The sequence below is a fragment of the Pseudonaja textilis genome, chromosome 8, assembly GCF_049901715.1.
Source record: "Pseudonaja textilis isolate UNSWEBS1 chromosome 8, rPseTex1.2, whole genome shotgun sequence".
NCBI classification, from domain to species: Eukaryota; Metazoa; Chordata; class Lepidosauria; order Squamata; family Elapidae; genus Pseudonaja; species Pseudonaja textilis.
In genome coordinates, this window is record NC_141997.1 from 33,018,134 (window position 1) to 33,090,222 (window position 72,089).

Consider the following 72,089-nt stretch of genomic DNA (forward strand, 5'->3'; position numbering starts at 1 on the left):
AGACTGTTTGGAGTTTATTTTGTCCATGGTTTACTCTATACATAGCTCCTGAAATGGGCTGGCAGATCACATTAGGAACATGAGTAGCTCATGTGTTCCATCTCCAGAACATTTCATGCACTCATTCAATAAATAAGTCCATTTTTCTGATGTAAGCAAAAAGATTTTGGATTTTAGGAAATTTATGTCATACCATGTATAGTCTTTTCCTACACACTAAGGCATCTGATGGAATTCTATCATCACGAAATTCTTTTTGAATTATATGACTCCACATTTTGGGGATTTTTGAAATATTGAAGCTCTGTGGACATTATAGAAAATGAGGGACACATAAAGAAAAATAAATATCTATCTCACTTACCTAGATGAAACTAGCAATGATTCAGTTAAAATCATTAGAAGATATAGTTGCTTCATTGGCCCTGTGGAAAGAAGAGCAAAATGGAAATGAGCATAGAAAATTATTCAGGGATGTAAAAACTAATGCCTGCAGAGATGATTTTCTAAAGAATGCACTGCAAATGAGAAAAATCAAAACAACTCCTTTTTAAAAAAGAAAACAGAGCTATTTGATCCCAATCTATAAAGATGAATGTTCTATTTTAGTAGAAAGCATAATCTATGTTTTTGATTTCTTATATTTTATTTTTAACATTCATTAGTGGTTTGAGTTTTCTGCACAACACAAAAACATGTTGTATACTGTGTAAAACAAATAAAAGACAAGCAACTAATCAACGAACATGCCAAGTATGTTAAAATCAAGTTATATAGTGTCTTTCTGAAGCTGGATTGTCTAAATACTAGTGTAGGCTGTGAAAATATTACAAGGAGATCTTTTGGCTCTTAAAGGAATGTGGACACAGCTGCTCTCTATTCAAGTTTAAAACTGAAGTAGATTGCCAGTACCAATTTTAGAATCATAGAATGGAATCATAGAATTCTTGTTTGGACAAATATGATTGGACACACAAGGAATTTGTCTCTGGTGCATAAGCTCTCAGTGTACATACAAGCAACAAGTCATAAGTCATAGATCATAATAAACAACAATTGATAAATCATAAGAAACCAATAGGAGAAGATAGCCAGAAAGATGAGAGTATGAGAAATGATGAGAAATGAGACAACGCTGTGGGAATTAAATGTTCAGCACAGTGATGGCTCGAGGGAAAAAAACTATTGCTATCTTTATATCTAGTATAAATTCTACATCTATCTATCTATCTATCTATCTATCTATCTATCTATCTATCTATCATCTATCAACTAGCATAAATTTTATCTATAGTATAAATATAAATAAACAAATCCCTTGTGTGTCCAATCACACTTGGCCAATAAAGAATTCCACTCTATTCTGTTCTGTTCTGTTCTGTTCCACCCTACCCTACCCTAGTCCAGTCTATTCATTTTGGCATGTAATGCCCTGTAGCAGCATTCTGTGGGGAGAAGTTGAAACAGATTATGTCCAGGATATGAGGTGTCTAGATATCTACCCTACTTACTCTACTCTACTCTACTCTACTCTACTCTACTCTACTCTATTCTACTCTATCTACTCTACTCTACCCTACCCTACCCTACCCTACTTACTCTACTCTACTCGTTTGGGCATGTAATGCCCTATAGCAACATTCTGAGAGGAGAAGTTGAAACAGATTATGTCCAGGATGTGAGGTGTCTAGAATAGTTTCTAGATAGTTTCTCAGCCCTCTTTTGTGCAGTATACAGTTCCTCAATGGAAGGCAGGCTGGCTGTGATTGTTTTAAATGACATTGCCAAGCTAGTTCCTTAATTGAGATAACAGACTGTATTATTTTATGGCTAAATTGCTTATATGGAAGCATCAAGCGGGGTTCCACCGATATTTCATCTCATTACAAATACGGCAGTACAAATTTTAAGGAATTATTCAGTAATAACTAGAGTTCTAAAAGTATGGGAAAATTGAAAAAAAGAAAAAGAATTAGTCTAGATGTATCATTTCTTGCTTTGATTTTGAAATATTTATCTTCATGAAAGAGAATGTATAAAGACATTTGTTCAATGGAAAGACAGTAATTCATATAAATTGCAACACTTAATTATTAATAAGACAAAGATGAAATTCTTAGAGATTAGAATAGGTAATCAGCTCACTGGTTTCAATATCTGTAAGTCCAAAAAGAACATTTAAAAGATTTGACTGAATTTTTAAAAAAACCTATCAGCAACATTCAGATCATTTATTAGGTTTTTTTTTAAAGAATATTTTGCTGATGAATACCTTTCAGAAATTGAACAAGCCAAAATCAATTTGATTAAATGAATATAGAATTTAAATAGAACAATTGACAGGCAACAATGAGAGTATCAATAGAAGAAAGCTCTGAAATATAAATATATTCATGCTAGTCTGTGATTGTAATTAAGATTTAATTTGATGGTTAGTATTAGACTCAGATAAAATTAGTAGAAGATGTTCTATTGATAGTGTGGATTGCACAATTCATCATCTATAATGATGATGGTGGGGGCTGGACTGGAAGACCTCAAAGGTCCCTTCCAGCTCATTTTATTCTATAATCAAATGGATGGAAATGTAACAATCAAGTTGGATCTTTCTTCATATTGGATGGCAATATTGAAAAGGTGAACAGTTTTGCAAAATGATTCTGAGTAGACCAAAAGAAATTTTAAATGTGGATTTATTTTCTCAGTATGCTTTTTGAAAACATTAAGCAATACTAAACATTTCTCCAAAGAATAGTGAACTGGCTTTGCATTTCAAAAGCCACTAAAATTATTAATGTTTCTCATTGGAGATTATGAAAAAAAATCTTCCATAAAAGAAGGGAAAATTAAATCATTTGAAGTGTTGCTAATTAAAAAACAAGTTTATTATCTGAAAAAAAATATCTGAGATTGGATTTAATTCAATATAGAAACCATTTTGGATTACAGTCTAATAAACAAGTTCCTACTATCGCCAAATAATTTTTCTCTAACATAAGTTTATAAGATTTAATTGTTTATGTTTTGCTACAGTTACTAAATGTTAGAGATTTTGTAGAAATGATGCAACTCCTTTATTTTGCTTTATAATTTATTATTTGAGTCATTTGGAGAGAAGATAAGGAGAAGAAAGGAAGAAGCTATTTACAACCGGTATATTATTATATTTATTTATTCATTTGGCCCAACTTTTTTTGTTATCCACAAATCTATAATTGTTGAATATGATTCCTCTGTTCCTTAAGGAAAAAGACATGGGATTTTGGGAAAGAAATAACTAAGTGAATATTGTATCAAGATTTGGGTTATATAATTTATCTTTTGATTGATTATGTTCCATCAACTTAGTGTCACCTCTTACCACATAGAACGAATTATTTTGTGAAAATATTTACAGACCCCTCACATCCCGGACATAAACTGTTTCAACTCCTTCCCTCAAAGCGATACTATAGAGCACTACACACCAGAACAACTAGACACAAGGACAGTTTTTTCCTGAACGCCATCACTCTGCTAAACAAATAATTCCGTCAACACTGTCCAACTATTTATAAAGTCTGCACTACTATTACTATTAATCTTCTCATCACTCCTTATCACTCATCCCCTCCCACTTGTGACTGTATGACTGTAACTTTGTTGCTTGTATCCTTACGATTTTTATTGACTGTTTCCTAGTATGATTTAATTGTTTATTGTACCCTATGACTATTATTGTTGTACCTTATGATTCTTGACTCTTGACGAATGTATCTTTTCTTTTACGTACACTGAGAGTGTTGTGTAGCCGGCGGACACACGAGGCAGACACGGAACTGAAGGCTAACATTGCTTTATTCGAAGCATAACGGGTTGCCGCGGCTGCCCAGGCTGGGCTGGCAGCCCAGCTGGCGACAACAGCTGATGCCGTTTGACAGCTCCTTTTATAGCCAGCTGTCAAACGGCATTAACCAATGGGAGTGATTGGCGCTCCCACCAGAAATGCAGACCAGACTGGGGACTGTAGTTAGTCAGGGAACACAACACCCCTTCCCCCTGGCTAGGGGCATGGGCAGACCTGCAAATAGGTCCCAGTCCCAGGGGATCCCCAGCTGGGGTAGAGTCCTTTGCCCCCAGGATCATCCGGGCAGCTGCAGGGGTGCAAGTCCGATCAGCAGGAGCCTGCGGTGGTCCAGGTAGGTTTTCCCCGTTTGGTTCGCTTCGGGTATTTCGTACGGCTGGAGTGGTAGACCGGGTCGTTTGGTTGGGAGTCCATAGCATTTTGTTGGTAGACCGGCTCTAGGCGTTGGCTGAGTAGACAGGGCCCTTTGCGTTTGTCGGATAGGCTGGATCCGCTTTGTTTGCTGGGTAGATCGGCCTCTCGAGGTTTGACAGGTAGACCGGGCCGCTTGGCTGGGGATCGTTGTCGACGGTTGCTGGGTAGATCGGCCTCTCGGGGTTTGACAGGTAGACCGGGCTGCTTGGCTGGGGATCGTTGTTGACAGTTGCTGGGTAGATTGGCCTCTCGGGGTTTGACAGGTAGACCGGGCCGCTTGGCTGGGGATTGTTGTCGACGGCTGGGTAGGCCGGCGTCTGTCTCGGTCTTTGGCGGATAGATCAGCTCTCGGGGTAGACCGGCTCGCCTCGGCGTTCGGCATATAGATCAGCTCTCGGGGTAGACCGGCTCATCTCGGCTTTCGGAATGGCGGCAGTAGTGCCTGTGGGCGTGCGTCCATCTCCTCAGCGAGGGAGGCTTTGAATCGCGCTCTCCGTGGCGCCAGCAGCAGTGCCTGGCGGGGGTCTGTCTCCTCAGTGAGGGAGGCTTTGAGCTTCGCGCTCTCAGTAGTGCCAGTGGCAGTGCTTGGCGGGCGGCGTTTTTCTCCTCAGCGAGGAAGGCTTTGAGCTTTGTGCTCTCGGTAGCACCAGTGGCAGTGCCTGGCAGGCGGCATTTTTCTCCTCAGCGAGGAGGTTTTTTTAAAAACTTCGTGCACACAGAGGTCGTCTGCGGCTCGTGACTTTCAGCTCTCAGCGGCTTCGGCTCTTTTTAATAGTGACTTGCTCCGCTGTTTCAGTCCGGTTGCCTCTCATTTGTGCATCCCATCCTCGTCGCCAGTGTTGTCTAGCCGGCAGACACACGAGGCAGACACGGAACTGAAGGCTAACATTGCTTTATTCGAAGCATAACGGGTTGCCGTGGCTGCCCAGGCTGGGCTGGCAGCCCAGCTGGTGACAACAGCTGTCAAACGGCATCAACCAATGGGAGTGATTGGCGCTCCCGCCAGAAATGCGGACCAGACTGGGGACTGTAGTTAGTCAGGGAACACAACAGAGAGCATTTGCACCAAGACAAATTCCTTGTGTGTCCAATCACACTTGGCCAATAAAAGAATTCTAATTCTAATTTTACTACCTGTGTTTCCCTGAAAATAAGACCCTGTCTTATATTTTCTGGCCACCAAAAAAGGCACCAGGTCGGATTTTTGGAGGTGGGGGAGATCATTCACTGATTCACTCCATTTGCACACATTGCCCCTAGCCTCCTTTTCACTGTCAGAGGCCTTAAGGAAATTCTTCTGGTGGCTGGCAAGGCTTTCCTGAAAGCCTCTGTAGCCAATAACAGAGCTCCAGATTGAGTTGCAGCGAGGCCTCACACACCGTGGCTACAGAGGCCTTCAAAAAAGCCTTGCCTGATACAAAAGAAATAGCTTGAGGTGTGTGAGGCCTGGCTGTAACTATCCGAAGGTAAGTAGCAGGACAGCTCCACCTTTCCTTCCTCACCTAGCTTAATTTTTACCAATGCATCCTGGAGTGGGTGGGGTTTTAATTAGGACTTATTTTAGGGGCAGGGCTTATATTGGGCGCACATGTAAAAATCAAGCTAGGACTTACCTTCTGAGTAAGTTGTATTTTCAGGGAAACGCGATATATGGAAACTCCCCTATTAATATGAAACACTTCATAAAAAAACAAAATAATCACCTGTGATATTAATAGATATTCAGATTAAAGCAGTTAAGGAAACTTACAGCAACCTCCATAAATATATTTCCAAAGTGGGAAACAAAGTGAAATTCATTGTCTCACCTTAATTGTAGACAAGCCATTCTTGTCTTAGCATCAACAATCGGTGACCTTTCAAAGTTTGTTAATAAATGGCCCTCTTATAATGTCAAAGCACTTAATCAATACCCACAGTCAAAGCTCTTCGTAAGACAATACCACATTACACACAAAAGCCATCTGTGGGTTTTGGATCTTCTGCATTAGAAATATGAGCTCAGAAATCAATTTTCATTTTTTTTTAAAAAAAAAGCCATCAAGTTTCCTTTCCTTGCACTTTTCAGTTGCAGATATAAAATCTACAAACTAAGACAGAAAACATGTTTACGGGGTGTACCTACGAGATCGTAAATGCTACTTAATCTGTTGAAGTTTGGGCAGATATCATTTCCCCTGTTACCATCTCTATGTTTCAAAATAGTTTCAGGAAGAAACAGCAGATAAAACTTAAAAACCAAAATAAAAAAAGAACTTCAAGTGCTCTTGCTCCTCTGAATATTATTTGGAAATGGAAATTTAATTTTACCAGTTACCTGTTATTTGTTATGCAAATTATACTTGCTAAAGACTGTGTCCTGCTACATCTAGCAATCTCATTATTCCCTCTGGCTCACATTGATAGAATTTTACCTCAAGCGATCTAGAGACATTTTGAGAGGTAAGGCTGAACTAGAAAGAGGTTCCTATATGTTCTTTGCCTCCTGTTAGCTGGAATATTTGGGAATTCAGCCCCAAAACTAGATTGAGAAATCCCAGACTAATGAGATATGCTTTGTAAAAAATCTAGGCAATATTATAAATGAAGTGTAGGAAAAATTAACACAATTACAGTGTTTGGCTTTGATTGAAAACATATAAAATAAAATACTTTTCTGGACTAGGTATGGATATAAATTTAAGGACAGGTTGTATATTCATTTCAGAGATTTAATTTGAGGTGGATTTAATTGACTCACTAGATCAATTCATCAAATTGAACCACAAACTTGATTCAATAATTCCATGGCAAAAATACTTTTTCAAACTGATTTGAAAAAATCAAATCAGCCCAATATTTTTTTGTAATACTTATCCCATGTATACTTGTATATAATCCTGCCCACATTAATAAAGATGAAACATGCAGATTAGTTTATCTGTGGATAGCATATTTTCATGGTATTTTGGTTAAAAATTCTAGGGTCAGCTTAGCAATGTGGGGGGAGCACTTATACTGAGGTCTACAGTATATAATATTATACTATAAAAATGCAGGGAAGAAAAAATGTAACCCCAATCAGAGCAAGGAAGAAATACTACAGATAACATGGGGATTTGATTCAGCTGAACCATTAATATTCCATGAAAATAGATGTGAAAATTTAGTCATGACTTAAATCTTATTGACTTGGTTCATATACAGTATTCCATTAAGGCAGAGTATATTTAACTGTCAATCAATCACTCTTTATTATGGTTAAAGACCAGCATGAGGAGAGTTGGGATACAATGAATTTAAAACCATAAAAAATAAAATTACATAAAAAGCTAACAAATCTAAAAAAGAAATCTGAAAATAATTTAAAAAGAGAGATAAAAACAATAAATCGGCATTAAAAACTTGCCACACTAAATGCATCTAATACAAATAACCAACTAAGTATAATACAGACTTATAATAACAGCCTAGGTGCTCATTAAGACTGATTTGTGACAAAGGTTATCTTTTGACATTATCTGCGCATAAAGCTGGCAACAATCAGTCCTATGTGTCTGAGGAGTTAAGCAATAAAGGTGAAGTGAGGCTAATACAAATATCTTGGTGATATACACACTGGAGAAATACATGTTCTGTGGTTTCTACATGGCCAGAGACACAGGGGATTGTCTTTCCGTGTAGAAGGTCTTCCTGTATTGGCCTTTAAGGACAGCTGAAAGGAGGGCCTGCCAGATTAAAGGCTCTCAGCATTTGTGAAGTATTTGCCATAAGAGAGGCAGAGTTGGATCCACTGGCAATAAAGGTGAAGAGGTCCAATCAGTGTTCTATGTGTGCTGAACATGTTTAAAGAAAGCTTTGGTCTGATGATATCCCTTGCTGACTAGAAGACCCAGAGATAAACCCAAGGAAGAGATGTTAGTTGTTGTCTTTTTCCATGTGGACTGAAAAATCAACCCTGATAATTAGTGGAGCAAGGCCAAAACCATGACAATGATCACAGCATCCACCACCTTGACTATCTTCATCATGAACATCCACCACTGCAGTCCTGGGGCCAGGATAGTGTCTAGGTGGGCCCAAAAGTTCATCCTGAAGTCATGGCCCATATCTTCATCTACAACACTGGGGACAGCTTCAAAATGGGCCCACTGAAGCTGAACCCACTACCCCAAGTCCAGAGGACCAATGGGGATAAATCCATGGGGAGAAGGCTCATGTTCTGAGGACTGGTTACTGTAAGCCAGTAGCATGATTATACAACTCTAGCCTCTGCTTTCCTGAGGCCTATTTCTAAAGTCAGGGTGGAATTGGAGATGCATTTGGGGGCTTGAAAGACTGATCTTAGGAATTTGAACTGAACAACTTCTAATCCTGGAAAGTTAGACAAGGGGCCCCAGCTGGGCACCATAGAGAAGTTGGGCTTGGCTTCCAATAATTTGAATGCTATAGAAATGAGGAATTTAAGAATGGTAGATGGGCACCTCATTCTCACCAACATTGTCAGCATGGGGATTCCTATTGTTGGCAGAATGTAGAGTGTTTAACTATGGTTTCTTGACCTAAAAAAGCCATATTGCTTGGATTTACAGAACATTTATTTATTTATTTTATTTTTATTTATTTATTTTTATTTATCAATTGCTTACAAGATAATAGGTATAAGTATATACATAGTTATGAATACATGAAATGAGTACATATAAGAAAAATAAAAGAAACAGTAGGACAGGGATGGTAGGCACGTTGGTGTGCTTATGCAGGCCCCCTACAGACCTCTTAAGAAAGGGGTGAGGTCAATAGTAGACAGTCTAAGGTTAAAGTTTTTGGGGTTTGGGGAAGAAACCACAGAGTCAGGTAAAGTATTCCAGACATTGACCACTCTGTTGCTGAAGTCGTATTTCCTGCAATCAAGTTTGGTGCGGTTATCCATGAGTTTGTATCTATTGTGTGCTCTTGTGTTGTTATGGTTGAAGCTGAAGTATTCATTGACAGGTAAGTCATTGCAATGTATGATTTTATATATCATACTTAGATCAGACCAAAGATGGCGTAATTCAAGGTTTTCTAGGTCTAGAATTTCAAGTCTGGTGGCATAAGGTATTCTGCAATGAGTAGAGGAGTGGAGAACTCTTCTTGTGAAATATTTCTGGACTTTCTCAACTGTGCTAATATCAGATACGTAATGTGGTTTCTTACACCAGAAACCGTAATCTAAAAGGCATACCCCATGCTAAGATAAAACCAAACCAACATCTGAATTCCAGTCACCGAGTTTAGATTTCCTTAAGGGTCTTTGATAGTGCTAAAAAGGTAGGAGAGGGAATGCGGAGCTTTTCTTCCCATTGAGATTGAACCACTTGAGATTTAGCATGTCTGGCATTATATTCACCAAGAGAAATCAATTGTTCCACAACGCTTGTAATTATGCCCTGCAATTCAAATTTAGAAAGAAAAATCCAGGGAAGCAATAGAGTTTTCAAATGGTATTTTAATTCAGTTGTTAAGATACCCGTTCTGAAGGCTGGAGAAGCAATATTTAATATATGTAATCTTTTCAATGATCTCACCACTGAAACACACATCATTCTATTACATTCAGAAAAAAAAGATAAATAACTAGAATGAAGGTCCTCAGCAATAGGAAAATTACATTGGTTGAATCTTTCAAAATGTAAACAGAAAACAAAAGAGCTTAATTCAGTGGTAGACTACTTCTTGAGTTTAGGAGCACATTTTGAATTTTGACATCATGTGATGGGATGAATGTCTAATGGAGATTCTCAATCATCCAGGTCATGGTTGTTCCAAAGGCAGTTTGCCAAAAGGCAATCACGCTTTCTTGGTTTTTTTCCTTGAAAACATTTCACTTCTCATCCAAGAAGCTTCTTCAGCTCTTGGTGAACTTCTTCAGAACTGAAGAAGCTGCTTGGATGAGAAGCAAGATGTTTTTCAAGGAAAAAACAAGAAAGCCCATTTGGTTGAAGGTTGGTGCTGTCTCTGATTGGCTGTGCAGTTGATTTGGATTCTGAGGTTTGTAAGCTGGTTGTAGGTCAATGTGTCTATTGATGAAATTGCTTGGTGAACTTCTTCAGAACCAAAGAAGCTTCTTGGATGGGAAGCAAAATGTTTTTCAAGGAAAAAACAACAACAAGAAAGCCCATTAGCCTTTTGGAAAACTACCTTTGGGACATGTGATAGGACAGTCACAGAATGTTTCCTGTGAACCAAAAGGTGCAATTGCCTTCTGGGAAGCTGCCTCTGCCATAAAGGTGAATCCATTGTGGTGCCCAAAGGCATCATAACATGGTGTTAGAGAGCAGTGCCTGGTTTGCAGTGTGCTAGCTTTCTAATTACATTTTTCATTAGAATACAGTTTCTATTTAAAATTGAAAGCGGGTCTTACAGGAAACTGGGAAGGATCATAAAAAATGACTAGAGACATAATGAGAGGACTAACAGAATGGGGTTAAAAAAGTCTGAACAATCACAAAATGGCTGTAAAGAGCACAGAGACTGTTTTTCTTTGCAATATTGGTGAATATCTGTAGTTTGGGTGTAGGATGAGGGTGAAGGTACCTTCTTCAAACTTGTGGGTTGTTTTCTAAACATTTCATTATCAGGCTAGGTAATATCTTCAGTGAAGTTTAGGAGATGTCAGTGTCAATGTTCTTCTGTTTATAAGAGCTTCAGGTGTGGTTGTATCAAGTGGGTTTTTTTTAATGTGTCGTGATAAGGAGACTATATCAGGTCAGGGTCACTGGGAGGTGAACTGCTGGTGGGGGGAGGGTTGCATGGGTTGGTTGAGGGTTATTGCTGTCTTTGATTGGCTGTGCAGTTGATTTGAATTCTGAGGGGTTCATAGGCTGGTTGTAATGTGTCTCTTAATGAAATTGCTAGTGGAGTACCAGGCTTCAGTGAACTCACAAGGTGGTTATGTGGGCAAAGATTTTTGTGTTGCTCCAATCGAACTGGTGATGTTTGGTGCCGGTGTGGGAAGAGATTAAGGAATTGGGATCGTGGCATTTGACTGCCAGCCAGTGTTCGCGGATCTTGGTTTTTCATTAATATGATCTTTTCCCCATGTAGAATTGATTGCAATGGTTACAGTTGATTTTGTTTCTTTCATCCTTCTGTATTTTGTCTTTGGTCCTGGATTATTCCTAGCGGAGTGTGGCTGTGAGTTTGTGGGCTATTGTTGTTCCTAGGGGTTGGGGCATTCAAGCTGTCATTTCTGACACCCCTTTTGTGTTCTGTTTTCTTTATCTTTCATCTCATCAGTGTCCAGATTTTGGCAGTTTTAATGTTGCTATCCACAGCCTCTAGATTGTCTGCTTCTTCTCAACATTCACCTTTTATCTGAAAAACATTACCAATATGGTGCAGTTTAAGAAATTTATAACTTCTTATTACTTTGAAAATTCCACTGTTTAACAGGATCTCCCTCCCTCCCTCCTTCCATTTTATGCCATTAAATATAATTAATTTTGTGTTATTTTAATTGCTATCCTTTACTTAATAAACTTTGCTCTTTTTTTTGGCTGTACTTTAATGAAATATTGGCAAGTTACCAAATATTGGTAACCTTGAGGGTATGGCATTCATCCCTTCCACATAAAACACTCTCCAAAGTGTGAAGCCTTTGGGATGAAGCTGAAATTAGTGTTAAGATGATTTTCTTTTTCCTGGATATAAGAGACATTGCAAAAGGTGGCTTGCTTTTTTAAGAAACCCTGTCATTTCTTTCTTCTAAGCGTAAAACAATTATGTTGGCTATAAATTAGCCATTTCTAAATTAATTAATTAAATTCTCCCCAAGATGAACCTAAATTTAAGATAACCCTTCTCCTTGTCATAAAGAAAGCAAAAATGGTAATAAATACCAGAAAATCCTGCACAATGCCCAATTTCCTCACGTTGTCTACCTCCAGCTAAAATGAATTTGGAGAAATCTTCCTGAGAAAATGAATATTCTGCGTGTATCTGCACATAATACATAGATGTCACACAAAACAGAAATGTATTAATTGAATTAATAATTTTATAAATCAAAATGAATGGTCTGTAAGATAAAGTATGCCATTTGCAAAATTAATTCCTTTCCACCTGATACCGCTATCCTGTGACATCACAGTTACCAATTTATGCATGTAAATTCCACTGAAAATAGATTTTCAGAAAATGTCAATTTCACACTTTTTTCCAATCCTAAGTAGGCAAAACCTGTAGTTATAGAGGAGAAGAGGATGTAAAGTGGTGCTTACTTGAATCTGGTTATATCAGTTTTACTTTCAATTGCATTCAGTATTCAAGATTTTTGTCAGTATAATTGAATCACCTATTCAATGGCATTTTCCCTCTAGCATGCTTATTTCTTCCCTTGGCTATCATCTTGGCTCAAACTAAAGAAAAAGATTTCTTGAGTTGTCTTTGAAAGCTTTGGATAAGCAAACATGAATAGGCACATAAAAATTCATTTTTAAATATATATTTACCTTTTAAAAAGGTGGTTCTATATTGTAGCAACTCAGCCATTAATGCTGGAAGTGCAAAATTTCCCTTAAAAAACTTGATTTGCTCCCCAGTAGCATTATTTCAAGATCAACATCAGAGTTCAACATCACTCTAATTATTTCCTGTCTTTTCAGGCATTAACAAACCTCCGTTATACTGAAAATGGTTAGGCCAGTATGAAAATTCTCAGAAAGCCTCACTATTTTGATCTCTCTTTTAATGCTCACAGCTTTGTTTTTAATTATCCTTTGAAAATATGGACCCAGGATGACTCTGAAAACAGCACAACTCAAAGTCATGTTTGTTGGAAAGAATATATAATAAACAATATGAAGCTGTCAGTTCTTATCAATGTAAGGTAAAGTAGGCTCAGTTAAGACAACAAAGGATACACAAAAACACAGTTTTAATATGAAATTTTATGCCATAGTTTCAATCAAAGATAGTAATACATATTTATTCTTGCAATATGATAAACCTAAATCTTTAATAATAAAGGGTTAGCGCTATCATATTGAGGTTGGAAAAATCCATAGTGGACCACATGTTGAATAGGTTGAAATGGAATAATGTAAAAGGTGAGAAGGTCAGTGTAATCTTGAATAGTGTTACATTCAGTTTATCAGAGGTAAAATAATCACTGGGTTTTGCACGGCTTAAACAACACTTGAAATATTGTCTCCAATTCTGGACATCTCACTTTAAAAGAGGCATGGAAAATCTGGAGGAAGGTCAGAAAAGAGCTATCAAATCGATAAAGGTTAGGAACCGAACTTTCTGAGGCATAATTAAATAGTTTGGCATGCTTTGCTTGCAAAAGAGAAAACAAAACAATAATAGGAAAGTAGAATACAAAAATATATAAAAAGCTTTCCATGCGAGAGAGAGAGGACCTGGTTCCCCAATGAAACTGGATGAAGGACAAGGCACCAATGGATTGTAAAGAAAACAAGGAGAATATTTTAATGAATTTCCTGACAGTTACAGTTTTGTTTAAACAAGTTACCAGTTTCCTTCCTCCACTACTGCAGGCTTTTAAACAGGGATGGGTTGGCCATTCATGGCAGGGGTGATTTAGCAGATTCGGACAGGTGTGTATTGGGGGGGTGTCTTGTTGATGAACAAAACCTCCTGACCTTCCCTACTTCATAAACCTGTAGCTCAAAGAATACGTCCTTGGGAATGAATGTGTTGTGAAACTACCACTTCATCAGTGGCATTTGCATTCTGTAAATTAAGCCATTTTAAATACCTCAAATTTTAATGAGATCACCACAATCTCATGAGATTTCAAGCACAACTTTCTATATTGCTTGAAAAGTTCACCTATTTAATTAATTCATTTTTTTTAAATGGTGTCTTTATTCATTGAGGACAGTCACATGGGGACACATGGCACCTAAAAAGGATTGCTGAAAATATTTTGCTAATTGCATGTGTGGCTTGGTATAAAGGAAGATGTAGACCAGGTATTTACTTTGATAAATTTTACGCATTTATTTAGCTGAATAAAGACGGCCCTCCCTTAACAAGGGAGAACTCTGAACATACTTTGACACTACATTGTCCAGCTCTTCACCCAGAAGCACTGGCACATTCTGGCCAGGCAAGCTGGCACACCCTTGATAAGACAAAGAAGTACAGACATAGCCATTAGGTGTCATCTCAGAGACTTTGGGTGTTTCCTGAGGAACTTCCCATGACCTTGAAGGCCTGCAGAGGCAATGGTGACATGGGCACATATGTTCCCACAAGACTTCCAATAGAAACGTTAGATTCCTGGTCGACAGAACCATTGATAAACTAACATTTGATCATGGCTATATAGGATGAGTAAAAACAAATGCATTGCACCTTAAGCCAAACAAAACAGAACCACTAGTGCTGTTGAGGTGGGCAAAGCAGTTCATGCTGTCTTGAACAGAGCAGGGTATTCACCTCAAAAATTCTCAGTCCCATTCAATAAATAAGTGAAAAGGTTGCAGAAAAGTATGTTCTGTGTATACAGAATATATATACCAGAATTATGCGTATATAGTTTTACTGAGTTGTCTTGTATTATGATGGTTCACAAGACTATTATGTTAAGCACAGAAGTCTTAGTGGGAGTGTTATTTGTAGAGCTCCAATTAATCAATAAGCAACCAAACATCACCATTCCATGCAAGCAACATCTTCCTCCCAAGATTATTTGGCTCTGTATATCATAACTATTGCAGTATTCTTTTTTTTAAAAAAAAAACAAGTTTTATTCAGTTTTTCACATAAAAACAAAAATCTTTGTTTAGTGGACAACATATTTCCGGGCCATCACCTTTACATACAGATATGATAGCAATTATACATTCATATATGCATACTTAATTCTATTATTACCTTTTCCATTCCAAATTTTCAGTAAGGAAAGAAACAAACACATTAATTCTAGCCTCTTTCATTAATCTCAATTGAAACATCTTTTTGTTTCATTTCAATTATTTCAAATATAATCCTTTAATATTTATTTTAAAAATAAAGATAAACAATATGTGTTTGAATAATAATAATAATAATAATTGGTTGCCAATGTCTCTCCTTGCTTTTAATAGTCAATATTGACTTATTAATTTAGTTGGTTCTTTAGTCTGTCATATTCCCTTTCCATTACACATTCTTTTATAAATTCTAAATTAATACAAGTTTTAACACTAAAAAAAATGAGTATAGGTTTCCCCCCTTTTACTGCTTTGAGTGTGACACCTCGATGATTAAAATATACCTTTATTCCCTCATCTTGATTCCCAATAATCCATTATTTTTAAGAAGTTACAATAATAATCATTACATCTTTTCATTTGGATTCTGCAGCATATTTCCCCCCCCCTTAATTTTTAATAAAAGTTATCAATATCTATATTACCCTATTTTCTAAATATTTTTAATTGCAGAAATAGTCTTATTACCCCTTGTCACCCTTTTTAATTCATGAACCATTATCTCTGAAAAAACCATTTCATTTCAACATTTTACTAATTCCCTATTTCTTTATTTCATGCACCTGTTTCTTATTACTTCTCCTCCTCTTTTCCCCATATCTTTCCTCATTCCAGTTTATATCCCTCTCTTTCTTAATATCTTCCTTTTCCCTTTTCTGCTGGGTCTTTCTGCTTTTCCCAACTTCACTGGTATTCCCCCCTTTGATTGCCTTCTTAAGTCTCAACTTTTTAACCTTCCTTCTTTCCCCATTTTTTTGTAGCATTCTTTGTGTTAATTGTCTATTTAAGAAGTCTTCTCCTTGAGTCAACTCCTCCTCCTCTGAAGCTCTTTCTTCTTGTTCTTCAATCACCATTTCCATTTTTTTCTAACACAGAGCAAAGTGATTTGCCTCTTTCCTGTAGTAATTCTCTCATATTTTTAAGTTCCATTTTTAATTCCCGAAGAGATATCATCATTACACCCTCTTGTATTTTCTGATCGTTAAAGTCCACACACACACACACACACAAAAAAAAAAACACGTTTACTTTCCTTCTTTCTTCTTTCAATTTTCTAAAGTTCTCAATTATTCCAGCCCAGGGTCTATACCAAAAACATCAATCAATCCCACAGTCAGTCTTTCCTTGCTTTTTTCTTTGTTCTAGTTCTGCTTTCACTTTCTAAGATTCTTACTTTGTTTCAATATTTCTTTAATATTATATCCACACAAGTTCATTCAGAAACAGGATGCTTTCCCTTTTGTTTGAGCTCAAGTTTTTGTCAAAAGGTGGCACTTTCCATTATACAAAGTCTTCACCTTTCCCCCCTATTTTTTTTATTTAGGATTTTTTGAACCTCAAGATTCCAGCACTGTCCAGTCTCCAATTTGTAAATTTTATTATTATTATTATTGACAATCTTAAGTCCAGCTTTATTTTATGCCTGTTTATTGCCAAAATATTTTAGTCCAATTTAGTTAAATCTTTAATTCCAGCTTCTTCCTTTCTCAGTTTGAAGCCCCACTTAGATGTCAGAAATATTTTCTTTTTTTTTTTCTGTCCCTTTGTAATTTCGCCGCTCACTTTTCTTTTCTTAAAAATTCCATGTTACCTTAATCCTGGGGTACTTTTGTTTAGTTGTATCACACAGTTGTCCTGGTTCAGATGTTATCCACCTCTTTCTTCCCTCCTGCACAAATCTTAATCCAGCTGAGTCCTCCTCTTCGGGGTGGCCATTTTATACCACTGCTGCAGTTGTCTTCGGTGGGGGGAGACCAAACCCAGGAGGGGAGATGTGGCTCCCCTCAACCTGGCTTGCGGCTTCCCCTTACTCCACCACCCCTCCAAGGCAGCTTCAGCCCCTAATCATAATGATCGGGGTTCTCCAACGAAAGAGCACAGACCATAGCCGCAGAGAGTCACGATCTATAGTCCGTCAGCGAGGAGGCTCCGCCTTCTTCCTGTGACTATTGCAGTATTCTAAGGATTAAAAAAAACTTCCAATAAACTCATCCACCATAAATCTGTGCATCAAGGTTTTGTTCCTTCTCGGTGCAATGGCCTTCTAGGATGCTTTGATCAGCATCATAAATTTGTTTGTATAAAATGTCTGAGACATTTGAAAACCAACATCCATCTAATGACCCTCAAATTAGATCTAAAGAGAATTAAATTGAATCAAATAAATAAAGTCAACTTCTAAAATTTTGTTTGTGGTTCCATCTGTCCTAGTTTATTGTGATCAAGAATGTAAAACCATGCTGGGCAATGCTGAGGAATTACTAGGCTAGATGAGACAGAGATAATATCTGTTCCCAGTAAATTAAGGACAGGTTGCAATTCTAAAGAGAAAAGATGTTGCTAACAAGAAATTCAAATCATCAAAAAAGTTAATAGATACCAGATAATACAAACGTTAGGCATGTTTTCACAGATTTTGAACTGTATTTGAATGTAAATATAATTTGAATTATAAACATTCAGTTAATATCCGTGTTTCCCCCAAAATAAGACCCTGTCTTATATTTATTTTTGCCATCAAAAAAGGCACCAGGTGTTATTTTGGGGCGATGTCATCCACTGACTCACCTCACTTGTACATGTCACCCCTGGCCTCCTTTTCACTGTCAGAGGCCTTCAGGAAGTTCTTCTGTGGCCAGCAAGGCTTTCCTGGGGCTCTGTTATCAGCTAAAGAGGTCTTTAGGAAAGCCTTGTTGGCTGCAGAAGAAATGGGCCGGCAAGGCAGGTGTCGGGGTGTGCGAGGCCTGGCTACAACTGTCCAAAGGTACATAGTATGGAAGCTCCACCCCTCCATCCCCACCCTAGCTTAATTTTTACCCGTGTACTCTGAACTAGGTGGGATCTTAATTATGGCTTATTTTGGGGGTGGGGCTTATATTGGGCTTATGTGTAAAAATCAAGCTAGGACTTACTTTCAGGGTAGGTCGTATTTTCGGGAAAACAGGATATCACCCCTCCTTGCCTAAGTAACTAAGCTCAATAAATTAGCTTGTTTCTTACTGACTAATGGTAATATAGAAACAGTGCAAAGAATCAAAATGTAACTGATTTACTGAAGTCTTGGGCTATCTGAAAGTTATCAACAAAGTCTTTCACACAATCTCAGGACATTAGCAAACTAGTGGAGTGGTGAAACTGAACTAATTTAAAAAATAAAGCAAGGTGGCAAGGAGAAAGTTTGCAAATAAAAATAAGGACCAAAACCCCTGCTATTGTTGAACCATCAATATATATGTTACAGAAGTCTAACTAACTGTGCTATTATAATAATCTACAAAAAGCATTTGTTTACTTAGTTCAAATGATTTCCCCATCTCACAAAGATTACTCTGGGTGGTGTACAAGGATGATGACCTCAAAACCACAAAATACAATTTCTGGTCTCCAAGGACAGAACAATAACCCCAATGAGAAAAAAATGACCCCTCCGATAGCAAAGTTCAACCAAACACGTAGCTCGAAAAGCTAATGTTAATACTGGCTCAGCAGAAGGCATGTTCCTTTCTTTGCACAGCAGACAATAAGCCATTGAGATTATCCTGCAGTTGAGCGAAAGTGCTCTCACCCAAATGGACAGGCACGCTTGAGCAGACATAGGGAGGGAAAGCGTGGTTATGAAACAGACCAGGGACATGCAGTGTGGAGTTTGCTTTCAGGTCAGGGGATGATCAGTAGAGGGTGAATCACCCATTTCTGCCCTCCCTAAACACTTGCCAGCCAATTCTGCTGATGGGGCAAGAGGTTGAGTCTGCTTTAAGTCGGTATCATGGGAAAATATTGAGGGTGTTTAAAAAAAAAAAAGTTTCCGTCTTTAATCCAATCTTTGCTTACTTTAGCATGCACATAATTGTCTGCTCCTGTTGGGTTGTGTGGCTTCTTGGAGGTGTTCCAGATTGTACAGGATTTTTTCCAAATTCCCCTTCAGAGGTGTGAAATATGGCGCTACGGATGTTTACAGGACGGCGATGGTTAGTGAGTATGATGTTACCTACCTTACCTTCTGAACAAGAAGTATGCACATTGAAAAGCTGTTGAAAGTTTTCCTCTCCCTTTAAACTATACTCAGATTTGTATCCAGTTATACTGCTTGTCTAAATATATTGTTTCCAGGGGAGCTCTTTTTTTAAAAAAATAGACAAAATAAACAATAAACAGTGAAATAGACTGTACTACATTAAGATGCTGCCTAAAAGGCTCTGGGCTGGTTTGACTAAAAGGACTTTTCCTTCCGATTACTTTGCTCATCATTTCAGTTATATTTGGACAGGAAATAAAAATATGATCCAAACTGTTTTTTTTTTTTCTTTGATTGCTAGTACTTGTTCACATTAAAGACATTCGCATTCAGGGATAATATAATACAAGGCTCACCCAATAGAGCTTGCAATCAACTGAAAGGCACACTCTAATTAATACTGATTGTAGTAATTTTTGAGGCAAGGAGATCATGTGGCCCTGTAGCTCCATGCAAGAATTTGCACAGCATGAGTCAAACCATGATAGAATATAATCTTGGTCCTTAGAATAGATCTTTTTTCTGGCTTCTTTCAGCCTGATAGTTTACAAAGTACAGAATAACAGAGTTGAAAGGGGCATTGGAGATCCTCTGGTCTAATCTCTGCTTGATCAGGGGGTCTTATACCATTCCAAACAATGATTGTCTTATCTCTTTTTAAAAACCTCCAGTTGTGGTCTACAATCGGTTGTGGTCTACTTTGTCAAATGCCTTACTTAATTCCAAGTATACAATAGCTACAGCATTTCACTGGTCCATTAATTTAGTCACTTTGTCAAAGAATGCTATAAGATTTGTCTGGCTTGATCTGTTTGTTTGTTTTTAACAAACCCATGTTGGCTTCTAGTAAGAGCTTTACTTATTTAAAAAGTGTTTCTCAGATCCATTGTTTCATTATCTTTTCCAGAATCTTCCTAGATATTGATGGCTGATTGGTCTATACTTCCCCGGATTCATCCTTTCCATATTGTTGAGGGTATTTGAAACTAATTAGAGTTATCATTGATTTTACTGAAACACTGGAAGCCACAAGATATAATAAGAGGAGATAAAGGGTGGGAAAATATTTGAAGGTGCTTGAAATCAGAACTTATGCTACAAAAGTAGACAAAGACAGGTGGGATCCAATTTGGGCTTTTGGCCTTTAAAGTTTCTAATTGAATTTCTATCAATTCCCATAGAATCCGATCTGATTGGTATCTTGGGACATGTGGATAAAACTATAGCCATCAATTACCTTTGTTCTTTCTAGATTCTCTGATGTAGCCTGTTTTCCAAAAAACAACAACAGACCAAGGCAAATCCAAATAAGAAAACACAATGTGTCAATCTAGTAAAAATATACACTTTTAAAGACAAGATTTATTTCAAGAGAAAATATGGTTTGAAATATGCCCACCCTGTTAACTGAAAACTTTCTAAAGGATTTTCTGCCTTGAAGAAATTCTGATTTTGGTAGAAACAGTATGGAGCAAACTCTTAGGGAATACAAGCAAAAGCTGTAGGCAGGAAACAAACTAATTCACCTATCTCTAACATTGCAGAGCCGAGATTCAATTTGGAGGTGAAACAGCAGCCAACTTTCATTTTTCCTTTCAGCCAAGCTTCCCTGCATGGCGCTATCTTTTGACATTTGTTTTTATGAAATTAACTTTGCAAGTTCAATTTGTTTCAAAACATTTAGACAAGAGAAAAAGACAATCTCTTCTCTTAATGATCTTTTCAAAATTGTTTGTGTATCCTCAAAGGAACATAGGATACAGCTACACTAAGTTCATTGAAAGCTATTCTCTGAATTTGCTGGCCTGATCTTCAGCGGCAGATTTAAGGCGATTTTGGAAATTGGAAGCATTTTTGAAAGACCTTGTGTGGAACTTACAAGCAGTTGTTTTTAAAAAAGAAACCTTAAGTTTCCGGTGTTTCCTTTATGATTCAAATCTTTCTTATTAGCTCATATTGGAGGCTTATGGCACTGTCTTGATTTTCTTTGCTTCAAAAGTTTCATGGGAAATGAAGTTAATATTCTCTCTCTTCGATATATATTAAACAACAGATATAGTCAAAGCCTCCATTTTCAGGAAGGATTTCACTCAATTGAGTAGTAAGTTGGAGTATAGTTTCCCAAATAAACAATTTTGCCCACAAAAATAAAATAAAATAATTTAGAAGCAACAGCTAATGTAGGAAGCAGAGTGTTATGATCATCAGCATACATATTAATTTCTAGCAGACTTACATGGACTTGGAGTTGGACTAGACAAAGCTTTGCTGCTTAGTGTACAGAATCACTGTCAGGCTAACCTGGCCAGGACTTGTCCATATATCACTAATCTCTTGATGTTATCTGGCTAAATCAGCTCCAACAAATCCATTGGAGTTGAGTGGCCAATGCATTTAAATAAATAAATAAATGAAAAATATATTTCTTAAATCAGATATCGGTAGAAGACCTATAGTCACAGTTCAGCTAGATAATTTGATTGAAAGCAACCGCAACAATACAAGAGCACACAACAGATACAAACTCAATGTTAACCGCTCCAAACTCGATTGCAGAAAGTACGACTTCAGCAACAGAGTGGTCAAAGCCTGGAATGCACTACCTGACTCTGTTGTTACATCCTCAAACCCTCACTCCTTTAACCTCAAACTATCCACTATTGACCTCACCCCATTCCTAAGGGGTCTGGAAGGGGCGTGCATAATTGCACCATCGTGCCTCCCGTCCCTGTCCTATTGTCCCCATTTATTGTCCCCTATTTCCTGTATTCTTACCCATGTTTATACTTATACCTATTATCTTGTAAGCAATTGACAAATCAAATAAATACATAAAATAAAATAAAAAGTCATACTGATTAGTTAATTGCCCACAGTTTGTATAAAGGTATCAATCTATCTTCCACTCTTATATCAGTGGGATTAAAATATCACTCATTCTTCTCCATCAATCATTCTAATGAGAATTAATGGACCCTGTGTGTAATGCTGGGTGATTTTGGATTTTAGGATTGTTGAACTAGCAACCTTATTTGAGAATCATTAACTCTTAACTTAGTTACACAGCTGCCATTTTATAGAAGTTCCCAGCTGAAATCTTTATCAAGGTGTTCCTGCTCCTCCCCAGTTCAGATTTAGGAGTTTGCTTGCTGTGAGTGACAAGATTAATCAGTCAGTCATTGGCTTCAAGATACTTTGCTAATACCATGTTCATGAGATGATCTCAGGTTTGAAGAGATTATACAGTATTAATAAACTGAATTTATCTAGGCATTATTTAAACAATGACAACTATAGTTCTGCAATGTGACAGTTCTCACGATCCCCTATTATTCTCCTTACAAATAAAAAGACTGAAGTCATATAAACCTTCTCTGAAATTAGCTGGCAATCCTCAGTAGGGATTAGAAATTACTGCTTTGCTATCAGTGAAGTATTCTGTTTTGCAGATTGTCCACAGATTGTCCCTGAAATGCAACCATTTTATATATCGAGGAAGATAATTAAGCATGGGGGGATAAGTATTCAGTTTGCACATTTACTTGGCAGGTATATTGGCTTCTGATACTTTGAGATCTTGCTGTGGGTTGGATGTGGGCAGAAAGCCCTGGAAGTTAAACAGCTGGCTGCAGTAAATACTTTGTCAAGAAATAACTAAATGTAGGAGGGAGGAATTATTTTTTTTGCTAGCAAGTTAGTTGTCAGCAAACCAGTCACACAAATTCAGCATTCTGATACTAGTAGTAGAATAGCCAACCAATGTGCCTAGAACTTAGAATAATAATAATAATAATAATAATAATAATAATAATAATAATAATAATAATAATAATAATAATACTTTATTGTCATTGTACATATATACACAGTATACACATACAACGAAATTCACATAACACCCAGAAACCGGACCCAACCTGCACACACACATGACAATCCGCAAAATCCACCCACCCATCCACCAAAATTCCCTGCCCCCTAAAAACACACTGGCATCCACACAACAGACCAAGTAATACTGTCCAACAGCTCACTGTTGGTGGTCCTTAAGTTCATTGTTAAGTGAAGTCATAGTTCTGGGATAAAAACTGTTCAGAAAAGGTGTGGTCCGAGTTTTAATTGTTCTATATCTTCTGCCAGAAGGCAATAGTTCACAAAGATTGTAAGCAGGATGGGAAGAGTCTCTGAGAATGTTGTGCAACTTCTTCAAACAGCGAGATGTGGAGATGTTATCCCAGGGCTGGTAGCTGAAGCCCAATGATTTTCTGGGCAGTTTTAATGATTCTCTGTAGAGCTTTTTTATCAGCTACAGAGCTTCTCCCATACCATGCAAGAATGCAGTGTGTCAGGACATTCTCAAAAGTACTATGGTAGTAGGACAGAAGTAGATGCTGAGATAAATACAACCTTTTCTGTGCCTTCTTCACAAGCATGCTGGCATTCATAGTCATAGAAACTACCAATAAAGGAGAATATTTGTAGCTCATGGTTGAAATAAACTATCCTTGGTGCTCTCTGAGCTTGGTTGTTTTCTTGTGGATATTTCATTATCCAAACTAGGTAATGTCGACAATGCTAATCTAGGATTAACACTGATGATATCACCTACTTTGGGTAATGAAATGCCTGCAAAAAAACCAACCAAGCTCATAAAGCAACAAGGACTTAAAGCAATTTAGAAACTGATATTGCCTTTTGTTTGTTTCTAGAATGCCTGGTCACAGAGATTCTATAGTCCAGCAAGGCCTTGAGATGTGTGCCTTTAGTGCAAAGGCAACCATGAATCCCCTTACCCTCAATTCTCTGCTTAAATTTCAAAGCCAATGATGAACTCCCCCAATTCCAACTTTTTCTAGGTGCACTTAACGTTGTGCTGTCATTTACTTGTTAGCAGCCATGGGGTGCATACAGCTTTCATATTATCTGATGTCTCTTTTCTTCCGATGCCTGCGTTGTGGCCCAACTATAGTAGATAATCTAAGAAGAGTGGGAAACTAAGAAGGACACAGACACAGACACAGACACACACACACACACACACACACACACAGAATCTATTAATCTAAATTTTATCAGAATTGAATTTAGGGGAATACAAATCAGCTGTACATATAATGTCCCAAGAAGGAGGCAGCATATCAAGTAGTCATTAATATTGCTATAATTTATGTTGCTGTTTTGTTCTGTTACTTATGAATCCACTGCAATAACTCAGGCAGATGCTATTTTTGAAGCTCTAAACATTAAGATTGATATATAAAAATGGTTGCTTGGAATTCCATGAAGTCAAAAATTAAGACCTCTTCAGCTTCCCTAAAAAGAAAAATATTCAGGACGAGCATATAGGCAGACCCATAATGAAGAGCGCTGCTATCAATGAATTGGTCTAAACTACCATTTTCAGTACACAGGTAGTCCTTGACTTACAACAGTTCATTTAATGACCACTTCAAAGTTACAATGCACTGAAAAAAGGGACTTATGACCATTTTTCACACTTATGGCAGCATCCCCCATGGTCATATGATCAAAATTCAGGCACTTGGCAACTCACACTTATGACGGTTGCAGTGTCCTGGGGTCATGAGATCCCCTTTTGTGACTTTCTGACAAGCAAAGTTGAATGGGGAAGCCATATTCACCTAACAACGGTGTTACTAGGCACAAGAGAGGCTGTACTTCCTGAGAATGCTCAGGAAGATAAATCTATCTCAGTATCTACTTCTGTCGTACTACCACAGCATCATTGAGAATATCCTGACATACTGCCTTCTTGTATGGTATGGGAGCAGCTCTGTAGCAGAAAAAAAAGCTCTACAGAGAATCATTAAAACTGCCCAGAATATCGTTGGGCTCCAGCTACCAGCCCTGGATGACATCTTTGTATCTCACTGTTTGAGGAAGTTACACAACCTTCTCAGAGACTCTTCCCATCCTGCTTACAATCTTTATGAACTGTTGCCTTCTGGCAGAAGATAGAGAACAATTAAAACTTGGACCACATGTTTTCTGAATAGTTTTTATCCCAGAGATATAATTGCACTTAACAATGAACTTAAATACCACCATCAGTGAGCTGTTGGACAGTATTACTTGGTCTGTTGTGTGGATGGTTATGTGTTTTTTAGGAGGTGGGGAATTTTGGCATGTGGGAGATGTTTGGGGATTGTCATGTGTATGTGCATGTTGAGTCTGCTGTCTCGGTATCATGTGAATTTCATTGTATGTATACTGTGTATATACGTACAATGAAATAAAGAACTCAATTTAGTTTAATTCAGTACTAATTCAAGAACTGCAATGATTCGCTTAACAAATGTGACAAGAAAAGTCGTAAAATGGGGCAAAACTCACTTAACACACTTCTCACTATAAATTCTGGGCTCAAATGTGGTCATAAATTGAGGACTACCTGTACTTAATTTTTAATCAGTACATGAAAACAATGTATAAGCAGACATTATGTGATATTAGCTTTGTAGCCACAAAGGTTTTTTTGCTAAGAAATCTACAAAAGACTTCGGGTTTATAGTACCTGTGTAGTTTCATTGCACAAACTAACATCAGGAGACTTCTGAAATTAGATATTCCTTGGATCACGTCCTGGCAGAATGCTGCAGAAACAAATCCAGTTTTAGAAAAACTCTTTGAACAATTCAGAAAGCATTGTTGGACTCTCAGCCATTCCCCATCTGATGATCTGCAGATGTGTTGGCTTGCAACCACCATCATTCTAGCCAGTGTGTCAGTCACATTTGCTGGGGATGATGGAATGTAATCCAAATATGCCTGCGCGATAATCTGTTAGAGAAGGCTACTTTTATTATTTCCATCTGTTTTTTAAAATAATCAGCTGTTTTCAAAATCCTGCACTGAATAATCCAAAGGTCATTTCATTATTTAGGATTTTGAGTCCTAAAACCAGATGAAAAATACTTATTCTCCCCATCACAAATCCAAGTAATTACAGCTAAAGATTTTTAAGGGCCCATAGGAAAAATCTTCTAGATCTTTTATGGATTTTAATCACCTGAGCTCTTTGTAGCTTATATCCTCTTATGATAAATGAATGTTTAATTTAGTCAATACAAACTTCAATTAATCTTCACTACTGAAAGATCCAAGTGCTCTGAAATGAGCAAGGCATGCATTAAAAATATAAGTGAGGATTATAGGAAGTTTCAGAGGAATATCCTATGACATAATCTCCTCTTTTGATCTACGCTTTAGCAGCTTGATACATAAGATAAAAAGTTTCCATTCTACATTATTTTATAATTGGTTAACATAAGCAATATAGCAAATTAAAATCAGAGGATTACCATCTGAATTGTTAATAAGCATCCTTTGCATCGTAACAATAAAATGGAAGATAAAAAATGGTAGTGATGGGAGGAAAAAAGCACCAATTCTGAAATTTTGAGTTTTATCAGCTACCATTTGCACTTCCTGAAACATCAGAAGCAAATTCCATGATTGCTCTCACTATTGCCTATGATGAAACACTATAATATTTCAATGAACTGTATAATACATTATCTGGCTAGTGGTCTCCTCTTTCCTTATGCTTAATTTGTCCTCTTGTTGCTATCAATTCAAACGAAGAACAACAATAATATATGATAGAACTCTGTAAGGGAAAAGTTGCAGAGCTATCCCTTTTGCTAAATTTTAAAAATTCAGTAAGTTCAACACAGGTGGGGAGGGGAGAGGGAGGGATAGACCTGAAAGCCAAGGAGCAGATTGTAGTAGAAATTCTGATTCTCCACCTGTTGACAATCAGTGTTATCATCATGAAACAGTCTTCATGGCAACTCCTCCTTCCACAGCTAAACTGGATACTAACCAACACAACTGCTGAAGGGAGATGATGACATGAAACACAGGGAGACAGATGGCTCATCCCAGTCCCAGATACCTCTGAACCATCTTCATATTTCTGGGCAGTGTTTATCAGTTATATTAGGAGTACTGTACATCTGGTTGAACAGTCTTTGTAAATCTGAATTCCGCTGAGGCTTATATACTCAACGCCTCACTTCTTGGTCATCCAATTATTCTGGAATCAAATAGTATTGATTCCAAAAGGCTGGAAAGTGGCTATCTTTTCTAGACCCAGTTATAATCATGAACTTCTACAGTGTATGCCTGAGAGCTCAACCAATTGCTTTGTAGCTACAATTGGCCAAGCACACCCAATGACTAGGACTAGGAGCCGAATAGAATGGAACAGAACGGAACAGAACAAAATTCTTTATTGGCCAAATGTGATTGGACACACAAGGAATTTGTCTTTGGTGCATAAGCTCTCAGTGTACATACAAGCAACAAGTCATACGTCATAGATCACAGATCATCATGAAAGTTATAAGTGATAAATCATGCTCATAGTCACTAAGACAAAATGACTAATTTCTAATTATAATGCTATGCCCAGTGCTTATTTTGAAAAGTGAAGCTGCACTGCTCCTGTCATCCCAATTCATAATGGCCTTGCAAAACTATTTTCATTTTAGATTTGATCGTCTCCTTTCCTCTGTTGTCTCAGGGCTTCCCACAATTATTTCCCTTTAGGACAGTGGTTCCCAATGTGAGGCCCAGGCCCCACAGGGGGAAAATTGGATTTTTAATGGGGGCAATTAAAAAATGAGCTGTTAACTGAATTTTTGAAATTGTTCTTATATATTTGTGATGAAATAGCTGTGTTTCATTTACCTATTGTTGTCTTTGTTAAAGACAACATTTTCCTAGGGCCTGGTCTAACAAAAAAAAAAAAAAAAATCCCAGCAGGGGAGGAGGGAGCAATTGCCAGCCCATCAGATATGTTCCTACTAAGGCTCATGGGACTGGCAGAGTCTCTTTCTCTCTCTTTCCTGTGGGCTTTGCTGCTGGGTGGTTGCAGAGAGAGCTGCTCTGTGGGGAAACAGAGTGGATGGCTGCTGGGAAAAGCCCAGCAGTGAGGAATACAGAACCAGGACCCAAGTTTAACTAAGAAATTGTTAAACTTACAGTTATTTTTTTAGTCTGTGTTTTCCCAGGTCGTGTTTTACAAGACTTTTCCTCTCAGAGCCATCTGGGCCACGCATGTGTAGGCTTTGCCAGGCCTGTGTGATTCACCTCCACCTACTGAACTACCAAAGCATTTCCCCACTAAGCTGCAGGTTCAAACATAATGGACAAGTAGAGTGGTCATAGCTTGCAATCTTATTTTATATTTCTGCATTTCAGCTCTCTGTTATGTTTTGAAACTTTATTTGCTGTTTTTTTTCATATCCCTTCCTGCTACTACTTTTAAAGTTCCTAAGTACTTCTACTGTCTTTCATTCTTTTATTTTTCTCTTTCATGGATGCCATGTTCTTTGGAACCTTACTTAAACCAAGCCTTTTAGGATTTCTCTGCGTGAGTAGGAGTTCACCTTTTGAATAGTAAGAATTATATGTCATGTGGAGGGGGGGGGGCATCATGATTTTAGAGATGCTTAGGTGGGGCACGGCAAAAAAAAAGTTGGGAACCACTGCTTTAGGGTCTGAATCCTATATCTCCTTGAGTGCAGTGCTGCCAACTGGAGTTGCTCTTACCGTTAGTCACAGCTCACAGTTGTATTCAGCAACACCAGAAATCTCCTATTTGCTTTAAGATGTTTATAAACCATGTTTCCAATGTCAGCCTTTATAGCTATTTAAAATCTTCTGTACTGGGGGAGCATAGCCCTGAAACACCACACAGCCTAATTTCCTCCTAAGTGTCTTTGAAATGATCAAATACTATACATGCTTACTATACTAATCATCATTGCAAGCATTGTTTTATTCTTCTGATATAACTTCAGCCTGCTTTGCTCCTGGCAGTTCTGGTGTCTAGCAATTTGTCTGTAGGACCTTGTTAAAGGGTGTGGAGTGAATGGAAGAAATAGCTGCATATATTTCTATGCAATATACAGCTATAATGCAGTATTTAAAGGATCAGATGGATAAAAAAAAATCATATATTTTAACAGAACAGCAAAACTATTTAATTAAAGTATAATGCCCAGAATTATTTAAGGTTTCTCCATACTCCAATGATTTCAGTGCTTAAAAATAAAACCAAGCAAGAAACAAGAAACAAATAGAGAAATAAATTACATGGATGTAGAATGCAATGACATGGGTGGGTTGGTTGTATGATCTTTCTGCAGCTGACTGGTTAGACTGTTAAAAAATGAACCAGCTTATGTAGTGCTCAAGCCACCAGTCTAGAAATGAAGATATGGCGAGTTCTAATCCTGTCTGAAGAACAAAGCTAACTAGATGATTTGGGGCTAGTCACTCCCTCTCAGCCCCAGAAGCAGGCACCGAAAAATTATTTCCAAAAATTGTAGCCTAGAAAATGGTAGGGATTTTCTAGGCAATCGCCATGAATCAATGCTGACTCAAGAGCATAAATAAATATATATATAAGTTTTGTTCCTCAGAGCTTTGCACTTCGAAAGGGAAAATGTCTCAGCAGTTGGTGCTGCTCAATAGAAGCATCATCCTCAAGGATCTGTGCTGAGACACCAATCCCAGCTGTGCTGGGCTTTTGTGAAGCTGGTGGGACAAGAATTCTCCTGCTGCACCACCGCTGGGAAAGGCTGTCTCCTGGAGTTTGCATAAGCTTTGCAGTAAAGTCCTGGTGGACTTCTGTGGAAAGATCAATTTTTCACTTAATCTTGATCTATGTTAATCCCGTTTTTCTCTACACCTTTTTAGTGTTTAGACAGCAGGTGGGGGAAAAAGAGAACTTAAATAGCAGCTCATTTTTGCTTCAGCCCGAACTGAGATTCAGATTTTGTTCTCCTTATATTATTCATTTCTGCTTTTTCCTGTTCCCCTTTGTATTTTATTTCAATGCTGGGAAAATATAGCAAATCATATTTTTTTTCTATTTTAGTTTTGGTTTGTTTATTTTTTCCTACGAAGAAAGTCTTACACCTCCAAACATGTTTGCTTGCCTATAAAACTCACGGGACTCTTCTGTTTTCAAAACAAAGTTTACATTCTAGGAATGGTACCAACAGAAAGCCAACACAAATCAACTCCTGTTTTGTGCTTTGGACTTACGTTGCTTGCATCCTTATGGAGCTTTTTATACAGCAGTTTGCCAATCTGCACTACTATTACTATTAATCTTCTCATCACTCCTTATCACCCATCCCCTCCCACTTGTGACTGTATGACTGTAACTTTGTCGCTTGTATCCTTATGATTTATATTGACTGTTTCCTAGTATGATTTGATTGCTTATTATACCCTATGACTATTATTAAGTGTTGTACCTTATGATTCTTGACTCTTGATGAATATATCTTTTCTTTTATGTACACTGAGAGCATTTGCACTAAGAGAGATTCCTTGTGTGTCCAATCACACTTGGCCAATAAATAATTCTATTCTATTCTATTCTATTCTATTCTATTCTATTCTATTCTATTCTATTCTATTCTATTCTATTCTATTCAGTATGATGAATAGCTGAGTTGCACAATCATGCAGATGTTTGTGAACCTGATTGTGAGAATTGCAATTTTGGTGCCAGTTACTGATTGAGATGCAGTACAATAACCCTGTCATGAGTGTATACTGTTCCTGCTACTAAATCAGGTTATTAAGCATAGTGGTCATCTTGATATTAACAACTGACAGCTGATCTGGGGCATGGAGTTCAGAATATGAGAAGTAATGGCTCTATGGTTCCAAAAGTTCTTTTTCAAAAGGCAACTGGAATTTATTTGTTTTGCTTGAAGATGTTTTGCTTCTCATCCAAGAAGATTCATCAGTTCTGACTGAATGGTGGAGAATGGAAGGATTTATATTCCTTGCAGTCATCTGGTCATTGCCATACTCTCTGAGAGTTATTGAGACCACTTGGAGGTTTATGTATGCCCTCGGGGACACCTGAATAGTGGAAATAGGTGTAGAACCTTTTGCCAGGTATATAAATCCTTCCATTCTTTTGAAAAAGCATCTTGGGGACAACCATGACCTGGATGATTGAGAATCTCCGTAGACATAATGACTCCATTCCATCTGATCTTCATCAGGCCCACTGAATTGCATTCTGGATAACCCAGTCAATCAATCAATCAATCAGTTTATTACAGTCATAGACCAGAACAAATAAAAGCACTCAGTAAATATTAAAAATTCTAGTATAAAATAAAAAATATCAACTAAAATCTATGATAAAATCCAGTCTGTCAATTATACATGGTCTAACTATACTAAACTTACAATCCATAAACTGTTTGGCCTGTTGCCAGTTTAATACTAAAAGGGAAAAGACTAAACAGTGCAAAGGCTTTGCCACATTTGTTATATAACATAACTATGGTGGAGAAGACATGTGTTTGTGATGAATCCTCAGTGCTGCTGTGAATAATCTAGCCACCTGTGCTGTAATTATGGACTGCTCATCCTTAAGCAGCCGCTGGATAATAAGTAGTGTTGAAACAGCCAGGATACCTAGCAGTTATTGGCAGAATATGTTTTTTTCCTAATCTTTGTGTAAAAAGAACATCGAAGGAGTATGTGACCCTCAGTCTCCACAGTCTTGATTGATCGATAACCTGGTCTTATAGGGCAGTGACAAGCAAGTTCAGAAGAGGGCTACCAAATGGTGAGTAGGTACTGACAGATAAGAGAAGTGGGCATATTTAGCCAGCTGAAGAGAAGACTGAGCAGACATATAATAGCTATGTCTGAAGGTCAGTCATAGAGGGCAGGGCCAAATCCATGGAATTCAAGCTAGAAGCAAAAGTTGGTTCATACAGATATCCTAACATTCTCTCTCTCTCTCTCTCTCTCTCTCTCTCTCTCTCTATATATATATATATATATATATATATATATATATATATATATATAGAGAGAGAGAGAGTTAGATATCTGTGTAGGATATATAGTTAGGATATAGTGTAGGATATCTGTCTGTATATATATATATATGTGTATATATATATATTTGTATATATATATATTTGTATATATATTTTTGAGGGTCTATTTCTAATAAATACCCCTTAGACCCTATCACTTGTAACTTAGCTTTATTTATTAGAATATTGCATAACTGTCTTGTTTGTCCATGCACACATAATGTAACAAAACCAAATACAAAAAACTGTACATGTGTTAAAACATAGAACAAGGATCTTCAAACTTGTCAAGTTTAAGACTTGTGGACTTCAACTCCCAGAATTCCTGAGCTAACATGACTGGAGGAGGAATTCTGGGAGTTGAAGTCTACAAGTCTTAAAGCTGTCAAGTTTGAAGACCCCTGACATAGAACATAGAATAATAGAGGTGGAAGGAACCTTGGAGGTCTTTTAGTACAAACCCTGCCTGAGAACATACACCATTTTAATTGAATGCCTGTCCAACGTCTTCAGTTATTTCACTTAGCACTGGAAAAAAAATTATGTGGATATCAGGTGGGGACATTTGGGGAAGGAAGAAAAAAAGGCATTCTCCAACAATGGCATCCATTTCCTTTCTGCGTAATATATTATAGATCCAGTAAGAAGCAGAGGTGGTGTTCAGCGGGTTCTCACCAGTTCTGGAGAACAGGTAGTGGAAATTTTGAGTAATTTGGAGAATTGGCAAATACCACCACTGACTAGCCCCGTCCCCATCTTTTCTCTGCCTCCCGAGTCCCAGCTGATCAGCTGAGTCTTCTTTTGTTGCCCTGCACAGGAGAACAGAGCTGGAAAGCAGGTTAGTGGGGTGGGGAGGAAATGGGGATTTTGGAGTAACCTTCCTGCAGGAGTGGGGTGGAATGTAGTATCCTTCCCCTGCCATGCCCACCAAGCCACCCACTAAGCCACACCCACAGAACCCATAGTAATTTTTTTTAATCCCACCATTGGTAAGAAGGCACCCAATGACCAGTTTGTGCCATGGTTAAAGGTACCAGGCTAGGAACCAAAAAACAGAGTTACTTAGGCATGAAGCCAACTGGGTGACTTGAGACCAGTCACTTCCTGTCAGCCCTAGGGAGAAGGCAACAACAAGCCACTTCTAAAAAATGCTGCCAAGAAAATCTCTCCAGCCAGTCACTAGGAATCAAGACTGACTCAAAAGCCCCCCACCCCACAAAAAAGTAGGAAAAAGGAAAAAAAAGTCATAAAAAGAAGCTTCAGCAGAAGATACAAAACCAACTTGAGGAGAAAAGAATAGTTTCATCAGGTAGAGAAGATCCTTACCCAAATACCCAAATCACACCTAATAATAGAGAAATGTATTCAACTGGGCCATGAGGAGATCTACAAATATTCCGAACACTTTGCCAATTGCTTTGCTTCCACAAATCCAATCGAGCTCATCTTAAGCCAGTATCAAACAGTCAAAATCCATGGATAATGAATATGTATGAAAAAGATGATGAGCAGAAAGGAAGTTTGATCAAGACCTAACCTCTTGCTTATCCATAGCCTGAAAAAAGCTTTAAGAAAAGCCCAGGGGATTCTTTTTCTTATAAAGAAAGATTCGAAAATAAATCTAGCAGAAATGGAGAGGATAGAAAGTTTGAAATCCCAATTAATCTGTGGGACTATTCATAGATGAAATGAATAAGAAACTGCTTTAATAACCATTTGGATTTAGTTACTCATGAATTTTTTTTAAGGCACCAAACAATTTCAAAAGTTTAACTCACGTCTACAGTAATCCGTTAACCTCAGGCGATGCTGGAGCTCATATAATATAGCTCCCCGCATTTTATTTTATTGTTATTTGGAATTTGTCAGTGTATCTCATGACTTTAATCAGATATCTGAATCAGGCCAGAAAGAGAGTTAAAGCATATGAGCATATTGTCCATCATATATTTAGTAGACCAGAGGTCTTCAAACTTGACAGCTTTAAGCCTTGTGGACTTCAACTCCCAGAATTCTTCCTCCAGTCATGTTAGCTCAGGAATTCTGGGGTTGAAGTCCACAAGTCTTAAAGTTTGAAGACCCTTCTACTGGACATATGAGTGAAATGATTAAAAAAAATCCTGTTCTGAGAACTCCCCTCAAAACATTCTGAGGATCATAGATACCAACAAACCAACACCCCCCCAATACTTGTGGTTTTCATCATGGCAATTTGTTAAAAGCTGACCATCCAATTTTTTAAAAAAAATTAAGATCACAAAATGACCTCTTCATGTAGGGCGCAAGAATAAATTTCTGTGGAAACTGAGGCATTAGTATCAGGAGAAGGTTCAAATATAGCCTTTGTTTTTATGGTAGATACAGGAGCTATAATAATAAAGTTCACGTTTAAGCTCATCTGTAAGTGAATCAAACGATCAATTCCTATTTATTTCCCTCCCCATTTATATCCTATTATAATGCAGCATGTCTTAGTAGCTTCCACCACGTGTAAAAACAGCAAAAAAGTTAAAGCATCCACAGCATAATTGAAAATTTAATAATACAACCCCCCCAAATTAAACAAATATACAATATAACCAAAATAAAAAAGGAGAATAAATAAAATTTCAAATTGGTATAGTTCATTAAAATTTAGTTAAAACACTTTCCCAAATAATTCTGTGTTTAGTATCTTTCTGGAAACCAACTAAGGGAACTAGGCAGATTTCCATCATATTGGGGCCACTCTGGAGAAGCAGAACTGTATGGTTCACTTCAACTTTCAGAAGAGAGACAAAGTAGATGTTTCCAATAAAGGAGATTATTTATACTCAGGGTGGAAATGAGGGATCCTTGGTGTTCTCTGATCTTGCTTGTTTTCTTGCAGACGTTTCATTACTCTTAACCAGGTAGCATCATCAGCACTAGTCAAGTAGATGTTTCCCCAAGATACTCTAGAAGGTGAGGCTAATTCTGGATGGAGTAGGCAGGCAGTTTTGTAAAAAAGGCTTTATGGAACAAAGCCAGCACATTAAATTGTACAAGTAGTCCTTGACTTATGACCACAATTGAGCCCAAAATGTATGTTGTTAAGTGAGAAATTTGTTAGGTGAGGCTTGCCCCATTTTCTTGCCACATTTGTTAAGTGAATCACTATTAACATGATTGTTAAGTGAATCTGGTTTCCCCATTGACTTTGCTTCTCTGAAGGTCACAAAAGGAGATCACATGACCCCAGGACACTGCAACCACCTAAATATGAGTCAGTTGCCAAGCATCTGATTTTTATTCATGGAACCATAGGGATGCTGCAACAGTCATAAGTGTGAAAAATTGTCATACGTCATTTTTTCCGTGCAGTTGTAACTTTGATCAGTCACTAAATGAACTGTTGTAAGATTGAGGACTACCTGTACTCAAAAGCCACCAATCAGCAATCAGTTATTGCTATTGTAAGTCAACCAGAGTCCCTGATGGAGATGGACAGCTGAAGAAATTGAATAAACAAAGAAACAAATAAAAGATGTCAAGAAAATGATGCTAAATCATCTTAGACGCTTTGCCAGCCTCAACCTCTTAGTTTCAGTCTAACTTCTGATTCCCAAAAGTTTGTAATCTGGTGACCTCTGAAACAGCAACAGCTCAAAAGCTCTAGTCCAGTAGTGGTGAACATTTTCACCACCAAGTGTCGAAACAGGAGCACGCTCGTGTGTCAGAAACCAGAAGAGCAGCTCCCTGACGCATGCGCGCAGGAGTGCCAGAAAACTGGAAACTTAGCTTCCCGGCGCATGCATTCGTGCCAGCCACCTGGTCTTCCGGTTTCTAATGCGCAAAGGCCAGCTGGCCAGTGCATGCATGTGCACCAGGGAGCTGCTCTTCTGGTTTTTGGCACTCCCATGCATGCGAAGTCCAGCTGGCTGGTGTGCATTCATGTGCCAGAACCCAGAAGAACAACGGACAACAGCTAGCATGCCTCGAGAGATCGCTCTGTGTGCCACTTCCGGCACATGTGGCATAGGCTTGCCATTAAGGGTCTAGTCACTACTAAGCAAATCAAAGAGCTAATAAACTTGAAATATGTGATTGTCTTCAGGTCCTCCACACTCCATAAACCAAAAGTCTGGTACTGCCATTTCTTGCACTCAAAAATATCTATCCAGAAGATCCAGTTTCATCAGCTACAAAATATTCCCAGTGCAAGCAGAAGGCCAAAGCTCCACTACGTCCCCAATGTCCAAAGGTCCATAATACATATACAATAATCACAAGCAGTAGGAGACAAGAAATATACATGGCACGGAAACATCCTGCCCAGAAACCATCTTAAAAAATAATAACCATTCTTAGTTTTAATCTTGAAATATCTTTTTCTCTCATTGTGCTAATTGAACTTTTGCCACTTGCCTCTCAGCCATGAAAGTGCAGGGTCATATTTTGGTGTTCCTGTTTGGTGCTTCCAGCCTTGCCAGGCTCAGTCCACGCACATGTGGATTGTTAATTTTGCTGAACCATCCCACCTCACAGAAAAAGGATTTTTAAATGCTCATAGCAAACAACGGAAACAACAGTTAAGCAATAGCTTTTCTTTAACATAGCCTATGAACTGGTTTACCTCTAATGCATGCCTCATTGTCATTCAACATAGTATTGGTATGTACCATACTTTTGCACTTGGCTACCTATGTGAAAAAAGAAACAACTACAAATAGAAAACACACAGGAACAACATTCTTTTATGGCCTGCGTGCTTTCAGTCTAATAAAGTTTTAACTGGCTCCTAGGTATACACACACAGCGGCAGCTTTCTATATACTTTCCAGTGAACCATAAAGTTATGAGATGAAATATTTAGAAAGTCTACACCCTGATGTGCATTGAGATACATTGGCTTTATATTGAGCCCTGGTACATTGACTAGAATTCTTATACCACTACTCATTTTCATTTTAATAAATTTTATTATACATAACTCTATGAATCCATGTTTGGGATAAAATGACTTTCATGCTAGATGACTGGCACTATGATGTCTAACATCATCGAATAAAACAGTGAAATATAAAAGTTGAACATAACAGGATGGTCCTCAATGTCTTAATATATTATGTTTTACTGAAAATGTGAATATATTTTCTTTAACTGAATTTCCCTCGATCCTCTTCACTAGATTTAGCCAATAACAATATGGGAATAACTTGTGTTCTTGTTAGCTTAGAAGAATATTTATAAAAAAAAAAGTCAATCACAGCATTAGCAACTGAAACAATGCAGAATTACCCACCTGTATTTTCCCCCCTAAGCTTAGGACAAGCATAGAAGGTTATGATCTGAACTAAGAAAAAGAAGAAATGTATCTTGCTCGGCAGAGAAAAAGGTGGAGATGGACATCACCATCATTATCATCATCAGGATGTTGACCATCAGTCAATAGCAAGAGGGAGGATTCAAAACTGTACTGCAAATAGTACTGGGCTAACAAACAGATAAGCAGCAGATAAGACATCACAGGACATATGTCTTCTCCTAGTTGTCACCTTCTAGCTCTATACTTGGAAAGCCACCCCATTCAAAGTAAGCACTACTCAGTACTCACTATGACCAAACTATATATGAGAATATGTCTTATACATATCCAGAATATGTAACACACACATTTATAAAATTAAATCTCTAATTATCCCAAATATAATTTGAATTTCTATAGGAGGTCTCCCTAACCTTTTATTTCTTAGACCAATGGTGTCAAATAGATTCATAGTTAAGCTTGGTAAAATATTTAGTGTTAATAAAATGATTTTTTAATGGAACTTAAGCATGGAACTTTTAATGGAACTCTTCAACTAAGCAACCATGTCAACTATAACGGTTGCATCTCTCAAGGTTCTCCTGGCTCTTCTTAGAAGCGTTTTGCTGTTACTTTTAGATGAAGATTATCCAGTGGTGGGATTCAAACTTTTTTTTCTACCAGTTCTGTGGGCATGCACGTGCGCCTAATGTGCGCTTTGCGCACAGGTGGGGCATTCTAAAACAGGCAATTTTAAGCTTGAAAACTTACCTTACTGTCAGTGCTGATGAGTAAAACAGCTGAGGTGCGGTAATCTGCTTTGCCACATGAATCAGCTGAGCTACAAACAAAGGAACTATAGGACAGAAAAGGGCGGGTGCGGGTGGGTGGGGCCAACTGCTGATTGACACTACCGGATCTCTAGAACTGGTACAAACCGGCAGCATACTACCACTATCTATATATCAGCATACTCATAAAAATAATCATGTCTTTTTAAAATGTTAATTTATTCCTTGCCTTTTAAAAACACTGGCCTCCATCTACCTTTCCTATTTTTGAGTGCAGACTGGAGGGTGCCTTCAAAACAGATGGCCCAAACTTGTGTGATTCAAACCTCCATTGTCCTCTTCAGGAGACATTGAAAGGTGTCTAGTTCTTGGTGTGTCTTGGATATGTTCATTTATGTTGCTACGAAGGTCTGCTTTGGAACCTGCAAATCTGTTGAAAGGAGCAGCAGGCATAGAAATTCCACTAAAACAATTAAGAACATCTTTCTGCATGACATTTGCTCACATTTAGGAAATCTTTCAAATAACATATTTTCATGTGGAATGTGACTTTCTGTGTTTCTTTGTGTGTAAGATAACCAAGACGATTTTATGTGCATGTGAGAGACGGATAACACATAACAGATAATCAGAGTTGGAAGGGATCTTATAGGTCATCTAGTCCAACCCCCTGCCCAAGCAGAAGACCCCACACCATTTCGGACCAATGGGAGTCCAAACTCTTCTTGAAAGTCTCAAGTGATGACGCTCCCACAACTTCTGTGGGCAAGCTGTTCCATTGGTTGATTGTTCTATGAGAAAGTTTCTCCTTATTTCCAGGTTAAATCTCTCCTTGTTCAGTTTCCATCCATTATTCCTTGTCTGGCCTTCAGGTGCTTTAGAAAATAGCTTGACTCCCCTCCTCTCTGTGGCAGCCCCTCAAATATTGGAAGACCGCTATCATGTCTCCCCTGGTCCATCTCTTCACTAGACTAGCCATGCCAGTTCCTGTAACCGTTCTTCATGTGTTTTAGTCTCCAGTCCCCTAATCATCCTGGTTGCTCCTCTGTACTTTTTCTCTGACTCTTTTGCTTCTCTCTTTGGGATCTGAGGTCCTTGGCTTCCCATTCGTCTGTCTAGAGCAGGATTGTTAAACTTGATTTCATTGAAGGCTGCATCAGGATTGTGCTTGACTTTGGGGAGTGGGCAGGGTATATGTGGCCAGGGTGTGTGTGGCCAGCTCGATGTCACTCATGTCAGGGGCTCCTGTGGTGACCCAAGCATTCTGCCAGCGAAAATGGGCTCCTCCTGAGCTCTGTTTTTGGCTGCAATGACCTCCTGCAAACCTCTGCCAGTGAAGATGGAGCTCCTGAGCTCCATTTTCACTGGCAGAGGCACTGCGGGCCAGTCCTTTGCTGTTTCCAGGGTGGCACTGTGGTCCAGTTCTAAGCACCCTGTGGGCTGGATCTGGCCCCTGGGCCTTGAGTTTGACAGACCTAGTCTAGGGCAACATCATGGGGAAACTTTGTTTAATGATGGCTGAAGCAAATCCCATTCATTTGGAGAAATTATCTGTCCAACTCCTTCGCTCACAAAGTAGGCATTTGTGTTAAGTTCTAATACATTCTTACAACCATTTAAATGTATGCAACTGATGTGGATTGTGATAGTTCTCTCTGCAGAGTGGGCAGTTGCTGCATCAGTGGCACGACTAGCTGATCTTGGCTGATCTAAAAAGAAAAACAACGAAGTAGGCTCTGCCTAGTACTAAATATGGGATCATCAGAAATCTCAGAATTGTAGACTAAACTGGGAAGTAGAAATGGTAATCTTGGAAGGAAAGAACAGCAACTCATTGACACCATATTGATGCAAACCTCCCCTCCCCCGCAAAAAAAAAAAAGCCCAACCCAGCTTGGTTTGAGATGAGCCATCTTTACCTCTAGTCAGAAAGTTGATAATAGTTTAAACATTAATCAATGAGATATATTTATTATAGTCTAGTGGGGAAAGTTTTAATTAATTAAGACTTTTCCCAATAGGCCATAGCGAATATATCTCATAATTAATATTTAAAACTATCCAAAGTATTTATGCTATTGTCATTGCTAAGGAAGAGTCCTGTGTTTAACAAATTGTTATACAAGGTGTTCTCATAAAATTGGGGGAAATTGTCCCCACAAAATTGGATAGAGAATTTTGATAGGCCATTTATGTCCACATCAAGAGAATATGGTATACTAGGAACTGAGAAGATATTGACCTGGATTTTCTAGAGAAATTTGGAACAGAATAATATTAGTTGAAAGATATTTAGGGGAACCATCAACCATTGCTATAGTTAAGGCACTATGACATGTCAGGATGATGCAAAAGTAATTAAACCTACATTTTCAAACACTGATCTTGTACACTGTTTTGAACCTATAACGAAGAAATAAATAACTTAAAATAAAATAAATGGGGTTTGTTACATAGACAGTGTGCCTGCTATGCATGCAGTTTCCACATGGACTTACACATAGCTTGAAAGTGCTGCAAATTTCCTATGGGCTGCTCACTTTCCCAAGGGCTGCAAATTGTATTGCTTCATATGCAGTAAACGATGTGTACGTTGTTAGGAATTTAAGAAATTACTACAGAGTTTCTTACTTTACTTTTTAAAATAAGAATATGATTTCTTTAAAAAAATGTTTCTAATGTACAGAAAACTCTATTTATCCAGAATACCCAAAATACTCCCCAATGCAAGATATTGTGTGGGAGGGAAATTATTAACCATCGGGAAGAATTTTGCTTCCCTGACTCTGCTGAGAATTTTAATTTTAATTAATTTTTTAAAAGAAGAAAAAATACAATAATTGCTGTCATTGCTTTTGCAAAGCTAAACTTCTTCCCAGGGTTTCAAGCCATTAAAAAAAAATCCCTTGCGCCCAAATCAATTTGGTTTTAAGGACTCTGACATTTCATCATCAGTTTCCGTTTCAAAGCAAACCATAAGGGGAACATTATGTTGGATGAGACAGACATGATTGACTTCCACAAAGTTTTCTCTGTGGCAGAAACAAAATGGCGTGCTCTGTGGAGTTTCACATTGCTCAGTTTCTCCTCCTCCTCCTCCATAAACCTCTTCTGTTACAAAAGTAAGCTTTTCCTTCAGGAATGGGAAGTTTTTAAACTAATTTTCAGGTTTTGCAGAATTACAACAAGACTAGATTCAATGCATCAATCATACACTAATAAAGAAAGAAAACAACAAAAAATGATACAAATTTTGGCCACTGAAATAGGTTTGTTTCCAAACTAAAGAGATGTAGAAATGTTTGAAATAGAAATATATAGATATCCTGAAGTCAATGCTGGGGCCCAATCTATTATTACAAGGTTATTATGCTATCTGACCATATCATAATTGTTACTTACTGAGCACCTAACAATTAGTCCACCCTGTATGCTCCAATAGTACCTTTGATGACTTGTTGACACTTTAATACAATAAATGCACAGCTCTACCAATGTAACTCTAATAGCAGGGCAGAAGCCCAATGTTTTTTAAAAGAATAAAAGCAGTGCTAGAGTAACTGCAGGTTTTAATTTGAAGAAAGATGGAGGAAACTGACTTTTCATACTGTAAGCTTGAACTTTCTACCAATGTTGCCTACTCATCCATTTCTTCTTTCTTCTCTGTCGTACCTTCCCTGAAGAAGCCGGCACAGTGCCTTTTGCAAAAATCAAACAAATGTTCTTTGTCAGGCTCTAGAGCAAACAAAATACCTCAAATAAGTATTAAATAACCCAGCAGAAAAATAAAGAATCTCTTAGGAGAATGTGTTAGGGGATTGTGTCAGCCAAGAAACAACAATAGGATTAGATATTTTCCTCCTCAGCGCTTTCTCTCCCCTGTGGCATGATAAAATTGCCTCGTTTAAAAACACTTTTTCACGATAGTCCGTCTGTTTCGTTCCTTCCTTCATTGCCTTGTTTGTTTTTCACGTTCAACCACTTAAATTTTTTTGCCTGATTCTGCTCTTTGCTGAATTAATGTTATTCATTTAATGGGAATTGTTGTTTTTACGTCTATTTTGTTAGTCTCTCTGAGGAATCCTTTTTTCATGGCTGAAGAAATTATTTATCAATCAAGCTATAAATAAATAATAAAAGATTCACGCTAATGTCACATATGGCTTAAACAGTGAAGAAATTGCAAGTTTGCTATACTGTCCTACAAGGATGGGGAGGCCACTAACAACTATCAAAGCATCTTCATTCAAATTCTTTGAGGTTTTGCACATTTTAATGCAGAAATGTATTTTACTTGTTTGCTAAGAAAATTTATATGGCCGCACAACTTACTCATGCTGATTCAGTGGGGCTTACAGGAAAAAAAACTCAATACAAAGCCCAATAACCCCCCATTCTCCTGGTGATAACAATCAAATCAACCACTTGATGGCTCCATATCATCAAGGAGTCCCCAGACCCATTGCCAAAACCACATCTCCAAGGTCTTTTGAAAGAATGTCAAAGTTGTACTTCCGTAGGGAAGGTATTCCACAGAGAGGGAGCTACCAAAGCTAGAGTCATTCTTGGTCCCATTAAATGGCCTTCCTTAAGAGATGGGACCATAACATACCCTACCTGCTTTCTCTAGTGTAATGGGTAGGTGTAACTGGGAAAATATGGTTCTTCAAATAATCCATGAATAGAAATACTATGATTATTGTTTTAACTCTATCAATGCAAATCAACTTTGGCCCAATTCTATTCATATGATGCTCCTCACCAGGAAGAACATTTTGGACAGTTTGAATCCAGAACCGGTGATTAAAGAATGTTGAACCAACAGCTAGGGAATTAGCAAAATATAGTATAAACAATCCTGAAACAGAACAATGGATCTACTGATTTTCCAGTTTAAAAACCCTATTCTTTGCCTTTATTTTCTGAGATGAAGTATGGATCCACATATATTCTGTTATCCCTAACAGTAACTTTCTGGGCAATCTCAGTCCTTTGGTAGTCATTTTCTTTGTATGAACCCAACTAATGGAATTACATTTTGAGAAAAAACAAGTAAGCATTTTCTCTTATCTGATTCATACTGAGCTGTAATCTTGAAGTCGCAAAAGAATAACTTAGAAAGGTTAAATAAAATCTTTTGCACATCTGATTTATGAAACTCATTGACATGAGCCCACAAAAGTTCAGCTTAACAAAAAGGACATTATTTAGTGACATTAAAGCAGGCACGTCCAACTCTTGACCTAGGAGCCACATGTGGCCCTGGATAGATAGTAATGCAGTTGCACAAGATCATAAACTTTTAACATTATCATGTGATTATATACTCTATGCGTTAATTGTATTATATATTTTATGTGCAGCTCAAGACAATTCCTCATCACTTAGAGTGGCCAAGACAAGACAAACGTTTGGACACCAATGCATTAAAGGTTTCCATTCCAACTGCAGTAATACCACTTGGCTTTGGAGGGCAATTCAAGGGCTGATTGTAATATTTAAAGCCTCATTTAAGACCTGAGATTCTTTGCTGATTGTAATATTTAAAGCCTCATTTAAGACCTGAGTTTCTTTGCGACAACCTGTCCCCATAAGATGTTATGAATTCCTCTGAATCAGAGGCTGAAGAGATAGATCCAGGGGTGGGATTCTACTGGTTTGGACTGGTTTGGGCGAACCGGATGTTAAGTTTTTATTTGGTTCGCCGAACCGGTATTCCACCAACCAGCTGGCCCTGCCCACCCCATCCCTTCCAGAAGTCTCCACGCATCCCATTTTTGATGCAGGTAAGTGCAGGGTCCCTATGGAGGCTCTGGGAGGGGTGAAAATGGACCTTTTGGAAGTCTGGAAATGGGCCTGTTTTTGGCTTCTGGTGGGCCTCCAGAGCCTGGGGGAGGCCATTTCCACCCTCCCAGAGGCCCAGGGGAAGCCTCTGAACCCTTGCGAAGGCAAAAAATGGCCTCCCGGAAGTTCCGGTAGGCCACACCCACCATGGTCATGCCCACCCAGCAATCATGCAGCAAACCGGTTGCTGGGATTTTTGAATGCCACCCCGGATAGCTCCCCAAGCTCTTCAGCTCATTTTTCTCCTCATGAAGTTTCAGATTGTTCATCAACCTTCAAATATTCATTATACAAAAATAATTCAATGAATACTACTTTAACTAATAAGACTAGCAATAATCACCACCACCACGACAACATGCTAGTCTCTTTGACCAATGGCAATTTATATTAACCACTTTGAGGAATTCTGGGTGAGATTCATCAGGTTGTCAGCTTCAGGAGTTGGCAAACAATAGCCACTGAAGTTTATTCAATAGAAAACCAGCAGGAACAAATGCAGGAGGATTCAGATGATAAGGACATGAGACCAGGGTATCGGAGGAACCACCTAATCCCAATGGGACTAACCTGCCCCACTCATTCCAATGGGAAGAGCCTATTTCAGATGTTGTCAGCCAAAGAATTTCAGCTGCTGGGGTCCAATAGAAGAGGTTTTTCTGCTGCACTGTCCTGCCCTCTGGAATATTTTCCTATCAGAGGTGAGATCCATCCCTACACTCCTGGCCTTTCAGAAGAGCCTAAAACTTGACTCTGTTGCTTATTCTGAGCCCTGACACAGGTTTGCTACATTGGGGTAGCTGATGAGGTAGAAAGATTCTCACTCCAAGCTTCCCATCACCTTGGTTTTTAATTTTTAACTTTAAATTTTTAACGTTTTATTCTAATTAGCACTTTTTAAACTTTTTAATATTAATTAGTGTGTAAGCTAACCAATGTCACTGTATCAGTGAAATTTAATTAATCAATAAATAAGGGGCAATTACTGGCAGAGTCCTAGATTGTGTCAGAAGTTTCAGAGACATATCATTAAGCAATGCCTGCATCTGGGCTTCTTAAGAACAGCTGCCAAACACTGGACTCTGTTGGAAACAACTCACCAACCTTGGATCTACGTTCTTGCTTCTTGTTCTGCTCTTTGGCTTTTGGCTTACATTCAGACTAGCTGACTAATTAATTAGGTGGGAATGACAGTCACGGACCATGTTTGCTTCTCCATTGCTGCTGCATTCCATTTCCCTGAACATGTGCTTGGTTGACTCCAACAGCTTGAGTTTGGACCAAACTCTCTGACCGCTGGCGATCAGGCAAGGTCTCACTTTTCTGTGTTTTTTTGGAGCAGAGAACCATATACTTAAATCTTATATATCTGTAAGGGAGGGCTCCCTGGGGGGTCCTAAGCCAAGGGTATGTCATCATTAGGGTCATGGAGACATGCCTTCTGTACTGTTTCCCCCTTTTTTTGGAATAGGTTCAACCTCATGTTTCAACTGGCACAACCGTATTGCACTTAAGAAAGCTATTACGACTTGGCTGCTCCAACCAGCTTGGGACATGATAATGTAACTAAACACTCACAATAAAGATTTGTGTTATTGATTGTAGATCGTTGCTTGTGGTGTGAGATATGAGAACTTTTCTTGTTTTGTACTTAGATGATAGAATAATAGGTTGAAAAGCACCTTGGAGATCTTCTAGTCCAACATAAAATTGTTTATTATTTTAATCTTTTAACTTGCAATTGTAGGCCACTTAAAGTTAGCTCATGACTGAACCAGGCTATAAGACTGAGGAATTAAATAAGTAAGAATAAATAAGGCCTTTTAACATCATCATACAAGTCTTGAATTCTATCATAGATAGTTATTTTCTATAGAAGATATATAATTATCTATATATTATCTATATATACTATAGCAGCATTCCAGTATTTGAGGGGCTGCCACAAAGAAGAGGAGGTCAACTTACTTTCCAAAGCACCAGTAGGCAAGACAACAAACAATGGATGGAAACTAACCAAACAGAGAGACAACCTGGAATTAAGGAGAAATTTCCTAACAGTGAGGACAATTAACCAGTGGAACAGCTTTTCCTTCAGAAGTTGTAGGTGCTTCATCACTGAAAGTTTTTAAGAAAAGACTAGACAGCCACCTGTCTGAAATGGTATAGGGTCTCCTGCTTCAGCAGGGGCATGGATTAAAAGACCTCCATGGTCCCTTCCAGCTCTATTCTGATTGAATAGATGGAAACTCATTTCCCGAATGTCATATGGATCCACCCTTGAAGATTATCTGGAAGCTCCAGCTAGTACAGAAGGATGCAGCTAGAGAATTAGAGGGACATATCTTCTATAGAAGAGTTCAAGCTGGTCTTTGCTTTTGGATAAAGTTGGCAATCAATAATATCTATATGTATTTTATGTAGACATAATCCTGATTATATTGTATTAATGCTATGTTGCTCTGAGGCTATATGATTGGGGCAGGTGTCAAATACTGTAGACAAACAAGCAAAATCCCCAGCTACTTAGGAAATCAATTCATGGGTCTCTCTCAGAGGCCTCATACTGGTTGGTCTCTTGAAAAGCTAAACAAATTTGGGTCTAGTTAATACATGGATAGGAAACCAATGAAAAATCCCAAACCCCACCCAACAAAACAACACTTATGTATTGTTGCCAAGAAAGCAACATGGATGTGCCTTTCAAGTAACCAGAAGGATACCACAACGAAAAGGAAACATTGTAAATTATACTAAACAGCCCTGTTTCTGTATTTCACTGATCTTAGGAAGTCACATGATCATCACTTCTTATGCTCCCTGCCAGTTTTCCATGTAGAAAGTCAATTTGGTAGGTGGCAGGAAGTCAAAGGTTCTGCTCACTTCTGCTGGAATTTTTTGCTCAACTGTTAGGTTAAGGAGATATCTCTGAAATGATGACCCAACCAGTCATGGGTTGTCTAGTACAGTGATCCCAACCTTTCTGGCTCCACAAACGGCAGCCTCTTATGCGGCCTAGGAGTTGGTCTGGTAGATGTGGGAATATTTCTGAGAAAGGAAACAAGTGAACCTAGAAAAAAAGGGGTTTTCTGAAGCTGGGATAGGAAGAAAAATCTGATTGTGAGTTACAAATATGATTACCATTTCAGGGTTCAAGGGGAAAAAAACAGGCTAACAGCACCATGGTGCATTGTGACTTTGCAAACGTTCCATTGCATGCATAAGCCAAATTCCTCTTGAGACAGCTGATCCCCACTGATAAGTTATAACCAGCATTGATAGTTATGTACACAGGGGTATTCTGATCTGCTTTAGCTGATAGGACAATATGAACCTAACATATAGTTATACTTTAGTTATACTTTTAACATATAGTTATACTTTAGGAGTGATACGGTAGCCTAGAGGTGGAGCTCTCACCTCACAATCAGGAGGCTGTGAGTTTGATCCTAGGTAGATGCAGATAATTCTCTCTCTGGACACAATGGGAATATATCAATTGAACAAAACTCCGCATTGGTGACAGGAAAGGCATCGGGCCATTAAAACACTCTGGTAGCTCCATTCAGTTGCTCAGACTCCACCCCATAAGGGATTATGGGGTCATTAAAAGAAGAAGAAGAAGATGATACAGGCAGATTTTATATGTTCTTTCCCCCAAGGATTCAGAGCCTTTAATACCTTTATTTTCCTCCAACTTCCACAAATATTCAACAAGTCTAAAAACGTTCCAGTTATGTCTTGAAAATTTGGCCTGTTGTTTGTTCTGAAAACCTGGGCTGTTCTGAAGTGCTGATCGTAAAGAAATGCTCATAAATTTGGATGCTTTCCCAGAGATGCATTGCTCATAAACAGCGCAGCTCAGCTTTCATAGACTTCCATGGGACTTATTTGGAGGGGGAGTGAATGGTCTGAGGAAGAGCTTGATATAAATGCTTTCCAGAGTGAGTGCATTTAACTGGCAGCCAAGGGGGGAAATCATAATCTCATTGCAATACCGCTGATGAGATGAGAAGCTAAACTGTTATGTGTTAATGGAAGGAAGTGAACAATTGGCTTTGGGGGTTTCATAGGAGTTCAAAATAAGATGTAACAATGAAAATCTTTATTATGCATTTGTGAATATTCAGTTCAGAATATTTTAATTCAAATAAAATGCCAATTGAAATAAAAACAAATTGAATGTTTTTACTCAAATGCAACACACACACGCGCGCGCACACACACACACACACACACACACACACACACCTTTGTCTTCCTTCTACATAAAAGATTCCACTAGAACTTGACCTGACATGATTTTCTGAGTCTGGAACTTTTAAGCCTGGAACTCAACTTGACATGATTTTCTAAGTCAAATTGACGGCTTGAATAGCAAAATTTAAATTTTGTAAGCCATCCAGAGTCACCAATGTGTGAGTTGGGCAGATAAACAAACATACATACAAACAAACATGATTTTTATAGCTCTAATATTTAGCTCTCTGGACTAAACATAGTCATATATGATAGTTATATTGTCTCATGTATTTTTCCCCTTAGATTGTTAAAATATGTTAAATTGTTTACCAGGTATAATTATATTAATCCCAATATATTGTCACTAGCCCATAATGTATTATATAATGTCATGATACAAGAACATGTAATTCTATGCAATGTACTGTATATGTGTGAAGGTACAAATAAGTATGTATGAAAGTTGAAGTGCATAATAATGGAATACATACTATTCAATGCATCTCAGATGTCAAAAAAGAAGACATTGGGCTCTACTAAATGAGGAGCATGATACTTCAAAGAAGACTTGAGAAGAGACAATTTTCACAACTGAAGATGGCTTCCAAAAGAGCAAATAGTTCCAATAGAAGATGTGGAAAAAGTACCAGTGAGACTAGCTGCACTTTTATGGACTACTGATACTTCATTGGAACCTATAAACATGTGTGGGAATTGTAATCCTTTGGAGTCATCACCTTGAAGAAGCAGGCCATGTAAACATCCCAGTTCAATTCACATGCATTTTAAATATAGTTGATGGAGATGGATTTTGAGTTGGATAGTAAGCATGGATGAACTGCATGTGAATCAGAGGAGGTATTCAGCAGGTTCTGACCAGTTCTGGAGAACCAGTAGCAGAAATTGTGAGTAGTTCAGAGAACCAGCAAATACCACCTCTGACTGCAGATTTTATAGTATCCTTCCCCTACCACGCCCACCAAGCCACGCCCACAGAACCAGTAGTAAAAAAAAATTGAATCTCACCACTTCTATGAATACTAAAATTATGCATTTTTAATTGTAAACTGCTTTTGTTTCTGCATGTCCTTAGTCTTTCAGTAAAAAAGAACAAGCACTAGCACTGGTCTTCATGAGATTCATGAATCTCCTTGAAAGATCTATAATAAAAACATAATAATCTGAATCTACAAACTACGAAGGGTTGATCACTAAAAAATATTGCTTACATCTATCTTATGCATCCCAATATTCAATAGTGAAATAGAATGCACTAGCAGAATGTGTTTTATCCCCCCACTTCTATTGTTGTACAGCCTCTTAATTGTGCCATCCCATCAGTTTGCAGAGTTTTACTAATATGGACTTTAGAGTTTTCACAGTCCATTACACTGGTGCAATCATAATTATTGCTTTAAAGGTCAAAATTAAAGTTAAGTGTTTTCATCAGCCTGTTTTTCCACATTTCCAATATTGTGGGTAGATAGGTGGGATATAAATAAACAACAGCAGGATTCTTTTCTACCTTTCTTTTCAACCCTTTCCAAACTATTGCTCCCCACCCCCTTACCAGGGGATTATTGGTTTTGAGTTCCCTGTCTGAGCCCAATTGAGATTGCAATGTTTTCTTCCTTGGATCCTTTGTTTGCATTCACCTGTTGGGTGAGGAAAGATAGACAAAGGACAGTTGGTTCATACTGTAATTATTTTTCAGCCCTTCGAAGTAGACCAGACTAGAAAACCAAAATTAAGAATGCTAGTATTACTATCATTCCTAGGTTACAGTAACTGGTTCTTGTAAGTCTAAATATGCTTCCTCGCCTTCCTTCATCTTTGTGAGAACTAGGTCAGGTCAGGTTTGAGACACTATTTCAAATTACATTTCTGTCTCAGACTTAAATTACTTTTATATGGCCATAATTTTGGTTCTTTTCTCCTGTACCTCACTGTTACATTATAGTTTTAAATAAACAAGACTTTCCTTTGTTGAAAGGCGTCTTAAAATGCCTTTCTTCTGAGGATTCGATTTTCCTGCTGGGAGAGCTCTGGTGCAAGGATACAGACTACTGCTTGAAAGCTGGTTCTTTTTAGTTTTCAGGAAGGCGAGAGATAGCAAGAAGTCTGCATTCCTGGGGCTAGCTAGCTTTGTATAATAAACCCCTGATTTTTATACTTTTTTCTCCTTTTGTGTGTGAGTGCTTGTGTTTGTATTTCTTAATGTTTTAAATCCTGTCAGGGGTTGTCTTCATTTCCGCCGGAGGGTAAACTCCGCGGGGTGGTTTAATTGGATTATCAGTTTCATCCTAATGTTTTCTTATATTTGTTTTGTGGCAATCTCCTGTCTGCTATGGAATTTATTTCGTATCTTTTGTCTATTTGTTTTGCTGATTTGGCATGACCTGTTGTTTGTAAGGGATTTCTTTTTCTTGTTTCCCTAGCTTTCTTAATTACTTGGTTTTTGTCTAGGGGGCTTCTTTCAATACCTTTTATTAAATCTCTTTTCCTATGCAAGTTTGTTTTATGGCTGTCCTGATGTTCCCTTTGGGCTTTTCCTGCTTGGGTGTCACCACTGTCCTCATGAAGTTCCCTTTCCACACCTGTACAGAGGTCTTTCTGTTGCATAAATTTACTCTCCAAATGCAAGGAGATGGAAGAAAAATTGCAGAGGGAGCAAAATGAATTCTACCTATCACACCAAGCTAGCATGTCATTACAACACTGGAGGAAAACTATGGTGTTTTTAGGATTTATGCCCTGACAGCAGAGTCCTTTCGCCTTTCAATCTTTCCCTACAGGTAGTCCTCAACATATGTCTGGTTTCTTAATGGCTGTCCAAAGTTACAACAGACCCTGGAAAGATACTTGCGGCCCTGTTCAAAAGTTACATTGGCTGCAGTTCCTGAGAGGTGGGTGAGGAGTAGTCTGAGTCCTGTGAGTCACTGAGGTGGATGGATGAGCAGTTGGCAAAGGCCTAGAAGCTGTAACTGCCATTTGCATTAGTAGCTTCTTTAGGCTCCCTGGTGGGACTGAATGGTTAGCTTGGGAACAGTCTCTGACCTGGGGGAATCCCAAAGGACAGAGAGTGGAACATTGGATGCCTCAGGGCAGGCCTTGGGAAGCTCCGAGTAGGTGGGCATGGATCTGTGCTAGGCCTCCAAGGTCCTGCGTACCCCACAATCACCCAATGCTCCACTTAATGACCTGCACATTTGTTTCATGATTCATTGGGGAGAGCAAGGATGGAGGTTGTTGTAAGGTTTGATGCTTCACTTAATGACTGTTGTAACCTTCTACAATGGGTGGGTGTTGTGGCCTGTCAGCGGCCAGCAGAGCTGGCAGCAGATTCGGACAGTGAGGAGGTTGGGGAGGAACATGGGCCAGTCCTGGAGTCTGGGGAAGGCTCTGCATCGGAGGCAGAGATGGGGCCAGAGCCATCTGACAGTTATCAGCTGCCTTCAGAATTGGACATAGGTGAGGCAGAAAGACAGCTGGAACCTATTCCCAGTGTGCGCATGCACAGAGTTGCCAGATGAAGGGAACAGCTAAGGAACAAGGGTTGACTTGGAAGTAAAGCCATAGGTGGATGGGGAATGGCCCCTCCCATAGGGAATAAAAGTGGAGTGAAAAGGGAGTGGGGTTTTGCAGGAGACAATTAGTTCATTCCTGCATTCTTGCCAAGTATTGTGGCATCTGAAAGATAATTGGCTTGGCCACTCTCCAAGCCTGCTAAAGGTCTGTAATTGGGAACTATCTTGAAAGGCTGGCCGGGACTTTGCTGGAGAGAAATTCACTGTAAATTAAATAAAAGGGGTTTATTAGAATGAAGACTCAGCTTCGTGATGTTGGGGAAGCCTAGGTCAGAACAGTGGGCTCCATTAAAGTCATAAGTCCAGGACTACCTGCCTTCTCTCCTCACCTGCCCTCTTGCCTACCTTTGAGCAGACTATGAACTAAAATTACAGAAGCTGTCCAATGCAGGTAGTCCTCCACCTACAACAATTCATTTAGTGACCATTCAAAGATACAATGGCACTGAAAAGAATGGCTTATGACCATTTTTCACACTTTATGGCCATTGTAGCATCGCCATAGTCACGTGATTTGAATTTGGATGCTTGACAATGGTTGCAGTGTCCTGGGGTCATGTGATCATATTTTATGATCTTTTGATATGCAAAGTCAATGGGGAAGCCAGATTAACAACCGTGTTACTAGTTTGACTACTACAGTGGTTCACTTAACAAATGTGGCAAGAAAAGTCATAAAATGGGGCAAAACTCAGTTAACAAGTTTCTTACTTGGCAACATCAATTCTGGGCTCCATTGTGGTTGTAAGTCAAGGACTACCTGTACTGACTGATCTTAGATTAGGTAGGATTGAACTTGGTTAGTGGTGTGTTGGGACACCAGAAGATCTCAAAGAAATCTCAGGACTGAGGCAAAATTGAAAAAAAATAATTGTTTTCTTGAGGTGATTCATATCAAGTTCATATTGCTGTCAAGAAAACTACATAGATATTTCATGAAGTCTCTACTTTTTATTGAACTAAATATGTTATATTAATCAAAATTTATTGTCCCTAAATATGTTATCAAAGATTGAAATCTCCTTTGTTTCTGTTGCTGCTGCTCTTCTTCTTCCCAGGTTTTATTTGATTTCTTCTAATCTATTTAAGATTCAGCTTATTATCTGCCAGCTAATGGGAGAAAGAAAACAAACAAACACATTTGTCCTTAGACAGACTGTTCCACTCAATTCCGCTGTGCTTCACTTCCCTTAAATGTTAGAATGAGCAATGGTTGCCCCTCTCCCACAACCCAGAGTTTTTCTTAGTTTTACTTTTCACAAAAATCTTCCTGTTTCTTTCTTTTTAAATACCTCCTAAATGTGCATTTGCTCTCTTTATTCATGTCTTTATTCAGGTCTTCTCTGAACAACATATACTTTGCCTCACCATCAGTCCTTCCAGGAAATTTGGGAAACCATAAGGACAAGCTTATTTCTCTCCTACCGCTATTATCTTTTCTGACCCTCTTCTTAATTCCCTATAATGGCTCTCTGTGCCACTGTACTTTAACAGCAAGCTTTCAGTCTCTGTATTCAGGCTATGTCAGGCTTTTTGTTGGCCTCACTGCTGAGCCATTAAGAGGAGCTTGTGGGACACAGCGTTAGGCAAAGCTTTTCCTTGCACTGACCTCCTTGAATCCAGAGTTTTCTTGAAAAAGAATATGTGCTGGGGTTGCAGGGAGAGAGAAAGAGATGGACAAAACAATCATTACTCTGCAAAGAATTGAAACACAAACTGCAGGAGGCTAACATTAAATGTGAACGAATTTAGCATATCTGTCAGGTCTGCCATCTTCTTCAGCTGCTTCGCTTTACTTTATTGGCACCCTGCCATAACTGGAAAGAGGTGGGGAGGAAGGAATTTGGGGAAGTTAGAGAGAAGAAGACGGATGAAAAGGGGGGCGGGAATCATGTTGACAGAAACCAGAGGTGTCAAACTGGAATAAGCCAGTCGTCAAGGATGCTTGGCCTGGGAAAGGAATGCTAAACCACTCCGAGAAGCACCTGACATCAAAGTGATTCCCCAAAATCACAATGGGATGCCATTGAATACTGTTAAAGTGGCCAAGCGGGGAGGGCACAGGAAGAAGAATTGGTAACCCTTTGCATGGGGATACTTCACTTTTGCTTCAGACACTAAACTTTAGTAAAAGAACCTATTACTTCGACCAAATGGAGTCAAGTGTGTTTCTTTCCTAAGGATCCAGCTGGGTCAGGCCTGACAATATCACAATTGCCAGAATAATTGTTAGAGACCTCACGTTTGTGCAAAGGTCTCTTGGGGATGTATATACTTACTGCATATATTTGACTTTTTTTTTCTTATATCCATTCTGTGTCATACTACTAAGTAAAAATATCCCAGGAGAAGGCACTAGTAGGCCATTTTTGTGTTGCTGTCATGGCAATGAAATCCCCAGGCATAAAGCCTAGCTCAAAGGAAATTTTTTTTTTTAAAGCTTATTCCTGACATAAATTTCATTTTCTGCTAGACCATTGGGGTCTTAGAAGTTCAGATGTAAAACTGTGCATTTAGTTAGAAGGAGAATTCAAACTGTAAAATCATTCTATTTTAAATCATTTTATAGAATTGTTGAACTTTGTAACATTTCCATCAAATATAAAACCTTATCCAACCTAATTATTGAACATTTTCTACAGAATGAATTATATACTTTAAGAATTAACAATAAAATTTAACAATTAATATAGGTTTAATAATAGCAATTGGATTTCCAGTTTCCAGTTCAAGCTCACAATCACTGTTGTTCAGTGATTTGTACAATCACTGAACAAGAGATTGCTAACCAATAAGAAACCATCAATAAGATGCACCGTTTTCTCTAGATGTAATATAAAGTGCAAATTAAGTACATATTTATATTTATATTTCGCTGAATTTCCATTGCTGCATACATTTAATCATTTTATCAATCCTATTCACCACAACTTACAAAAAAAGCCGCAGCAAATTTTCTGAATTTTTCACTTTTAATTTGATCTAGTCTCTAAATATTCTACCTTCTTTCTGTAATTCCTTTTATCTGCTCTGCTTATTTGGAGACATTGAAACCAGTGAAATGTTTCTTACTGCGACAAAGAAAAACTCTCAAAATGTTCATATTTGTCTTATTATTAATCAAACCTTGGAGTTCATATGAGTTATTATATTTCATATTCATATTCATGAAAACAAATATTTAGTATGGAAGCAAAGGGGAAGCCTAGACTAGTTCTTTTTCTATGTCTATCCCCTACTTTTAATGCACTGTTTATAACTAAACAATCTTTCATAGATTGTGTATTTCTATTTGTATCAAAGTCAGAAGCTATCAGGAAGGCTACCTCCTCTATAAAGATAATGTATCCATGTTATAATCCAGTCTAAAATCTGAGTTAAACAGCTAGTTGGATAATACAATTCAAAATATGATAGTACCAAACTGCCTTGTTCTTTCAAGTCTGGTCTAATTTTTCAAATTATTTCTGTTGGAGAAGAGCAGGTGCAGCTGGGAGGCAGAGTTAAGCACATACTCAGTTTTGAGTCCTTGCATTCCCACTGATTAACATTAGGTGCAAAAAATCAGATCATCCATAAGGTTGCAGTACAGAAGATTTATTTAAGCACAAAAATCTGGTCAACTAAAGTTCAATACTAATTTGCTGCCAGATAAGGGTCAATGGAATTCAGAAGGGGTTGGACTTGGAATGCATGTTGGAATTAAGGATTCTAAACTAATGACACATTAAACTCCAACCCCTGTTCTGCCTGCTCTTCTCCTATACTTTTGTCCTTCTTCTGCATATTACAGGAATTATTACTACCACCAAGGATATTTTTTCTATGCTTACTAACTTCAATTGTAAATTAAAAATAACCATTAAGTCATATGCCTTGTTAGTAGCCAACATTTTTATTGATTGCCATTTTTATGTGAACTGCAACCTATTGTACCTTTTCTGATTCTTATAATAGGGAATAGGGTATTTCTTTATTTCAGCTAAGAAATATAATTAGCAAACATTTTGTCCAAAATAATTGCTCTGAGAACTATGCAGTTAAATCATTTTCAGGGGGGAAAGGGCTTATTACTTTAATTCATTTCACAGTAGCAAATTTTTATGGGCTATTTTTCTGCATTTATTTTGAAATTCATGTTGTGCACCTAAATTATTTGAGTAAAATAGAGTGAATGGCTATAGGTTCAACACAGTGTTTAAACTTGGACAGACATATTGGCTACCATATTATAATAACGCCTTCCCACAACATTGTCAAACTATTTACAAAGACTGTATTATTATTCTTTTCATCCTTCCTATTACCTATCTCCTCCCACTTATGAATATAACCTTGTTGATTGTATCTTTACAATTTATATTGTTTTATTTGTTTCCTAGTATTATTTGATTGTTTATTAGTAATCTATGACTATCACAAAGTGTTGTATCTTATGATTCTTGATGAATGTATTTTTTTCTTTTTATGTACACTGAGAGCATATGCACCAAAGATAAATTCTTTTTGTGTCCATTCACACTCGGCCAATAAAGAATTCTATCTATCTATCTATCTATCTGTCTGTCTGTCTGTCTGTCTGTCTGTCTATCTATCTATCTATCTATCTATCTATCTATCTATCTATCTATCTATCTATCTATCTTATCTTATCTATCTACCTTTATGGAACTTTAATAAAGATGTCAAAGAAATATTACCTTTTTAGTTTCTCGATCACTGAGAAAAAGTAATTATTCAAGATGTATGGGGACCCCCAAAATAAAACAAAGTAAATGTTTGCAAAATACAAATTACTTTGTAACCCTCCACCCAATTTCACCTTTTAGAATCTGCAGTTGGGTTTCTGGATTCTGAAATTACACTCATCCACTAATCATCCAAGTCAACACTAGAGATTAAAACATATGGACATTTAAGCAAATGATATCTATCATAGCTGAGAGAGAAAAGTGGATGTCAAAACTCTCTGATAAATTTATCAACCCTTTGATGTATTTATGACAAATACCAGGCTTTCAGTTCTGGTCTGATATTGTTTCCTTATTATAGATTGAGGAAGGAAGATTTGAGTTTTGAGATTCACTGAACATTCAGACAACCTAGGGGTTAGCCTAGAAAGTCCTGTCTCCATATTCACTTAAGCAATATATGTCAAATAAAATTTGATTGGTCTGTTTGGACTAGGTGACATTTTTTTAAAAAAGTAAAATATCCCAGTGACATCTGATTGACCAACCCCATATGGTAATTTATTTAAAATGGTGTTCAAATATGAGTTTTGGATATGGTTTTCTTTCATTATTGCTCCCCCAGCACTAGAATATAGTAATATTAATTGTATCTATCCCAATTCAACAATCAACCCAGAATTCTCACTGAAGACACACGACCAGCCTCAGATTACCCTGCTTTGGACATTATGCCAAGATCCAGCTCTCTGAAGACAGCTCTGAGATTGGGAAAGGTGGAAGGGAAAAGAAAAAAAAGGATGACCAGCAACAAGTGAATAGATTAAGTTACAGTGGTGATGATTGCACCATCAGGAAAAAAAAACTGAAAGACCAGATCAGGGACAAATTATTATGCAAAAAATAATAATTCTATCTATGTAGTCACTAAGTGTTGACAATGACTTAATGGCACCTAATCAATCAATTTAACAAATATCTCAGGAAATCAGTAGAAAACAGAAGGAAACTCAAGAGGGTTAATATCTTCCAAAGTTGATTTAATAACATATTTGAATATATTTCCTAATTATTTAGTTTGGATGAATATTTTGATCAGTGCCAAGTCTCTTTCTTCAGTTGCATTTCTTCAAGATGTGGCTCAGGTAAAATCAGATATAATTTGCTGGATTAGCATTTCCAGTGACTGAAAATGACTAGATGGAATTATCACAGCAGTAGGCAAAGATAGAGGAGAAAAGCTCCTTTCTTCGTTGGAGTTAAGCCAGCTAAATGAAGATTTTTGGTGCTGCTTACTTCTCCCTTAGTTTTATCTAAGTTAGGGCTTAACTTTACTTACACAATTACTGGCCAATAAACAGCTTCTTGAGGGGAAAACTTCTCCTTAAGTTATTGTTATAGGTAGTTCTCAACTTACAATCCTTCACAAATGAAGGGAAATATACATGTTGCAGGATACTGTTGCAGGATCCAGTCTGACTCGGTCACTATAATCAGAGATTTAATCTTTCAAGCCTTTGGACTTGTGTGAGAGTCCATCTTTGGTAGTGGTAGAGTCTATGACAACTCACTGCCATCAACTTGCTTCAGCCAATTTGCCATAGGATAACTCGCCATAGCCAACTCACCACAGGGCAACTTGCCATGGGACAAGAGTTACACTAAAATCAAAGAAATCATGGAATAGAATCATTAAAGAAAGGATGCTAAAGGAAGGACAAAATGAAAATTGAATGACAAAAATTAAGATATTTTAAAAATTATTTTAAATAATTAAATTGAATTTTTGAATTGTCCCGCATCAACTTTCAGTAGAGTTGGCCATGGTGAGTTCTCCTGTAGCAAGTTGGCCATGGCAAGTTGGCTATGGTGAATTGGCTGGGACAAGTTGAATGTGGTGAGTTGGCTACCACGAGTTGCCCCATTTTGTCCTCAGAGAACTTCTCTCTCTTTCTGTCTCTCTCCTTCCTGTTACAACCCTTCATTGAATGACAATTGAAAATCATGGCAGTCTTGGAAAAAGTGACTGACAAATTGCTCTTATGACCATCACACCATCCTCATGGTCACATGGCTGCAATTTGACTGCTTGGCAACCAGCTTGCATTTACAACCTATTGTCATTGCATGATTGCCATTTGCAACTTTTATCTCTGCCTTCCAACAAAAAACACCCATCAGGGAAGTTGGGTTCACTCAATGTGACTTAACAACCACCATAAAAATTATCATAAAATTGGATCTGACTTAATTTATGGCCACATCAAACTTGTTGGAAATTCCGGTCCCAACTTTGAAGACTCCCTTATAGCCACACTTAAGAAAGGGAGGTGTAGCAATTATATTTGATCATTACTTCTCTGACTATATTTGGTTAGGGAGAGCCGCAATTCATTTTAAGCGAGCAGTGTTATTAAACATCACAATGATTATATATAAGATGGTAACACTAAAAAGGAAAGTGTTGGAAGGACAAACCTTCATCAAGCCCAATCCTTAAGAAAAATTTCCAAATACAATACATGACAATCTTGCTCTTTTGCTGCTGGCAGATCTTATTAAAACAGGGCTGAAATTGCACAGGAAACATAACTTGTTAAACAGACAGAGATAAACATTATCATCTGTACTCCAAGATATCGCATTTGCCTGTAGCAGTTCCATCGCACACCAGTGTCCTAAGTAAACCAGAAAGTGATTTATCTGAAAGGATTGTCTTCCCATTAAAGCAAATTTGTGCAAAAAAGCATATTCCGTCAGAAATCTCAGTAACGTTGCCATTCAAACTAGCAGGGAACGAAAGTCTCTTCCTCCATTAATCAGGACAATCAAACTCTGCTACAAAAAACTGCCCAGTATTTCAGATATGAAGAGTTTAAGGGCCATTTGACGTAAAATATTTTTTCCTTCATGGGAATAATTTCAGGAGAGCTGAGCAAAACAAGTACCCAATGGAGAAAGGTAGGGAAGATGTTCAATTGAGCTTGGCTTTTACATCTGTCTGCCTTTGCTGAGTTTGTTTATAAAAATAGATGAGGAAAACTCAGCTTAACCTCTTTTCTCATTGGAAACTATTATTTTATGACTCTTCTGCTTCACTAGCTATAATTCAGAATCACAGACATGAAATTTAGAGGCCTGGGACAGTAAAAATAATTTGTGTTGATAATTAAGACCAACAACAGATAGATGATTAATTTAGCAGAGCTTTCCCCCTTTTTATCTCATCTTATTTATTTTATTTGAACCCCACCTTTATTATTTTTACAAATAACTGAAGGCAGGGAACATATCCAACATACCTTTCTTCTCCTCTTTTCCCAACAACAACAACCCTGTGAGTTGGACTGACCGGTCTAAGGTCATACGGATAGCTTTCATGGCTAAGATGGGGCTAGAATTCCCAGTCTCCTGGTTTCTAGCATGATGCCTTAACCACTAAACCAAACTTATCAACTATACAATTTCTTGTGGCTATTTCTTTGAGATTCCCATTTCTATATGAGAAGGGAAGAAAAAATCTATAAAAACAAAGACAGAGCAAAATAAATATTTAAAAACATTTGAAAGTTATAAACAGTACTTCTAGGAGGTATATAACACATGTAATATTCTTTATTTTTAGGGACAGCTCCAAACTTCCATCAATGCATCCAGCATAGTAGTAACTAGAAAGCTTGGGAAATCACATTAGGAGGACTTTTAAATGGAAAAGGGCAAAAAGATCACAAAAGAAATAACACTGAGAACTTACCATCAGTCATACTTGTGGGCTGATCAACTAGGAAAGCAAAATGATGTGGTGAAATAGAGTCGGGATACCAGCTGTTCTGATGATAGATACTTTGGCAGAGGTTACTAGGCAAGCTAGAGGAACATCTTGACTCTTGAGTTGAAGCAATTTCTCCCCAAAATGGAACTAAACTTGTTGCCTGATAAGCTAAGAACATTCCAGAAGTCACAAATTCCTCTTAGTTAATCCAGACAAAAGTTTAATATTTTCCCTCATCGCATTTCATTTGGCTGCATAGATTCATTTCGCCAGAATCTCTTCTGATTTAGCTTTTAGAAAAAAAAAATTCTTTCCACTATTTATCTAATTGTAACAAATACATTTTCTGAACTGTTTATTTATATAACAACTTTATTAGTAGGCCTCACATTTAAGACAGGATCTACCAGGAGTGGTTTAGACTAGAAATCCAGGGATTGCTGAGTCCTTTCTTAACCATAAAGGCTAGCTTGGTGTCCTTGAGCCAATCCTTCTTTCTCAACCCAACCCATCTCACAAGATGGTTGTTGTTGGGAAAATAGGAAGAGGAAGGTGTGTTGGATATATTAACTGCCTTGAGTTAATAAAACTAATAAAGGTTAAATAAATAAAAAAGCCAATAAACAAGAGAAGAATATATACCATCTTTATAATGCTAGGGCAGACGGTCTAATAAGTCAATAAAGGACATGTGGCCAAACTATAGGGCAATTTTCTCATCTACTTTGTTTCATTGAATGTATTGGCATGGGTGGCATTTATTTTATTATTTAGGAGCACTCAGCACTGAAGGGGCAACACACAAGAATAACCAAATCATGAAACAATATTGAGTACTGGCATGCTCAGGCTGAGCAACAGATTCTAAGGGAGATAATAAATAATATATATCCATTGCAAATCAAATTTCTCTTTCTGAATAGATCTTAGTTTGGCTTAGACAGATCCACCAGCCACCATATTACTTGGACAATGTTGTTGACCTCCCATTTGAGTGCCTGCAATGTGTAGGCCTGCTTTTGAGAACCACTGGAAACTTTATTTGGCCAAGAATGACTGATCGATAAACTGAATTGATAGACCATCTAATTGCATAGATTTGTCATCTGCGGTGGCTGCCAGTCCATTTCTAACCCTGGTTCAACTTAATTTTCCACAGAAACAAGGAATGTCTACTTTCCTATTTACTAAGAACTCCCAAATTCCCAGCCGAGCACCTAAAAGAGAAAAAGCCTCTCTGCCATACTTTTATTATTACATATATATTACATATATTATATATTAATATATTATACATATAATATATTGCATTCAACAAGTTCTGCCCATCCTTTTTCCAAAGTGTTTTCAGGACAATGATGTTCAAGAATATTGATGCCATTATTATTTTGTGTGACTTACTTGTTGTGATACCAGTCTGTATTCACAACTATGCCAGCTGACTTCCCAGAATGAAAATACACACCAGTTTGTCTCACAAAACCTATGATGACACAGAGTTAACATTGGCACAAAGTTAACACTGATAATCAGTAGGAGTCCCTTTATTAGCTCCAACTTTGCCCCTAATGTCCAGGTTACCTTCTGGCTGGAGAAAAACTCTCCCAGGAACAGCCTTTGACTACAGAGAATCAAGTCCACAACATGGTCAACAAAAACTGTAACTATATGTCCAATCAAGCCAAACTGAGGTAATTAGTTTGGCAGGGCAGGAGCAAGAACTCTAGATGTGAAAGTACGACAAATTCACATGGTTGGAAATACAACAGGAACACAGATAAGCAAAGACAACACAGAATAAAGTCATGTTTGCTCCCAGCAGCTGCCACAGTCAGCATTCAGTTCTTTTAAACTTTCATTCCCAGTTGTGGCTAATGAAGGGAATCAGGGCCCTTTCCTTCCCCGTAAGCCACACAACCCACGTTGCTCTCTTCTCCATTCTACCCTTTGTGCCCTAGGATGAAGAGGTTCTACCTCTCTCCTGCTCTTCCCAGCCAGACTTTGCCCTTCCCCAGCCTCCTCCACAGCCAACAGAGCCACGCTTCCACTCCCTGTCAGCTGTTCGTCTTCCTCCTCAGATTCAGACTTTGACAGGGGCATGACAAATCCAATGTCCAGTGTTTTCTAATCACATTGCCATGCTTTTAACCTTTCATCTGAGCAATATTTGGACATGGGTTTGGCACTTTTTAAAAAATAGAATGCTAAGCCCATGTTTAAAAGGGGCTTAACTGACACAACCAAAGGTGTCAGTGAGCACCTCCAAGGCTGCATCCCATTATCTGAACATTCTGACAGGTGGCAAAATCTGCTATTCAAGGTACTTATCTAGTCTCATTCAGCCCTATCCATGACACGTTCAGGAGAGAAATTGGTGGCTGTTTTTCCCACTGGCAGGCAATGCTCAATATGAGAGGAAATAAAGCAAACAGAACCCGCCAATCATTTTTTTTTTAATTTGTACCTTATTAAATGTGTTCTCTTGGTTACTGAAACAGAATAGGACTTTGACTTTGGGGGCAACAAATTTTATGCCAGCATATTTTTCGGATGGCTCAGAAGCTATACTTCAATGCGGCCATGTGTTGGGTCCATACACTGAAAGATAAGAATCCTCTTCTATGGGACGTATTATATTACTTATAAAAAGTCACATGAAGTTGATGTTGACGAAGTACAGTGTTGATTCAACTGACTGGTATGGATGCATTTGACTGTTGAATGATTTAGTATTTAAATGAAATTAGTTCTCTGAGTGTCAGAGGGAGAACAAATGTTTTGAGCAATGTATACATTAATTATTTCATTGACATGAAGAATGGCCTTAAAAATCCCACTAAATCTTTTTGTTGATTTGAAAATGAACTATTTTATTAAAGGAGGGGAGCTTTAAAAACTTGACAAATTTTGCATGTAGTTTCAACTTCCTGCTAGAGATTTCAATAAACAGAAAGCTTACCAGAGACCATTTGTCTTGCTGAAAGACCATTCGTCTTATTGGAACATAGTGGATTGTTGTAAAATGGATCAGAAATCTGTCTATAGATCTGTCTACATTTCTCCCACACACACTCAGCCAGGTGGCATCTATTTATCTGCTAGAACAATCCCCTACAATCGTGAAACTTTGGAAGAGCTTGAATGCCATATGGCAAAGTGAAGATCTGCCTAATACATAAATCTAACTAAGCAGACCTTTCCTTCAAGCTGTTGTATATATGTCTGGATTTTTTTTTCTTTTCCTTATTAATGTATTCTACTCGTTGTTTCAAACATCTGGGCTTCACAATGAGGATACTGCTCATCCCACAAAGATATTCCAGTCCTCTATTTTCTGCATCATTGACTTTGAATGTCTAAAATGGTATTTTGCTGCTGCCTCACAGCTATCTTTATGAGACATGAGAGATATAAAATGGAAAATGGAACGTAAGTATGGACAAGGTGGATGTTTGGGGGGGGGGGGCGTGATTTTCATCTTCAGTGTTGCAATGAAGGGAAAAATATTTTGATAATAAAACTAAGCATTAAAAGTGGTAAATTAAGCTGGGTTTGTGAATGGGTACATCGGTATAAACACAAGAAGAGAGCTAGGCATGTGTATTGTTTGGCATGTGTATCGTTTTTACACATGCCATTAAAACAAACAAACTACTACATAAATTGTGGGTATACATCAGACAGATATATCCAGAATCAACTGGGAAGAAATTATACTGGCCCTGTTCCTCTGTAGATAATTTCATTTATCTCACTATACTTATTACAAGACGTGGCCAGATGCAACACCCCTAAACTAAAGACAACTAATTTACAGGATGTATTGTAAGCATGTTCTGAAAGTGCCTTTCTTCCAGCTTTGAATTATTACATATATAAAATCTTATTCTTCTATTTTCACAATCATATTGCCAAAAAACACATTTCGTGTATGGCTTCCACTTTGGCTGAGGTTATGGCTTACAGCTTTTCCTATTTTATTCTTTTGCCCAATGGAATTCTGTACAATTAAATCCCATCTCAGGTTCGGCATTCTGTTTGGGTTACCTATTTCTCTGGAAGATGCCCACTATATTTGTGTAATCCTTACTATTCCGTGTTGCCTTCGTGCCTCATAGCAATCAGCCCATTTTGCCTGTTTTCTATACTTTCAGTGTACAGTAGAATAAGTTAAATTGACAATAAGTTAAATTCAATGTGACAATAAGTTAAATTCTGTTGTTCATTCACCATTTCTCAGGTCTGTATTTCTTTTGCTTCTTTGTTATGTAATTTCCAAAAAATTGTGCTTTATTGCTGCATTCAGTCAGAGTATTTGCCAATTCATTATTTTTCAATGTTTTTATGCTCCTTACCCCTTCATACTCTGCTTTAAAATTCTGACAATAACAGCCAGATCTTTTTTTTCTTTTTGTTTGTTTTAATTGGTTTTATGGTTATTTGCTACCCACAGTCACTGGCTTGAGATGAGTAGCTATACAAATTGAATGAATGAATGAACAAACAAACAAACAAATAAACAAACAAATGCTTTCCTTCTATCTTGAGATGAATTCCATGTCTGCAACCCCCCCTCCCCCAGCTCCCTGTGATGATTCCCCGTGGATGCTTCACCAGATACCTCTACAGATGTCAACTTCGAGGAAGATGAACCAGTTCCAGGCACATCTGGAGGGGAGTTGGTAAGTGGTTCCAAGCAGCTATGTGAGACTGATTTAGCTGAAGCACAGTTGCAGCAGGACAGCTCTGAGGCTTCAGGTGGGGAAAACATGCAGCTGAAGCCGGACAGTGAGGAGGAAAAGGAACTGCCTTCTGCACTGATCCAAGAACCTGTAGGACAGAGAAAAGGCAGGAGCAGAGAAGGTCAGCTAGATTACTCACAAGGAGAAAGCATTGCCCTTCTTGATGGGCTGCACCAGAAGCTGGCTATTTAACATAGCAGACAGAAGGAGGTGATGCTGGGAACAATATTCACGTTTCCTTGCGGTATGTTCTTGCCTTGAACTTTGGTTGGCGTCTCTTCAACTGTTGCCTTTGCTTTGAAACTTGCTTTTGCCTAGTGGAATGGAGGATTAGTGTTGGCTTCATTTGAGCAGCCTGAGGAACTCATTGTGGTTGGGCTGGTGTGGGCAGAGGGAATTGCTGGGGAATACCAATGCAGGCTCGGATATCTTAATAAAGACTCCTTACACCATGCTGTGTGGGTGTGTGAGTGGGACAGCACACTCCCTGATTTTTATACCATTATTGAAAAATACTGATCATATGGTGCATGACCTCATGATATCACTTGAAAAAAATTTCCTCCTCTTACTGGATTTTTGCCTTCAAGATTTTTGCCTCCCCAAACCCAATGAACCACTTTTCATATTATAGCCTTTTCCACCTATTATTGCTGAGAGAATCTCAGCCACATCTGGAGGCCATTCCTGGTACATGGCTTCAGGAATGATAGTAGTCAGACATAGAATTCATTTGTGTGTGTGTGTGTGTGTGTGTGTGTGTGTGTGTTTCTATGAAAGTAGGTATGGCGTTTCATCTTTAAAAGCAAGCATAGGGGAAGACATGTGTGGTGAGCTAACAAACTTTTCATTTCAGATCTTGTAAGGGTCTTTCAAACAATGGCATAGAAACTTTCATCCACATCCTGACCCAATTAATGCATAATTCATTTTTAGTTTGTGTTTTGGCTCATTATTTTTCCATTGGCTACAATGAGTCTCTTTCCAGCTGTTTGAAGAGCTCCTTAATATTTCTGTTTTATATGCAGTGATTTTTAAAAATACTCTTAACCATATTTCCTCAAGACCTCTTCAACTGAATACCACTATCAACTAGTCCTTCATTATCCCTCAGGAAATCTTTTCTTTGCCTTGTGTTTCTTTGCTTAGTATTTCTAAGTTTTTCAGATCTAAAAAAGAAAGTAGTAGGAAAGATGCAGCCACTGTAGACTATTACATGGAAATGCCGGATTACAAAACCCATCCTGAATAATAGATTGAAATAAATTATCAGGATTCTCTTCTACGTTCATGGAGCTCCATCCAAGCTGGTGGGGTTGCCATGACAACTTGAGCTGGCTCTGTCTTCTCTCACTTTAATCAAGCTTTTTCAGCAGCCTCAAGCAGGAAGCTAGACCTTCTGTCAGGTAGGTGAGCAGCTGCTTTGGTTTTATTCTTTTACTGTCCCTTGGAGTCCTGTTCTACTTAGTTTGGAGTGCCTGGTCTACATTATGTCAGTAAATTGTCAATTGCTCCTTGGGGCAAGACATTGTGGTTGTATTTAATCCTTAGACTATTTTATTTCTGTCAACTTTTTTTTTTCCTTTGATGATGGCTTTGGTTAAAAAAAAGTGAACCAGTGGTGGTATGCTACTGGTTTGAACCGGTTCAGTCGAACTGGTAGTAAAAAGAAAAAGCCTCCAACGATCGGCTGACAGGAGAAAGAAGAGAAAAGCACAGGATCGGCCCTCCCATCTGACCCTGAGCTTTTCTCTTTGTTATCTTCTCAGCTGATTGGCGCTGCAGGCCTCAGCTGGTGTGGGGAAAGCTGCGCGTGTGCATTAGGCAAAGCATGCCCACCAAGCCATGCCTACCGAACTGGTGGTAAAACAATTTGAATCCCACCGCTGCAATGAACAATTAGAAATGCCAAAACATCTTACTGCTATCCTATGGTGACCTGACCCTTTTTTTGGATTCCCTTGGGAATTGAAAGCTCCCTGTGGACCACCTTACAGTAAAAGTAGCAGGATGATATGATGTCACCAGAATTTCAACAGAGAAAGAACCAAAAAGGAGTAAGGCCAGAATGTATTGAGAGAAGAGGACTAGTTGATAATCATTCAGTAGTTTGCAAGGTATAATTTTAAAAAATCTACCGACCATTGCATATTAAAAAGAAACAGAGCTTCAATAACACCCGCATGAGCTATTCTCCAAAGCACCTGAAGGTGGGACAAGACGCAGTGGGTGGAAATTAATCAAGGAGAGAAGCAACCTAGAATGAAGAAGAAATTTCCTAAGAGTTCAAACAATTAATCAGTGGAACGACTTGCCTCCAGAGTTGTGAGTGCTCCAACAGTGGAGGTTTTCAAGAAGAGATTGGGTGACCGTTGGTCTGAAATAGTATAGGGTTTCCTGCTTGATCAGGGCTTGGGCTGGAAGGTGTCTTCCAACTCTGTTATGCTGCTATGATGAATAATCAATTCATTCAATTAGGAGAAGAAATGTAATTATAAGATTTTATTCCTCATTCTCAGTTAAAACATAGAAAACTCAAAACAGCTTAAAAACAATTTTGGAAACCAAAATGGAATATAATTCAGCAGGAATCAGAGGTTTGGAAAACATTAAAAAAAATTAAATTAGTCCTTCACCCCAGTTTATGTAGATTAGGATTTTTGTCCCATGTCTCCCCCCACCAAAGAATAACAATAACAGAGCATGAAAGAACCTTGGAGGTCTTCCAGTCCAACCCCTTGCTCAATTCGAAGACCCTCTAGCATTCTCTACAAATGGCTATCTAATCTCTTCTTAAAAACCTCCAGTGATGGAGCACCCACAACTTAATCAGCCATTCCACTCATCAATTGTTCTCACTCTTTTGTTGTCCTGAATATTCCTCAAACATATTCCTCCTCCCCACCTTTTCAAGCAAACAGGTCTTGGGGGTGGGATAGAGTTTTCTAAATCAACAAGTGTGCACAATCTATTTAGCAGTGTTCAAATATTGAGACATCATTCTTGACAGTTGGACAGAGCAATTAGATGGTTCAGGCTAAGCTGCCTTTAGCTGTCTTCTCAGCATGACGGAAATGAACAACAAATATTCCTGATTTCTGTTTTTGTTCTTGTGTGTGTGTGTGTGTGTGTTTTAAATTATGCCATTAATCACACTGGAAAAGTACATATTTTGGCCACTGTAACAGTCAAGCTCTACCTGTTGGAGGTTGGAAGAGTTGAGAAGTCTACCGTGAAATTTTTTCCTTTGGTTATTACAACCTTCTACAGAGCACGGATGGTATGGCTTCAAATTATAACTTTACTGCATTTCAGAATATGATAGTTTATAGGTACAGCAATCAACTGCTTGCACTCTTTGTTAGCAAAGAGAATCTTTTATCAAAGAGCAGACTTGATTTTTCTCTTAATGCTAACCCCCCATAGTGGCTATTGATAATGGTTGCTTGTTTACATTCTTTGATTCCTGTGATCTTGTTCAGATAAGTCCTGGAATTCACCAGACATTCATTGACCATTGAGAACTATTCCTTTTGATTAGGTTCTGATATTTGAACTTTCCAGTGTTAGAAACAACCAATTGCAGAAGCATCAGGGCTACAGGAAGAGACTTTGATGTCACATACCCGACTTTTCTGATCAGAGGTGGCTGGCTAGAATCTAAATATTGCAAAACACATATTCCGATCCATATTTTGTGAGAAAAATGCACATTTAAATAAACACGATAGAAGGACAAAGAGGATTCAAACCTGCTGAATATCCCTCTCTGTGTTACAAATGGTTCATTGGCGCCAAGTGCTTGTGGGAACAAATTAGAGAGAAAGGGTGAGGAAGGCAAAGAGCTTCTCAGAACATGGCTGCAGCCCAATGTTTTGTCTCGAGCCAAGTGACATTAATTACTCTGTGACAAGGACTTCAGAATGTATGGGTCTTGTTTTATTGTGTTTACATTAATTTATTTTGAGATGATTTCAATTCCAGTAAAACTATCCTCTTTTCCCATAGGACAGATGCTCCTAAAAACCCTAAATCAGGGGTAGGGAAACTTGACTCTTTTATCACTTATGGACTTCAACTCCCAGAATTCCTGAGTGAGCCATAAAGGTTCCCCAACCCCGGCCTAATGGTTTTTCAGTTGTGAGGGAAATCAATTTTTGACTTGAATGGGACTGTTTAATATACAAATGTAGGACATATAAAGAATGTATAATATATTAAACAGTCCCATTCAAGTCAAAAATTGATTTCCCTCACAACTGAAAAACCATTAGGCCGGGGTTGGGGAACCTTTTATGGCTCACTCAGGAATTCTGGGAGTTGAAGTCCATAAGTGATAAAAGAGTCAAGTTTCCCTCATCTCATTGAACCTTTGTCCAGGGCAGAAATCTGATATTCTAGCGTTGATAACAGTTGGGCATCTTCATTTCAATATGTCCAAAGAAGATGAATCCAACACAACTTGAGGAAATCTATAACATTGTTAAATAGCTCTTTTGAATTTTTTCCTCATCTCCAGTCAAAATCCAACTCCCTATCTTCTGGAACAGTTCTGAACAATTCTGCTCCATCTTTTATATGACAGCCTTTAGATAAAGAGAATTATAGTATTTTCCCACAATTCATTACTTGCCCAGGTTTAGTTTACTTTATTGTCATTGCACCTCATACAACGAAACATCCTTCACCCTCCACACATTGAACCGAAAACCCCTGACACCACACCAACACTGCACTATACAGCAGAATTCAACAGAGCTACTGCCCTGGGATAGAAGTTGTTTTTCAGACTATTTGTCCTTGTTTTTATTATTCTGTACCATCTGCCAGATGGTAATAGTTTAAAAAAAAAGGGTTTCCAGGATGAGATGGAACTTTGAGAATGTTTTAAACTTTCTTAAGGCAGTGGGAGCTATAAAGCTCTTCCAAACAGGGTTCAACAATCCAGATGTTCTTTATAATATTTTTTTCCTCAGGCACCTTAACTTCTTGCTTGCTCTCCTCTCCAAACACTCTAAGCTGTAAATGTCTTTTTTTAAAAAATGCAGCATTTAGAGCTGGATAAAATATTGTAGGTGTGGTCTCGCCCCCTTTTTGAAATGTTGATTTTCCAACTCTCACAAAATGTTTCTGTGTTCCAATTGGACACGTTAGAGTTTATATACAAGTAGTTCTTGACTTACCGCCACAATTGAGCCCAAAATTTCTGTGGTTAAGTTTGTTGAGTAACTTTTGCCTCCATTTTATGATCTTTCTTGCCACAGTTGTTAAGTGAATCACTGCAATTGGTTAGTAACTCGGTTGTTAAGTGAATCTGGCTTCCCCTTTGACTTTACTTGCCAGAAGGTCGAAAAAGGGGATCATCATGTGACCTTGGGACACAACAACGGTCATAAATATGAACCGGTTGTCAAGCATCTGAATTTTGATCACATGATCATGGAGATGCTGCAACGGATGTAAGTGTGAAAAATGGTCATAAGTCATTTTTTTCAGGGCCATTGTAACTTTGAATGGTCACTAAACAAACGGTTATAAGTTGAGGGTTACCTCCAGTAATATTAATCTTCTATTGATTAAAAAATCTAGAAAAATATACCTAAGTACTGGTCTCTTCAGATTTCCCACAAAGGGAGAGACTGTTTATTTAATAAAGCAACAGTGACTGGAGATTGTTCTTTACATGTCTTGCAGCTATTTCCTTAAAATGAGATTATTGAAATTATCCATCTAATCTTCTGACTACCCACTGATAATTCTAACTGGGCCTGAAAGACCTGCAGTGCAGAAGTAAGATCTATATTAACACATTAGTTCTTCTTTAGGCTAGTTGGGTCCATGTTTTTTGTATTTGGCTCAGCAGGCGTTTTTTCTTAACACTCTATAATCAAAACTCATCTAGCCAATCAGGCTTGTTTACCAAAAAAGAATGAGATCATTAATCAAGAAGCCAGCAATAAGAATAATTCCCTTACACATCCTTCGAACAAGTGGGGTTGGTCATGGAGAGGGAATAATTTTGAATGATGCTTAATTGTGAAGGAAATTCCTCCCATTGCTCTCCTCTTCAAAAGCTCAGCAGGAACAAGTAAAACTTGGCATCTTTTGTAAGTAAGGCTGCCACCTGCTTCTCATTCACCTCCACTGTCTTTAAAAACAGCCTGACAAACACAAATTAAGCAGCTTAACATTTTAATTTCCAAGGGGCGTGTTGAACACACAAAGAGGTGAAGAAATCCCACCCAAATGCTGGAAGATAAGGGGAAAAAATTGTGATGAAAAAAAAAGGGGGATGCTTTACTGTACAAAACATACCGATACATATTTAAAGAATGCCTCTTTAGTCAGGAGACAGGGAAAAAAATTGAAATGACATTTTTACAATGTATAAAACAAACCCCAATACATCTAAAACAGCCCTGAATATCAAGAAACAATATGTGTTCGTAATGAAGGGACAGAACAGGATGAAACTATGAAAACAAAAATGTAAAACAAAGAACATCAAGAACAATACAGACATAATTTTTAAAGGGAAACGCCATTGTATCTTACATGTACTCAGACTAAAAAGCTATTAAAATTAAAATATCGAACAAAACAAGAATAAGAAATGCACAAGGATCCAGAATGGAATAAATAATCAGTCAAACTGAAGGGAATGTGAAAATAATTCCACTCAGCAATCCCTATGATTTCTGACACAAGGGGTTAATAACTAATCAAATCTGCTTTTGAGTCCGTTCATCTTTTACTCCACTGACCAACTCTTGTTTTATGTCCTCACTCATCAGCTCCAATTCCCCAAGTGGTCATCTGCCTCTGTCAAAATGGTTTATTGAGAGCATCCATAAAATTTCTTTCACCTGACTAGATATGAGAAATTCTTCCTTTCTCAGTCTCGTCAGCATTAAGATATATGGGGACTTCATCTCCTAGATTTTCCTGCTGGAAGTTGACTTCTCCCTCTCTTTCTCCATCGAATGGGGGGAGGGAGTGACGAGGAAAAAGTCGATGG

At 38.0% G+C, this 72,089-nt stretch overlaps 1 long non-coding RNA gene across 1 annotated transcript; it reads right to left on the minus strand.

The window, feature by feature from the left end:
• Nucleotides 1–9,710: 9,710 nt before the first annotated feature.
• LOC148125169 (uncharacterized) lies at nt 9,711–60,336 on the minus strand. The gene is made up of 3 exons (XR_015744508.1): nt 60,312–60,336; nt 12,121–12,220; nt 9,711–11,596 (listed from the first exon to the last, which is right to left on the minus strand). It is a non-coding gene; the product is annotated as an uncharacterized LOC148125169 (long non-coding RNA).
• Between the last annotated feature and the right edge of the window lie 11,753 nt (nt 60,337–72,089).